We start from the raw sequence: 69,716 nt of genomic DNA, 5'->3' as shown, positions 1-69,716 counted from the left end.
CTCGGACTCATTCCGATGGTGGCAGACACTCATGGGGTCCCAGAGCTCGTCGCCGGCGAGACGTTGGCTGGGGAGGTCCCGGGAATTGGCTCAGCTCGGCCCGTCTGCGCTTGTGGTCTGCTTGCCAGTCGTCGTTTAAGTGTCAGAACTGGTGGCGAGCCCAGCCCTCCCTCACCGGGCGTCGGGCTGGCTAACTGGGACAGCGGGAAGAACACCAGGAAGAAGGTGGTGGTGCTGGAGGGGAGCAGGGCCAGTCTGTGCCTGTGTTTGTCCCACACGAGTCCTTCTAATGGCAAGCAGGGGTGCCACCTGCAGCCTTGTCTGTGTGGGCATAACGTGTGGGCACCCGCTTGTGTCTGTGTGTGCTGGTGCCCCCTTCTAATAGCAAGCAGGGGCGCCACCTGCGGCCTTGTCTGTGTGGGCATAACGTGTGGGCACCCGCTTGTGTCTGTGTGTGCTGGTGCCCCCTTCTAATAGCAAGCAGGGGCGCCACCTGCGGCCTTGTCTGTGTGGGCATAACGTGTGGGCACCCGCTTGTGTCTGTGTGTGCTGGTGCCCCCTTCTAATAGCAAGCAGGGGCGCCACCTGCGGCCTTGTCTGTGTGGGCATAACATGTGGGCACCCGCTTTGTGTCTGTGTGTGCTGGTGCCCCCTTCTAATAGCAAGCAGGGGCGCCACCTGCGGCCTTGTCTGTGTGGGCATAACGTGTGGGCACCTGCTTGTGTCTGTGTGTGCTGGTGCCCCCTTCTAATAGCAAGCAGGGGCGCCACCTGCGGCCTTGTCTGTGTGGGCATAACGTGTGGGCACCCGCTTGTGTCTGTGTGTGCTGGTGCCCCCTTCTAATAGCAAGCAGGGGCGCCACCTGCGGCCTTGTCTGTGTGGGCATAACGTGTGGGCACCCGCTTGTGTCTGTGTGCTGGTGCCCCCGTGATGATCACACATTTGGGGGGAGGGTTCTGTCGTCTGAGGCTGTTTCCATAAAATCCCACATTGGGAAAATGCTTCCAACGGAGCCCAGTGGAAAACTAGGGGAGGGGCATGATCCACAACAGTAGCGCCTAGAGCCAGGACAGAGCTGTATTTAAATGCCACCATCATCCTTTACTAGCTAGGTCTTCCCTGAGCTTCAGTGTTTGCATCCACAAAATGGGCACGGCCAGACTGTCCCCCCCTGGCGGGGACGTGGAGTACCGACGGAGCGCTCGGTTTGGTGCTGGGAGGACTGGCTGAGACGCGGCCCCCGGCCGGCTGCTTGTTCTGGGCAGGGGCCCTGGCAGTTCCCGGGCTGAGGTGAGAGGAACTAAATACTGCAACGAGCAGCTCCATCCCAGCCAATTGTTGGCAGCTCCCCATGGTGCGGGTCCCGTGCTTGCATCCCCCAGGTAGCCAGAGCTCGGCCAGGGCAGGGGCCGCCTCCCGGCCTGATCCCAGCTGTCGCCTCCTGCGTCTCTGGGGAGGAGCCAGGACTTGCCTCAGGTCCTTTGCTGCGGGACTGACTCTTCAGGGGGTAAAACATGTGGCCTGTGCCTGGGGTCAGGGCCTGTGGGGCACAGAAGCATCTGCCAGGCGGCTGGGGCTCCTTGGGTCTCGATCAGCTCTGAGGATCCCGACGGATGCTAATTTTGTTCCGTCTGAAGGTCACCAGGCTTGTCGCGGTCCCCTGGTCCCAACCGCGGCCTCCGTTTGACCGGCTGTTCTGAAATGTCAGAGGCACAACGGAGCGTGTGGGCTTAGTCCACAAGCCCTCCCCCAGAAAACCGTGGGCCCCGGCCTCTCGGCAAGAAGGAAGCCCCAGACCATGTGCGCTGCCCTCGCTGCCCTGATCCCCCGGATGCCGGGACTCTCATGATCAACTCTGACTAAGCTTGTACCCACTGAGGGCCCCAGATCTTCTTCACACAAGGGCATTGTGGGTCAAATTGTCCCACACCCATCATTGTGTCAGAAGAGATTCCCCCCCTCAAGGTCTGGCTCAGGGCCCCTCTTCCGAGCCTCCTTCCCGGGTCCCCCCAGCTGGGGTTGTCTTTGCTCTCCCTCCTCCAACTGTCCCCCACCTTTCGGACCCTCCTCCTCGTGTCTCCCAAGCCCATCTGCATCCTGGTGATCTGTGCATCCTCCCTGGGCGCGCGCGAGGAAGCGGCTGGGAATCGTTGCTTACGGTCTTTGCCCGGAGACCCGCCCGCCGCGAGCTGTGTGGGACTCGCCAGAGGAAGAGATTTGGGTCAGAGGGTCCGATCTCCCCCCAGAGGCCCCGGGGTTTCTCGGCCATCGCCGCTGCCCTTGGTCGGAGCCCATTGTTGGGTGACTTCAGCTGACCTTGAGAGGAAAGATGCTCGGGGTCACCGAGACTCCGCTGTCCCCCCGAGGGCACTGTCAGGCTGAGGAATGAAGGCTCCCCAAAGGGGCCAGGCCCTCCCCCGACTCTCTCTTCCTCAGCCTGCTCCCTTGGTCAGTCCTTGAAGCCACGGGGACACAGGTTCCCCGCTGTCTCCCTCCCCTGGCCCCAAAGCCCTTGCCAGGCGATGGCTCCAGAACCAAGCTCAGAGTCCTCCGCCACGGGTCTGCCCAGACCCCCGGAGGGCAGCAGGGCCCTCTGCCCAGGTCTCCAGGGCTGCTCTGGAGAGGGCTGAATTTAGAGCCTCAGAAAACAATCTTTAATGGCCTCTCAGGTGGGGGGAGCACAGGGGCAGCTGTTCCAGTTCTCTCATTTCACAGAGGAGGAAACTGAGGCCCTGAGTACAGTTAGTGTGGACTTCCCTTGCCCTGACCCGTGCCATGTTTGAGCGCCTACTGCATACTTGGTGTGCCCTCTATCCTGCCCTCAAGTAACGTTGCCTTGTCTCCCTACCCCTCCCAGAGGCAGCTGGGAAGCCAGTGGAGATAGAATCAAACCTGCTGTCCTGCGACCGGCGTCAGCGCCGTGTCTTACGGAAAAACCCACTGTACAAACAACCTCCACTGGCCCCCCCCGAGAGCAGTTCCTGGAATTGTTCCCCCAGCTCTACCTGGGATCGGGGGCAGAACTGGAACATGAGTCCCCGCGGAGGCCGCCCTGGCTTATTTACATCCTGATCAGTCTCCTCCCTCGATCCAGGGAACAGGCCAGGAAGCGCCCCTCTCTAGGTCCTGTGCCCTAGAGAACCCCGGCCGAGGACAGTGGGCCTGGGTCTGCCCCCGGGGGGGCCTCTCTGACCCCCCAGGAAGCCTGATAATCACAGTGAGGATCCCAGACCCGGGCTCTGAGGTTCGGTGACTTTCCAAAGTGGGATCCCATCTCAGGGCAGGGAGGGTGCCCGGAGACCCTGCTTGGCAGATCAGTGACCCCTGATCAGCAGTTTCCCCAAAGTAAAGGGCAGGGGCTGCCCCAAATTGTCATCATCATGGTTTGGGGGCTGAAAATGATGCTTGAGGGTGAAAGTCACCCCAGAACAGCAGCCCCCCCAAAAGGCCTCCAGCAGACCTAAGCTCTCGGGCCGGTGCCTCTGGGGGCAGGGGCTCCAGGAGGGCGGCTGAGCCCGGCCTGGAGCAGCTTCCAATAAGGACCCAGCCACTGCTCCCTGGAAGCGGGTCCTTTGGCGGACTTGCCCACTTTCTGCCCGGAAGGTTCCTCCTCCCGGAGTCGGTGCCGAGGCTTTGCCGATGGGTACCTCAGCCTTGACGGCCACTGCCGCCTCTCCTTCCCCAGGAGAGCAATGGCCGGTTTGGGGCAGGCTGCAGATTTCCCAGGGGGAGGCCCAGGGACTGATCATTGCCCGCGCTCCCCTCCCTCGCCTGGGGGAGCAGCAGCTGTGAATCTCAGAGCAGCGCCCGGCCGTCTGGCCCCGCATCTGCCCGACCCGGCTGCGTCGTCCACAAGCCGAGCGACTGATGCCCGCTTACAGTAAGTAGACGGGATTCCTTGATGAGACCCACTGGCTCTGCAAAGGGATGGGGCTGGGGAAGTAACTTGCCTCTCGGATCATCCATAAAATGGGTATAATGACCTGTCTGCCCTGTCTGACAAGGAAGCCCCCGACCGCAGGGAAGTCTTGTGGATGACCACCTGTCTCCAGATGAACGACTGCCTCACTTTGGCTTTGCATTTCTGGTGTCTAACACCCAGCAGATACTTTTACAAAACAGCTTTTTGTTTGCCAGACACATGCAAAGATCCTTTCAAGATCCACCTTTGCAAAAAGCCTTGTGTCCCAGATTTTCTTTCTCCTTCCCTCCCCTGCACAGCAAATGGCCCACTGTGGGTTAAACAGCACAGCAGATGCTTATAAAAAGGGAGGCGCTTGTGTAAGGATTTGTTATCTGAGAAGTTTCCTTTCGGAAAGGGACAGTAAATGACTTAGGTAAGGAAAATAGTGAGTAGCCTGTGAAGGACGGAAGATAATGTCTTTTAAACTTGTAATTTTCTTTCTTCATATCCAAAAATCCATGTGTGAAAAAGTACAGTGCTTCACTTGGTAGGAAGACTGTTTAAAGAACTGTCCTGATCCATACATTGGGAAGAAAGAAAGGAAGAAAAGTAGGAAGGAGGGAAGGAGGGAGGGAGAGAAGGAGTGAGAAAGGAAGGGAGGGAGTGAGGAAGGAAGGGAAGGAAGGAGAAAGAAGGAAGAAAGGAAGGAAAGCAAATTGAAATTTGTTGTAGTTTGAGCTATTTCCCTTAAGTGCCCTTTCTAACTCTGTGACGTCATTTGGGGTTTCCTTGGCAAAGATATTGGGTGGTTCATCATTCCCTTCTCCAGATCATTTTACTGAAGAAGAAACTGAGGCAAATGGGACTATGCCCGAGTCTCAGAGTCTGAGGCCAGATTTGGACTCAGAGTCGCTTTCCTGATGGCAGTCTGGCGTTCCGTGCCCTGGGCCACGGAGGGCATTTACCACACCCGGGCTTTGTAGCTGCTCTGGGCGGCACTCGATCCCGGTGAGCCGGGAGGTGGCTGGGAAGTCAAGCCGAGGAGTTTGCCGTGTGAAGGAGGAAGGGACGAAGCACAAAGCGGCCGAGGGAAGAGATGGCCGGGCCTTTGGAACCGCCCAGAGGGCATTTTAGGGAGTTTTCAGCCGTTTGGTTTAAGGAAACATCATTTATTGGTGACATTTATTTCTCATAAACCTGTGAAGGATGATTGTGAGGTAGAAAAGAGCATCAGTTTTGTCGTCTTGAGAGCAGCAAGGGGCTCGATCTGCCCGGCAGGCGAGCATTGAGGACCACACGAGAACCCCAAGCTGGCCCCGAATGTGGGGCTCCTTGCTTACCCTGGGACGCGGGGCTCCTCGCTCGCCCCGGGACGTGGGCCTCCTCGCTCACGGGGCCCCCAGGTAGTTTCCGCCACAGACACTGCAGGACGATGGCCCGGGTTTATGGGCAGACTGTGACACATGGGTTATTCTTGCATTTGCCTTATATTGAATAACTTGTCGCGTTCGGATTATTCTTCCTTTTGCCTTCTTATTTAGTACCTGGTGTCTAAGAACTGTGTCGAGACTGATGAATTGATTCCGGGTAACTAGGAGGCAGGCTGTGGGCCTCGGGGGTCCCAGGGGGCCTCGGCTCCAGCTCCTGGGAGGGATTGAGTATGGAAGCCTGGGGGGTGTCCTGGGAACCTCGGGACTCTGGGGTGAGAGTGGGCGCGGGGCCAGTGAAGTTCCATGACCGATGATTAGCTGGAGACGGTACAGAGACGGCCCCGTTTCACGGAGCTTCTCCAGGACAGTCTGGCTCCTGCTGTCCGATCTTGGGCCCGTCAGGAATGGCGGCAGGTCAAGGACTCCCTCCTTGGAGAACAAGCTCCGGGCTCTGTGTAAGGAAATGCTGGGGCTAAAGCCTGGGAGGACACTGAGGCTGGCCAGGGGTTGCTACATTTCTGAAACACCGGGAAACCTGTGGGAAACCCGGGGTCTCTAAGCCGGCCTTCATCCCCGACAGAGCTGAAGCAGGAAGCTTGGGAGGCTTGGGTCCGGATCTGAGCTTTCGGAACCAAGGAAGGCCGGGGGAGGGGGGGAGGGAGGGCCTGAGGTTCAGGGGCCAGGAGAGACCCTTCTGCATCAGGAGGGCCTCGAGCTGGGCGCCACTTTCCAGCCAGGGTCCTCGGGGCATTTTGCAGTCGGTCTCTCGGCTCCAGGTCACAGAGAATCGGGGTCTAGATGGGTGGAAGTGACCTGGGGAAGGCGCGCTGACACCGGGTACTTCTCCAAGCCTGTGAAGCACACCCTGGGCCCTTGGAACCGAGTCCTTCCTGCCAAGGAATACCTGAGCCCGTGAAGGGAGCAGGTGGTCACGGCTCACTTGTCAGCCTCCATCTGCAGAGGGGGTGTGCCGGGGAGCACACAGTGGGGTTCCCGGCCCACAGTGGGGTTCCCGGCCCACAGTGGGGTTCCCGGCCCACAGCGGGGGTCCCCGGCCCACAGCGGGGGTCCCCGGCACACAGCGGGGGTCCCCGGCACACAGTGGGGGTTCCCGGCACACAGTGGGGGTCCCGGCCCACAGTGGGGTTCCCGGCCCACAGCGGGGGTCCCCGGCACACAGTGGGGGTTCCCGGCACACAGTGGGGGTCCCGGCCCACAGTGGGGGTCCCGGCCCACAGCGGGGGTCCTCGGCACACAGCGGGGGTCCCCGGCACACAGTGGGGGTCCCCGGCACACAGTGGGTGTCCCCGGCCCACAGTGGGGGTCCCAGAGCGGCTCCTTCTGTTGTTGTTGTTTTTCAGTGTCCCTGTACTCTCCAAGGGCAAAGAGCCGCCCACCTGTGTCCTTGTTTGCTTCTGCTCGCGCTGTACTGGGGCCCAAATGATGGCAAATGGACGAGGCAGCCGTCAATAGGCAGACTCATTAGGAGCACTCTCTGCTCCTGGAACACTCGGCGCGGGCAGAGCGCTTGTTGTTCAGTTGTTCTCACAAATCAAATTGAAAAGGCCATCGATCTGGTTCCGGGAGGCATGTGTGGGGCCGGCTCCGCTTGCCAAACAATCCATCCGGAGTAATTGAGTGCCGGAGGCCTGAGAGCCCGCGGCCGGGGGAGGCCCCCCCTCCTCTTGCTAGCGCTGTGGGCTCCGGGCCTGCCCACTTTGCCCCCTCCCGGATGGAGGCAGAACACGGAGCCTGTTGGAAGCTCCTGATGGGGAGCGTGGCCGAGGCCGGGGCTGGCCCCTGGAGACCTTCTTGGGCTTTCCGGAGCAGGCTGACTCGTCGGGGAGTAGATGAGACGCCCATCCTGGGGCCCCCCTCGGAGCCCCTGAGCTGGTGGTCTGAGCAGTGGCCCTTTTGTGCCCCCACCTGTGGCTCCCCCTGCGCCTGCCATGAGGGAAGGGGGCTCGGGCAGTTCCAGCATCTGTCCGCCCAGGCCGGCCGAGAGGGAGAGCAGCAAGGCGGCCCGGGAAAGCTCCTGGGCTCGAATGCACGGGAGATGCGGAGGGGGAGTACGGGAAAGGGAGAGGAGGTGGTCGGCTTCCCGGGGGCCACTGGGGGTCCTTGATCAGGGAGGTGACATAACAGGCCGTGCTTAAGGGGAGTCGCTGCCACTGGGCAGCCACTCGGTGACCCCGAGATTTTCTGGGAGACATGGAGAGATTGGCCCTTTCCCCTCCCAGCTCATTCGACAGATGAGGAGCCAAGGCAAATGGGGTGTGCAGAATGTGGAGGATGGGATTGGAACTCAGGTGTTCCCAGCCTGGCGCTGTCCCCACCGCCATGGCACCTGCTGCCCTCGGGGCGGATTAAAGCCGTGAGAGCCCGGAGGCCCCTGGAGCCCTGAAGCCAGGTGGGGGAGGCCCGGCAGAGGAAGAAAAGTTTCCAGGGGAGACGGGATGAGATTTGCAAGTGACTGGACACAGCTCAACCAGGGGCTGGACCGCAGGGGCTTCCCCCGAGGAAGGGTCAGGGGGAGAGACCCCAGAGGCCAGGGAGAGAGGTGTCCTTGGGCGCCCCAGCGGGACACAGAAGGGATGCTGGTGAGGAGTCTGCGAGGAGCCAGAGCAGGGCCCATGGCCTGAGAAGAGATGGAGGATGGGGGCGGCTCTGGGGAGGACAAAGAGCCAGGGGCCCCGCTGGGGCTATGGCTGCAGCGATGGCGGCGTCCATCCCCCGCAGCCCTCCCGAGTCCCAGAGCTCCGCCCTTCCCCAGGAGAGGGGCTCGTCCGTCTCGGGAGCCACGGCTACGAGAGGCCTTTTCCTCCGCCCCCCCCCAACTCCCCTGAGCCCCAGTGTCTGATAAGAGACCTCTCTGAGGGTTCCCTCGCAGTCCCAATCAGCAGAGAGTTGCCTCTCCGCTCCCCTTTGTGGGGCCGTGGCCGGCGTCATCCTCGTCAGGCCCGGCTGCTCTCGCCTGATTCTGCCCATTTTTCCTTTCCTAATTTTTCCCACGAGGAAGAGCTCACGGGGAAGGGAGGCCGCAGGGATACATCTGGGAACGCAGGTGAGATATAGTCCCCCGCCTTCCGTCCACTGCGGAAAACCGCCAGCGGCAAGATTTGTGTTTGAGATTATTCACACGAGGCTCCAGCCGGGCCGGTGGGGGAGCCAAGCAGAGCACCCGAGGAGCCGCTGTTTGGTCCTGAGCGGCAGGGGTCCCCTCCAGCCCCTCCCTCCCCCTCGCCCCCTGCTCTGGGGCAGAGGGACCCCGGCCCAACCCAGCCACCTTCCACCCCTGGGGCAGCTCAGGAGGGTGACGGGGAAGGCGACTTCATAAGCCAAAAATGGGGCGTGCCCCCCCTTCCCGCTTCTGGCTGGCTCTGCTGGGGACAAACTGCTTGGTGATTTGGGTTCCTTCCCCCACCCCCCTCTCCCTCTTGTCTGGGAGCCCGCCCCTGCTGGGGCTCTCCATCGGTCTCCCCTGGCAGGGCCGACCCCTCCCTGTCACTTGGCTTGTGAGTCACGGCTCCTTCGGGGAGAGGAGGCCGCCTGGCGCCGGCCCTTCCTCCAACCGATGGCGGGGCCTCCCTCCGGGCTCGGCCGGGGACCCGCCCTCTGCTCCTGGAACTCGCGCTTGCTGATCTGTTCCCCGAAAGCGGCTGTGTCCCCCCCGGGGCCCCCAGGAAAGGCAGCCCCTTCCTCCAGCCTAGAGCCCACGAAGGCAGATGTGGGCCGGCCGAAGGGACAAACGGAGAGGGCGGAGCCTCCAGGGGAAGGACTCGGTCCGGCTGAGCCTTGTTCCTGCCTCGTGGGGGGCCGGAATCTTCCTGCTGTAGACCCGGCAGCACCCTCAGACTCCCATGAGTCCTGCCGGGGAGTGGCCCCGGGCAGCCCCCGACCTGCCACCGCCTGACTCCCCAGCTGAGCCGCCCCCCCCCCCACCTCCCTGTCCCGGGGCCGTGTTCTCAGTACTGAAAACGGCTTTGAACCCTGACTCTCGGCCACTGGGCCAGCTGTCCCCCGACACCGGTCCCTATAAATTCATGATGATGTGCCTTTAAGTAGGGCCTTGATAAATCCGTCAAACAAGGAAAACCAAGTACCGTTGTCCACTCTGGAGACCCCCTACCCTGCGGATCTCAAACCAACTACCCGAGCCCCTGCCCCAGGCAGCTCTGAAGCCCCTCCCCCCGGGCCGGCTCTGAAGCCCCTGCCCCCGAGCTGGCTCATTTGTATCCAGCCCTGACACAGGCAGCTATCGTATCCAGCCCTGGCTCTACGGAGTCTTCTGGAAGGGATTCCCCATCTGGTCACAGGAAAGACCAATACAGTGATGAAGGCTTATTGCTCAGATTTCAACATGCATTTGATTGGACTCTTGATAAAGTTCATCGCTTTCTGTCTGTCTGTCTCTGTCTCTGTCTCTGTCTCTCTCTGTCTGTCTGTCTCTGTCTGTCTCTCTGTCTGTCTCTCTCTGTCTCTGTCTGTCTGTCTCTGTTTGTCTCTCTGTCTGTCTCTCTCTCTGTCTATCTGTCTCTGTCTGTCTCTGTCTATCTGTCTCTGTCTGTCTCTGTCTATCTGTCTCTCTGTCTGTCTCTGTCTCTCTCTGTCTCTCTGTCTGTCTCTGTCTATCTGTCTCTGTCTGTCTCTATCTGTCTCTGTCTGTCTGTCTCTGTCTCTGTCTGTCTCTCTCTGTCTCTGTCTGTCTCTCTCTGTCTCTGTCTGTCTGTCTCTCTGTCTCTCTCTGTCTGTCTCTGTCTGTCTCTCTGTCTGTCTCTGTCTGTCTGTCTCTCTGCTCTAGCTACCTGTATGTGCACATGTGCGTCAGTATGAGTGTGTGTGTGTCTGGGGGAGACGGACACCAGGCCGGCCCAGAGTCCTTTATGCCTTTTGGAAGTAGGCAGGGACCCGGACTCCCTTTGTGAAACTGCTCCTTCACCAGCCCTGTCCTTCCCCGAAAGCTAAGCCTTGTCTCTGGGACAGACTCCCCTTCCCGGGGACGCCCGTGGGGAAACATGCTCCGGAGCCGCCTCCAGAACCCGGAGACTTGTAACCCGGAGAGCGGTGGGGGGCGCGGTGGGGGGGAGGGGCTGCACCACAACCAATGAGCGGCCTCCAAGAAGCAGCGGCGTTAAGGGTCCTCGGAGAAGCCGCTGCCCACGTGGCCAGAGGCACGGGGAGCACGGAGCGCTCCGCCGCTGTGTCCAGCGTCGGGGGAAGGCGAGGCCGGCGTCTTGCGCTTCGGGCAGCCGGACCACGGCAAGCCCCTGGGAGCCAACGGCTGGGGCTGGGGCGGGGGCTGCCCCGCTGGAGAGGGTTCTTTACTAGTATCAGCGATGCGCTCCTCCATCCCTCAGCCGGCCCCGTGCCTGCGGGACCCCTGCGCAGCTCTCCCCTAACCATCCTGAGCGTTCTCTGCGGCCGTCCTACCAAACCCAGCTCAGACTTCTCTTCCACTTCCCTCTGAGTGCCGAGGCGGCCCCATAATCCTTTTCTTTCTCTCTCCCCCGTCTTTTAGTCTCTGGGGGTTCATTCCTGCTGCTAGAAGCACTCCCAGGCCACTTCCCTCCTGAAAAACAAACCAAAAGCAACTTTCCTTGGTCTTGCCCAAAGAACGGCCCCTCCTGAGCCCACGGGCCCCTGCTAGGGGAGGCCGTCTCCTCTCAAGCGCCCCACACCTCCCGTTGTCCCTCAATCCCCTGCAGTCTAGAGATCCTCCCTCCCGAGTATCCTTTGTCCCTGTTTCTTTGTCCCTGTCGTGCAGCCGCTGGTTCCATCCTGCGCCAGGTCTCTCCTCCCGACAGCTGCCCGAGCGCTGCCTGAAGCCCAACCCCGGCGGCCTCGCTCCTTGCTCGGGAACAGTCTCCAGCGGCTCTTCTGGGGTTAGCCCCGATCTCCGCCCCCCTGGCTCCAAGCCCCTCACAGCCTGACACCCCCCCCCCCCCCCCCCGCCTTCCTTTCCAGCCTCTGCAGGCTTTGTCCTCCCTTCTCCCACTCCCGGGTCCTCACTATTTCCCCCCAGGCCGCTCCAAGCCCGCGGGGCCTTTGCTCAGGCTTCGGGCGCCTCCAGGGATCTTCCTTCTGGCTCCTATCAGACCTTGCCTCGGGTCCCCCTGTCTGCTGGGGCCGCGCCTCCCCCAGTCCCTTGTGCTTGCTCGGCTGCGCTCACACCTAGTTCTCCCCACCAGACGGGAGCTCCTTGAGGGCAGGGACCGTCTCACTTGTGTCTTTGTGCCCCCGGAGCCTGGCTCAGAGATGGGGAGCAGCTTCCCAAAGACCCGGGGACTGTTTTGCTGCCAGGGCACCGATGTCTCCTCGTCTGGTGGCTCTGGGGGGCTGCTCCCACTGCTCCCCATCAGTCCCTCCCGGCTGTGCTCTCCCTCTCCTGGGCTGTGCTCTCCCTCTTCCTGCTTGGGACTAAGATGCTCACGGTTGTGACAGCAGCTTCCCGGAACAGCCCACGTTCCCCCAAGGGGCATAAAGTGTCAGAAGCTCCTAAAAATGTAGATGATGAATCAGAGACTGTTCTGGAAATATTCCCTTGCAGAGATGAAAAGGTCAGTGACTGCACCAGAGCTGCCGAGCCAGAGAAAGGGAGACTGTTGCCTAATGTTCTGGTCACCGATTGGAATGGTCGCCAGTGACCCAAATGGACAAAAAGCCCGAATGCCCCCCAACTCCTTGTGCCGGAGATTCACCATCCCTTCCATTTCAAATGAGTCACATAGGACCCCCTCTTGCCCAGGTTACCATGCCATCAGTGGGGAGAGAACTCGTGGAGAGAGAGCCGAGAAACAGGAATGGAAAGGCTTGCCCGGGAGGGGCAGCTCCTCTGCAGGGCTCTCTGCTGAGCACGGCGTCCGTCCAGGGTCTCTCGTCTGAGCGACCGTGTCTTGGGCTCGGCTCTGCAGGAGCCCCGACCGGCTCCCAGCTCCCACCTGCCCCAGAGCTGTGCTCCAGAGCTTCTCCCTCACGAAGGAAGGCTGAGGTCTTGCAGTGCATGAGCACTGGGACTAGCAGCTGCCGTGTTCCCCCAAAAGCCGACCACAGATCCCCAGTGTCATCCTCTATTCTCCGGGAGGAAGGGAGGGCAGGAGGGAAGGAGGGAAGGAGGATGAATACTTTGGTCTGTGTTTAGACTCCGCCGATTCTTTCTCTGGGGATGGACAGCATTTTTCATCATGAGTCTTCAGAACTATCTTGACTCTTTTTATTACTGAGAATAGGTAAGTCATTCACAATTCACATACAATATTGCTGTGACTGTTTACAACGTTCTTTCCCCTCTTTGGAAAACAGATCAAAGCAGTGGATCAAAGAGTACACACAATTTGGGGGCCCTTTTGAGCCTGTTAGCCCAGTTCCAAATTGCTCTCCAGAATAGCTGGATCTATTCACAACTTCATCAATAGTGAATCAGTGCCCAGTTTTCCCATATCCTCTTTAAGTCATTTTCTTATTCTATCATTAGCCGATCGGATGGGTGTGAGGTGGTACCACAGAGTTGTTTTAATTTGCATTTCTCTAATCAAGAGTACTTTAAGCCATTTTTTCCATGTGATTATAGATAACTTTGATTTGTCTGAAAACTGCCCGTTCATATCCTTTGACCATTTATCAACTTGAGGAATGACTTGTAGTTTTATAAACTTGACTTCTCTCTCTCTATTTGAGAAAGGAGGCCTTTATCAGAGATACTGTAAAAAATTTTCTCCAGTTTTCTATTTTCCTCCTGATTTTGTTTGCATTGTGTGTGTACAAAACCTTTTTGATTTAATATAATCAAAACTATCAGTTTTAGATCTTGTAATGCTGTTTCTTGTTTGGCCATAAATTCTTTGCTTCTCAATAGCGCTGATGGGCAAACTATTCTATGATCTCCTGATCCTGACTGTCTGCGGGCCTCGTCCGGGGGCCACCGTGCAGCCCCAAATGCAGACCTTGTCCCACCGTCCCCTCCCCCCGCAGCCTCTCAGACCTTGTCCCACCGTCCCCTCCCCCCACAGCCCCCCGGTCTGGCTCCATGGCTGGGCCTGGATGTTCACCTGGGACCATGTGCATGCACATGTTCCCTACGAGCCGTGAGGATGCTGACGGGAGGCCGGGCTCTCCAGCGGGCACTGGGCTAGTCTCTCCGGGACGGGCTCGTTGCTCCGGATTGGCTCAGACCAAGTCCAGGGGAGCCGTCCTGGGAGCCTCGGACACGGAGGGGACTGTCCCGCTCACGCTGCCCCCGTTCCGGCCTGCCTTGTGGTGGGGCATCTCCAGGCTCACGCCAAGGCCCCTCCTTGGTGCTGGGAAGGCGTTCCGGGCACTGCTTTGGGTTTGCTTGGATCTCCACACACGGGCTCGGTGGCCCTGCACTATTTGTGGTGGTCTTTGGTGGGAAGGGGCCACGCTGATGTGTGTAAGCTTGGGGTCCCCCCCAAAGCCAAAGACTGGGCTCCATAAATGCAACTTTTGTTTTGAACCAGATCAGACCCAGCAGTATTGGGGGGGGCACAGCTTTCCAGCCCTTCCCTTGCTCCCCGGTCCTCGGAGAGGCCCAGTGGGGTTCTGGAGCCAGGGCTCAGCGTCCCTCCAGGGCTGCAGGTGGACGGTCCCAGCGGACGCCTGACCCCATAGCGGAGCAGTCGTCCACACAACGGACTTGTTTACGGCATCCAGGCAGGGGGCACGCTCTGTCACCCTATCTGTCCTGGCCCTGGAGCTCAGAGTTCCCCCAAAGCCCCGGGGGCAGAAGGAGGAAGCCGAAACTTTCCCTCCCGCCTCAGAACCAGCTCCATCTCGTGTGACAGCTGACAAAGGAAGCGGCTGATGGACCGCCCCCGCTGTGCTATCTTTGCCATTCAATCCGAGCTCGGCGGCTGCCGGGTCCTCTGCCAACCTGTCAGCCTTCTCTGCAGCGCCAGGCTGGCACAGCTGGGAGCCGCTCCATCAGGGAGCCGTCAAGGGGCAAGAACGGGCGGGAACGCAGAAGAGCACTCCAGGGCACCGGGCAATGCTGGCAGGCCAGAGCCAGCTAACATTGTGGGCAGCAGCCACTGGGTGCCCGCAGGTGCCCGTGCACTGGTGGTCCCAGCTGCGTGAGCCCAGACAGGCAAAGGGGCGCAGGGGGCAAAGCACGGAGCTAAGAACCAGCTTCCGATCCAGCCTCAGTCACTGCCCAGCCAGGCAAGCGCTGTCCACTGCCTCGGTTTCCTCATCTGTGAAACGTAGGTGAGAAGAGCACCCGATTCCCAGACTTGTCATGAGGATCAAATGAGTTATTCAGAAAGTGCTTTGCAAATTTTTAAGCTCTGTTGAAAGACACATTTCTTGACCTCAATGTTCCCATCTATAAAAAGGGATGGTGACTGAAATATTGCCCACCAGAGTCCTCACGAGAAGAGCCTTCTATGCCCCAGAACATCAGCTGTCTGTGAGATCTCTGAGGGCTTCCCGGGTGCCCGTTGGTGTTGCTGGCCCTGTTGCTCTGTGGGATTCTAGTCCAAGAGAGGCTCCCCCAGCCGGCCCACTTTGAGGCCCCCCCACCAGCCCACTTTGGGGCTCCCCCAGCTGGCCCACTTTGAGGCCCCCCCATCAGCCCACTTTGGGGCTCCCCCAGCCGGCCCACTTTGAGCCCCCCCAGCTGGCCCACTTTGAGGCTCTCCCCGCCGGCCCACTTTAAGGCTCCCCCAGCCGGCCCACTTTGGGGCTCCCCCAGCCGGCCCACTTTGAGGCCCCCCACCAGCCCACTTTGGGGCTCCCCCAGCCAGCCCACTTTGAGGCCTCAGGGCCGGATTGAGGAGCTGGGGCTCAGAGTTGTGCCAGTTGAGCAGAAGCTCCGGCAGGGTCCGCCACCTTGGAAAGGCTCTGTGTTCGGTGCCAGCAGAAATAACAATAAGGGAGGCAGAGTCGCCCTCCTCCTCCCCTCTCCCCCCACCCCCAATCTCTGAGGGGTGGGACAAAATGTCACCACCCAATGACCAGAGATGGCAGGGCCCGGGGCTCAGAAGCAAAGGCAGGGACAAAACGGCCCCCGCCCCATGCTGCCCGTCTGCTTCCAGGGGCAGAGCTGGAGAGTGCCAATGAGGGACAGAAGGACCACAGTTTTTATGTCATCCATCACTACGTTAACGACACGGTTCTCGTCCCACGGCTGACGGGCTGCAGGAACTGAATCCCAGCAGTCGAGGCTCTCTCCCTTCACATGAAGCCGTAGGGCAGAGCAAAGCCCCAGATAAGGGGACTCATGTGCTCCCTGGAGAGACAGAGCAAGGTTGGATGAGCTGATTTCGCCGTCCAAAGGCAACAAAAGCTCCAGTTCCTGGATGACTGGGTAATCTCGCACTGTGCTTATGATAAATATTTGCAGAAAAGCTCCACAAGAATATCTGCACCTTATTGCCAGGGAATGAGGAGGCAAAGAGACTTTGTGGAGACCTCAGCCCCCCAATCAATTCAGTCACTCCAACAGTCAGTGACTCCGATGCAAAGGGGGATAGAAGACGGTAGAAAAATGTGTTGGAAAATAAAGAGCTGCAGGAAGAATTGAGAAAAAGCAAAATCTCCAACAGTCACAGAGAAGCTTCCTACCAGCCTCAGGTACGTTCTTCAAGAAACAATTTGGGAGACGTTGGATTTGGAAAAAACAACAAGAACAACAACAAAAAAGTCACAAACTCCCCAAAGTGATTGGATCTGAATGGAAGGGAAAGGCTGGTTGTTGCTGTGGGAATTATTCAGGAACCTAAGTCATATCTACTGATTTCTTAGAGCAAAGGCTACCATCGGCCCCAAAGTAGAAGGAAGAAAGAATAAAACAAGAAAAGATAATGTGTCATTGCACCAGCTCCATTCTGGCTGACTTGAGTTCCTCATATTGCAAAACCAGGAGCAGCAGAAGGACAGAGACTGACCCAGGCTTTCCCTGTTTCCTAAGCAAGTTTGTCCTTCCAAAGTCCATCACCACAACCAGGAGACCAAAGGGGCCTAGAAACAGACGACCCTCGACCTCCTTGTCTGACAGGCCCGTGGTAGCCGGGATGCAGAGCGTCGCTTGTCTGTGAAAGCAGAGCAGGACCAGAGCCAGGACTAACCGGCAGCCGCTGGGTAACAGGAAGAACACCGACAGCTAACGTGTCCATGGTGCTTTAAGGTTTGCAAAGCATGCACCTGTAAACAGATGTGCACACACAGGTAATAGGATGTATTTAAACATGCGATCTTTCCGTTGCTCACGACAAGCCGGCCAGGCGGCTGCTGTTCTTATGCCCAGAAGTGAAGAAACGATGACATTCTGAATTCTGAAGAAGGGAATAATTCACCCACAATTCCCAGCAACACCGCTGCAGAGGAACAATAACTCCTGGGCCGCCAGAAGAGATGAAGCAAGAGATGAAAAATTAACACGTAAGTGAAAGGAGTTTGGGAGGAAAGAATCCAAGACAGAAAGGTTACAACTGAGGAGTGGGAGGACATGAGTATGGGGTCCCATTGAAGGGCTTGATTCTTAAACTCTCTGGAAGGGGGAGGATACTTAGAAAACTAATGAGCCTTGCTGTTAGCGGAGTGGGGGGGGGGAAGCAACCAAGAAAATGTCGGTGACGATCCATACCTTGACTCTCATCTAAATAAATTTTATGAGAATAAGCTACATACCCATCAATACAATTCAACCAGCATTTTTTTAAAGCTCCTACTGTGTGCAAGAACCTGAAATAAGCACATGGAATAAAGAAGAAAAAATAAAACAGTCAATTCCTGCCCTCAAGAGCTTTTCATTCCCCTGGGGGCCCAACAATCAGACCCAAGTCAGTAGAGAGCCCAGGCAGTTACACACGTGGGAGTGGTGGCCATGTGGGACCAGGAAAGGCTCTGGGTATGAAGGAACTCGGCTGTGCCTGGAGGGAAGCAAGGAGTTCTAGGAGGGGGAGGCAAAAAGGAAGCACCCCCAGACGGGGAGACCACCCCAGCAAAGGCCTGGAGGTGGAAGGGTAAACATCCCGTAACCAGTTTCTAAGATTATAAGTTGCCAAGAAGTTGACAGCAATTTCTTCATGGAAATCTCCTGCACCAATGAAACCCCAAGTCCAGACCCCAAAGGGAGGAAGGAGCAAAAACTTACTTTAACATCAGGAAGTTTGGGTTCAAGTTTTATTTTGACTGTGTCAGCCTAAAAGTCACTTTTTATATCTCCAAGTTACATATATTCCAATCTAATTTCCAATATATATCCCAAGTGAGAGAAAAATGGCAGATCTACTTTGGCGGAGGGAGAGTCCTCCAGGAGCCCCGGCTCTAATGGAAATGTCAGTATCTGCATAAAATTAAAAATGCAAGTGGCCTTGAAACACTGCACCCGCCCCCCAAGATGGTGGGAGTGTGGTGAGATGGAGGCTCATCTGAAAGAGATCTGGGGGTTTGAATGCACCACAAGCTCTGTCCGGTGCAACAGTGTGAGATGGCAACCAAGAAGTGTTTTGCTGGGCTGGATTATAAGGGGCCTGGGTGTGAATCCCGCTGTGCTCTGCTAACAGAGCAGCCAGCATTTGTCCCCACTGTCGGGTTAGCCAAGTACGCTACCACATCGCCTCCTGTCCCCCTCACGACAATGCCGGTGCTATTGTGATCTCCATTTTACAGATGAGGAGACTGAGGTGGGCAGCAATGAACTGACTTGGCCAGGGCCTCAGCGCGTGGGTCTCTGGGCTCTGTAGTTTCCAGCTGCTTAATTCGGCCTGTAACAACCCATGGCCCCTGCAGCGCGCCCAGTTTGTGCCTCACAGAAGGCCTGTGGTGAGCAGGAGGGTCCCGAGCTGGACAGCTCCGAAGCCTTCACACCAGACTGCTTCTGCCCGCCCAGGAGCCCCGACCAGGAGCACTGGTGGAAGCTACAGGGAGAGGGAGCACGGAGGCCCCAAAGCGGATCAGTCTGAGGGGGCCATTCTGGGCAGTACCGCAGTGCAGGAGGGTCCGAGGCCGCCCAGCTCCGCCTGGCTTTGGTGCAGAGACCTCTCCGGGGAGGGCAGCCTCTGAGGGCACTCCCTGAGCCTGGGGTCTGAGATCCGAGATGTGCTCGAGGCCATCCTTGGGCCAGGGGGAAGCTGGTCCTCAGAGCGACTCCACAGGTGCCCAGGTGCCAACAGGTGCCCAGGTGCCGACGGGTGCCCAGGTGCCGACAGGTGCCCATTTTCCTCTCCGCTCATGGTTATCTGTTTCAGATGGGATCCGAGGACTTGCTGACCACCCCCGCGCCGGAGCAGATGACAATGAACACGTAAGAACGCAGCCTCTGACAGGTACAAAGCCAGTGATGACGTGTTTCCCGGTGGGGTGCCCGGGGGAGTCCTGGTGACTCATCCCACCCCCACTTGGAAGGAGCTGGTGTGCAGAGATCTCCAGGCCCATCCTGCCAGCCCTTCATTTGGCAGTCAGGGAAACCAGGGCTGGCCAGATCCTCGAAGTCGGGGGGACATCTGGGCCCTGCTGCCCGTGAGGGGACCGAACCTTGGGGGCCTTCAGGCAAGTTCCGGTTCCTCTCGAGTCCTGGGCTTTCTCTGATGGCGCACACAGAGGAGCGGAGGCGTGTTTGGGAGGGACAGCAGGGTTCACGACTGCGCCAGCCACACACAGTGGGTGTGTTTGGGGGAACACACTGTGTTCCCGGGACTGCCTGGTCCCCAGAGCAGCCGAGCTGGGCAGTCCTTGCCTGGTTCAGCTCAAAAAGCCTTTCTGCGTCCCCCAAGGGTTAGTTTTCCAACCCAGAAACAAATCTCCTCCCACTTGTTCTGTGCTGGTTTGTGGGATAGTGCCACGGTAAGCAGGAGGGGGGCACAGGGGGTGAGAACATCATGTTACTATTTTCTATGCTAAAATTAACATTTATTTTTTTCCTGAGACAATGGGGGTTAAGGGACTTGGCCAGGGTCACACGCTAGGAAGTGTTAAGTGTCTGAGAGCAGATTTGCACTCAGGCCCATCAGCTCAGGCCCCAGAGATTCAGACCCGTACAAACCGGCTGGAGCCGAGGAAGAGCTCTGCACGGCCAGAGGGTCCTCCGTGGCAGGGGGAGGGGCAGAACCGGCTGGGTCTCAGTGGCGCCTCCAGCTCCAGAGCTAGGGATCCTAGCAGGCAGGGGATGGACAGGCCCCGGGGATGACTTCCCTCGGCTCATCTGGCCCGGCGGCACCTCCGGTCTGAGTCTCTTCCTGGAGCCTCCAAGCAGAGCCAGGATAGGAAAGCATTTTGTGGTTTTCTTCTGAGGGTTTTCTCGTGGGTTCCAGAACCTGTTCCAGCTTTGGGCGGGGTTTTACCCCCATCGACTCCCTGGATCTTCACACAGATGGGAGGTTCTGGAACCCACGAGAACCTTTTCCAGCGTCGGGTGACCCCCTCCTGACTCCCTGGGTCCTCCCGTTTGTGTGAGGTGGTGCTCACATAATTCCCACTGTACAGATGAGGCTCCCCCTAAGTGCTAGATCAGGAGCCCGTTACGCTAATTACCATCAGCGCTGCTATGAGCATTATTAGCCCGCACACAGCAGCACAGCCCCCCCCAGCCTCCGCCTGGGCCCCGCCTGCTCGGCTCCCTTGACATTTGGGTCCTGGCGCCTTGCATGCTGGGAAGCGGAGCCGGCCCAGCTCCCGGCTGACCAACAAGGCTGCCCCCGGCAGCGCTCTCGGCCCCTCTGTTTCTGAGGGCACGGGGCAGGGCCGCAGAGGGCCGGCGTTTGCCCCTCTTTGCCTTGCTGCCTCGGCACGCTCTCCCTCACTGACTCTTTCCCAGAATCCCACCCGGAGCTTCGTCCTGGGACGGAAGAGGGCTTGAATGTTAATGAGCGCAAGACATGGCAGCGTCCACTTTTCTTTCCTTTGGAGCTTCTTGGGGTGATTGCCGGGAGACCGCCCGAGCCCGCGGAGGACAGAACTAGAGCCGGGCCTGCAGATGCCGCCGAGCGCCGGAGCTGAGACAGGGTGGCCAGGGCTGTCCGGAGCCTCCACCACGGCCCCGACGCCTCTGCCACAGCCCCGACGCCTCCGCCACGGCCCCGACGCCTCCGCCACGGCCCCGACGCCTCCGCCACGGCCCCGACGCCTCCGCCACGGCCCCGACGCCTCCGCCACGGCCCCGACGCCTCCGCCACGGCCCCGACGCCTCCGCCACGGCCCGACGCCTGGGACCCGTTATCTGCCTCGGGCTGCAGAGGGCCAGGAGGAGCCGGGGCTTTTCACACCCAAACTGCCTGTGCCCTGGGAGGGAAAAGCGCCGCCCACGGGAGGGCCGCTGGGGCCGCTGGGAGGGCTGATCCTGGGAGGCTTCTGGGGGGGGGGCTTGTGAGGGGAGGCGGGGGTGGGCACAGGACACAGTGGCCTTAGCCATTAGAGGGTACACGGGGTGCGGGCACACACACACACACACACACACACATCCCTTTATACTCTTGTAAGAAGGGACCAAGTCGGGTGAAGGATTATGAGGAACCTCGAAGGCCAGTTGGGCCGCTTGGATCCCTCCCCAGTCTCCCCCGCAATGGCAAGGACCAGTGGTAAGGACCGGCCGCCGCAGTCTGGGCTCAAAGCCGCTCCGGCGCTCTGCATCGCGGACCATCGCCGGGAGCTGGCTTCACGCTCCATGTTCTCCAGGCCCAGGGAAGCCCTCCTGGCTGGGGGAAGATGGGGGGCGGGGGGGGGGAATGCATCCCCCTCTGCAGCCAGGCCGGGAGGCGCAGTGAGCTCAGATTTCCCCAGGCGTTGGTTAATCTAACGCTTGGGTCTTGGGCTCCTTGGGACATGGCCTTTGAGGACTTGTACCAGTCTCGGACAATCTAGGAATCTCAGCATCTGACGCTTCCACTCGCGGTATGAGGCTCCCCGACTCTCCTTATAAGCCCTTGGCTTCACAAGGCTCAAAGCATAGACAGAGCGAGGAAAACAAATAAAGCTCGATGGACCCCAAAAGGGTATTAGCTGCTGTAGAGCACCTCTCTGCGAGCTCAGGCACCTCTAATCGGGCGGGGCGGGGGGCGGCTGTTGCCTGTCTCGGGTCTTCCACTGAAGCTGCTGGGCCTGCAATCCACCACCAGATGGCGGAGGTCTTGTTTGGCGCTTCCACGGCCTCTGCCATCTCCCACAACTCAGAGCCAGTGATGGAGCTTTCAGCAGGGAACTGCTTTCCTGCTAGGCTGCAATGCTCTGGCCCACCCTGCTCCCATCGCCCATACACCAAAGCACCCGTTCTTCACGTCTCCCCCCCCCCTTAGCTCTCTAAGGCTCTGGCTTAGCCATCGGGAGCACCTTGCTTTAAGCTCTGGCTTCCTTTGCTCTCCAATCTCCCTGAAACCTCTTGCAATATCTCAGGAGCACTCGAGGTGCCAAGCGAGGGTCCTCCCGTGATTTTTAGCATTGGGGAAGGGGAGGGGTGTCTGGAGGCCATTTCCACTTCCCACATTTTCCAAAAAGAGAAATACTTTTCAGTTCCACTACATAGAAAAGGCACCTGAGCACCAGCGAGTAGCCAAGGATTCATACCTACTAGACGCTTGCTCCTTAATTTTTGTACCTGCTAGAAAAGCTATAGCCTAAAGCAGAGGCCCGGGACTACTTGGTGTCCTTGGAAGGACCAAAAAGAAGGTGTTTGGAGATTAGAGTCCTTTCGGGGTTTGGGGAATGGCTCCACCCAGGCTTCCTTCAGTCTCCACCCAGGCCTCCTTCGGCCTCTCCACCACTTCTTTGGCCCGTGGGATTCTTCTTTTGATACTAGTTTCTGCATAAGAAATTATGTACTTTTAGGGCTTGTAAGATAGTATTTTTAAAGCCAGAGCTTTGAAATGCAAGCAGATCCAGTTTTTCTTTCCTTTTAAAGAGTTTTAATCAGTTAAGCTTCAATACTCATTTTTAAAATAAAATGTCCACTACACCCCAATTCCTGCAGATGCAGATGTCTTTTTTGTTCTTATCCAGGCTACGGGTGGCTCGTGGTTTCCTGACTTGGAAGAAAAAGAAAATGGGAAGTAAAAACATGGGATGTTTGGCCAAGAAGTGAAGCTTGGGGATCACATAGCTCAAGTTTAGTCTTGGGAGCTTGTCCATCATCACACTCTCTGGTTCACGCCCTCACCCAGGGTTTCCCTGGAGAACATCAGAAGTTAATTCATGTCTAAACCTTCTCAGTTCCCAAAGCAAGAACTCAGGCTGAAATCGTATTAAATATAATGTAGGCTTTATTTAACATCCCCCTCCAAAAACCCCAACAAAGGACTAGCAAGACAGTCCTCTTCTCTCTGGGACTTTCAGTCTCCCAGGGACCTAAACAGTCTCCAGAGCTTCTAGACTGATTCTAGAGGAAGGAAGTCTTCCCCACCTTTCTTTGTACCCATGTACATCTCTCTCATTTTGAGACTCAGCATTGCTAGAGACTGGAATAGTCCACTTCCCATGTCCCCTGGGGCCTGTGCAATCTCTGAGGCTTGTGGGAGCCACCTTAGGTGGAAAACCTATCCTCCCCCAAGCAAAAAATGAAGGAGCCATGCTCCCCGGGAACCCCTCCTTCCAGGGGCTTTCCTACAGAAGTCACTCTTTGTGCAGAGCCACAGACTTGTACAGGGAGAAGTCCAGTAGGGGGCGCCACGGTGCGCCTCTGTCCATGGTGCTGCTCCAGCCATTAACTAGGTCCAGGGAAAAGTCCAGACGCCACGTCGTGCCTCTGTCCATGGTGCTGCTCCAGCTCTCAGGGTTCCAGAGGTTGACTCCAGGTCCCTTTGCTGCATCAGCTCCCAGCTCCCAGCTCCCCACCACTCCCTTGTTGCCATCCCTCTAAGGAACCAATACTATGTGTGTGCACCTCTTGGCCCTTATCTTCCTCTCCAGCTTCTGTTTCTCTGCTTGAATGTAAAGGCCAAATCCAAGTGTACGGACTGGCCATTAGTCATTAAATTATCTTCCATGGGTTTCCTCATTGATAAATCATTGTGAGAAGTTTGAGGGGTGAAAGGGGCTCTGAGATCCAAGGCCTTGGGTCCAAATCCTAACTTTGAAACTTATTACCTATGCGACCTTGGGCTAGAGGTGCCTGAAGTCCTTTCTGTCCTAGGCCTGGGGACCAGGAGTTCATACCCTTTAAAAATTACATGCATTTTCAAACAAAACTGCGTTCCCCCTACTCCTGTTGAGCGCTGCAATTGAACACTCTAAAAGCTCACAATAAATGTCATCGGCCATCAAACAAAGTCCCACCCTGCCCGTATCCCCAACGCAGGTCTCGTTCTGGACTTTTAAGTTCGTCACCTTCCTAGCATGAGGTGGGTGGCGTGAGTCATTTTCAGAGATGTTTTGCTCTTTAATTTATCCCTGCATAAATTGTTCCCGGCTGTGCTCACGTCACTCTCCTTCGGACCACAGAGGTCTTCTCTCAAACTATTCATTTCACAATTTCTTGTGCCACAATAACATCCCATTATATCTGCCTGTTACAAATCACTTAGTCATCCCCTACAGGCCGGCGCTGCCTTAGCTGCTAGTCTGGAGTGCCCACGGGGTAGCTGACACAAACCCTTCATCCATGTGGAGCCTTTTCCTCTCTTTTATCTGACTGAGTCGTGGGCCAGTAGCTAGCTGCGCTGGATCAAAGGGGATGCCCAGTTTCGGTTTTTTAGGACGTGGTTCCAAATTATTCCTTAGAATGGCTGGGCTGGCCGTGCATTCTGTTCTCCAGCAGTCACTCCAACATTTGGGATTTTTTTTCTCTTTTTATCATCTTTGCCAGGCTAATGGGTATGAGATGGAATCTACTGCTCCAGCTTGCAGGATTGCACAGGCTGGGTCCAAGGACAAGTCCAGCAGGAGGCGCCACGTTGTGCCTCTGTCCATGGTGCTACTCCAGCGTGCAAGATTTTAGAGTCTGGGTCCAGGGAGGAGTCCAGCAGGGGGCGCTACGTTGTGCCCCTGTCCGTGCCTTAATTGGCATATCTCTAATTATCTAATTATTTTCATATAGATATTGATAGCTTGGATCTTTTCCTCTTTGACAACTACCTATTCCTATCCTTTGGTCAGTTGGAAAATAGCTCTTAGTCTTATAAATTGGAATCAGGAATTCAACCTTCTCAAGATGAATAAAGTCCTCAGGACTTCATACGGTCTTCACAGGGTGAGAGGGGGTGGGCACCGTGTACTGTCATCCTAATTACATAAATTGGGAAAGGCGGAGTCCCTGTGGCTAATCAGGGCTTCCATGGGTTTTTGGGAAACTTGCTAAGTGTGTCCCTTTTCAGGACCTCCCAAATACTGAGGGAGACAGAGGTGAATCGGCTCACGAACGGTCACAGCCAGTAACTGTCTGAGGCTACACTTGACTCAGTCAAACCAATTGAGGCAGAGCTGAGCTTTGTGGGGAGGTGGAATGGAGGGAGTGGGCAGGGACGGCAAGCCCAGGGTCCCAGGCCATGGCAGCAGGCCCAAAGACTGTGGTTGTGCCAGTGGAGAGAAGGACCCCGTCCAGATACTGGGGAGAGAGACCAAGATAGGAGAAGGCGAGTGATGACCCCCGGGGACTCCCACTCTGTCACCGGAGTGATAAGCAGCCAAAGCGGAAGGGGGGCATGTTTGGGGCCAGGAGGGATTTTAGACTTCCCTTTTACACAAAGAAGTCCAGTTGGCTTTGGGGGGGGTGCGCTGCGGGGTATCAACAGCACCTGCCTCCTAGGGAGGTTTGAGGATGAAAAGAGAGGACAGTTGTAAGATGTTCAGCATGTGGCTGGCGCACAGTAGGCTTTGTAAAGCTATGTCAATGCTGGTTAATTACTATTTTCTGCATCTGGGCCATCCAACACCGTGAGAGCCCCCCAGCAGGGGAGCGTGGGGCGGGGGCTCTTGGCTGCCGGCAGCAGAACCCCACTCTTCCAGCGTTGGGGGGGCACTCTCAGGACCCTCAGCCTCAGCCACCCCCGGGATTTCTCCCGTCAGCCCCATTCCTGCTGCCAACCCACAGCTTGGGAGGGGGGGGTTGGAATTTGCTTTCTTCAGATTTCTCCCCCGGGGGCGGGAGATCCCCCTCTGCATCCCCCACTTCTTCCCCCTTTCTTCCCTCCTCCCCTCCCCGCCCTGCTGACTTTCTGAGGAAGGCAATCCCTCTCGGGCCGCCCTCCCCGCGGAATCATCTTTGCTGGGGCGGAGGCGGGTGTGTTGTACGTGTGGAGTGAGGAACGGGAGGGGGGAAGAGAGATGAAGAAGGGGGGCGGGGAGAGGGGGAGGTGAGAAAGTGAGGGTTGGGCGGGAAGGGCCCCCGGGCTCTTCCCTCTGGGGCTGAGGAGGAGCAGGGTTCCCCGAGCTCCAAGCCTGCAAAGGCAGAGTTTTCGAATCAATGTTGGGGAGCGCAGGGCTTCCCTCAGGAGAAGGAGCCTCCGGCCTGGAGGCCCCAAGGTCTCCACCGAGCCGTCGCCTCCGGGGGCTGCTTGTTCGGGGCGACGGGATGGACTCAGAGGTGGGAGGGTGGAGCCGCCCCCGCCGCCGCCCCCGCCGCTCCCTCCCTACCGCAAATGCGCCCTAACCCCCGGCCTCCAAAGAAATGCCTGCCGGGTTTGGCTGCAGTTCTTCCCAGAGGAGCCAATTTCCAACTTTTTCCCTGAGACCTGAGAAGCCTCCGGGGGCGTCTGCTCCCAGCCCCTCAGAAATCAAACAAACAGCGGCCCCCCGGGGCCACTTAGGCACCGCAGCGGAGAGGGAAGGCTTTGAGAAGTCAAACCGGGGCCCCAGTGTGCACCCCGCCCCTCTGGCCTGGCCCCAGGCTCCCGCTCCTCTCAGTGACTCCAGAGAGGATCTCCAAGCACTTTCTAGTGACTTTGTACAGAGAGCAACCTGGAGCCAACCACAGCTCCATCATGCTCTGGGAGGCTCGGACATCTGGGAGAGGGGAGGTCCAGGGGCAGCTGTGTTGGCCTTCGGGCCTGACCCCGGGGCTCAAGCTCCAAGCAAAAGGTCTAGAACTGTCGCTGGGTCCTTCGGAAAATTCGGCCTGACCTCTAACAGAGAGGGCTCACCTCCCCTGTGGGTGCCTTTGCCTGGGTCACTAAGCGTGTGTGTACTTTGGAACTGACCTTGGGGTGGAAGGAGGAAGAAAGGAGGAAAGGAAGGGGAAGGGAAAGAGACAGAGGAAAAAGCGAGACAGAGAGAGACAGAAAGAGAGCGGGGAGAGCCAAAGCCAGAGACAGAGGAGAGGCAAGAGACAGAAAGAGAGAGGAGAGAGACAGAGCAGAGAGAGTCAGACAGGGACAGAAACAGAGAGAGACAGAGGAGAAGCAAGACACAGAAAGAGAGAGAAGAGAGACAGAGACAGACAGACAGAGAGAGACAGAAGAGAAGCAAGACCCAGAAAGAGAGAGAAGAGAACCAAAGCCAGAGACAGAGGAGAGGCAAGAGACAGAAAGAGAGAGGAGAGAGACAGAGACAGAGAGAGAGTCAGACAGAGACAGAGACAGAGGAGAGGCAAGAGACAGAAAGAGAGAGAAGAGAGACAGAGACAGAGAGACAGAGGAGAAGCAATACACAGAAAGAGATAGAAGAGAGACAGAGAGACAGAGGAGAAGCAATACACAGAAAGAGATAGAAGAGAGACAGAGAGAGACAGAGGAGAAGCAATACACAGAAAGAGAGAGAAGAGAGACAGAGAGAGACAGAAAGAGAGCGGGGAGAGCCAAAGCCAGAGACAGAGGGGAGGCAAGAGACAGAAAGAGAGCGGGGAGAGCCAAAGCCAGAGACAGAGGGGAGGCAAGAGACAGAAAGAGAGAGGAGAGAGACAGAGAGACAGACAGCGGAGAGGAAAGAGAGAGAGAGGGGAGACAAGAGACAGAGACAGAGAGACAGAGAGAAACAGAGGAGAAGCAAGACACAGAAAGAGAGAGGAGAGACAGAGACAGAGACAGGGGAGAGGAAAGAGACAGAGAGGGGAGAGACAAGAGACAGAGACAGAGAGATAGATTCCCCCTTTGGAGAGTTCAGGATGGTCTGTACGATCCCTGCCCTCAAGGAGTTTACAATCTGACTGAGCAGGACAGTACACAGCTCTTAAAGGGACTGTAGGAGAGGGGCCTGTTGGAACCAGGGCACATGGAGCAGAGGGAGAATGGGGAGTAAGGCCTGGGGCTCTCCCTGAAATCTGTAATACTTGTGCAGTGCAATGTCTCCCGTTGTCCCCACGGCTCCTCTCCAGTGGATTCACACTGGGGCAGTCGGGGCGCTGGCCCTTTGCTGCCAAGCCCCGATTTGCTCCATCCAGCCTGGTCTCTCCCTCCCCGTACCTCGCCATCCATCAGTGGGCGCCTGGCGCTGTGCCATTTCCCAGCGGCGCCATTTCCCTGGTAATGACTTCTCCTGGAAGCCTTGCCCTACCCCAAGAAGGCTGGAGCCGAAGCAGCCTCTCGGTCCTGGGTTGGCTAAGGCTGCTGGCCTCGGCTGGGGCGTCAGCTGGGAGGGCTTCACTGGGTGACTGATGGAGCTGCCATAGGAAATTGCCCCCGGCGGCTTCGCTCTCCCCCCGCCCCCGTGGGCCTGTGCAGGGCCGGGCCTGGGCGACAGCCAGGAGGGGGCGGCCGGTGGGAGCAGCGGCTTCCGCCTGGCCCCGGCTCCCTCAGCCTGCCAATTCCGCCGAATGGGGCCCTGGGGTCCCCTGAGCTGAGCAGGGCCGGGCTGTGGCGCCCCCTCGCTGGAAGTTAGCGCTGAATAATTTAGAGCCCGGGCGGCGTTTCCTGAGAACTCGGCCTCTGGGCTGCTCATTAGCAGTTTTTGAGGCGCTCTGTCTGTTATTGCCACAAAGTCCAGATCATCAGACACGGGCCCTCAGGGCCCAGCGTTCTAGGCACATTTACCAGGCTCTTGCAAGGAAACGTCGGCTCCATTTGTCATTCGAAGGGCTGAAGAAGCCCTCCCTTGACCCAGCCTGTCTCCCCAGCTCATTTTCCCAGGACTGGGTGTCTCCTGAGAGTCGCTCTGTCAGAGTGAGGCGCAGCTGTCCCTGACATGTCTCCCTGGCATCTAACCCTCGGTGCCGGCTGAGCAGGGGCTGTCAAAGTGTCAAAGCTCCGCCTAAGGGAGGACTAAAGAGGTCCCTGAGTGACAGGCTAAGTGAGGAAGACAGCCGACCTCGCGGTAAAGGCTTAGTCAGCTCTCCTCCTGTCCCCGGTTTTATGGGTCCTGCCTGAGTTGGGATGGGGGCTGGGGCAGGAAGTGGAACGAGGAAGAAGTGATGGTCAATCTACAAACCTCAGCAACCTGGGGCTGGAGGAGCTAACCTAGGAGGTGGAGGTCCGAGCATGAGACAGGAGAAAGAAGGAATGAAAGCACTAGTCAGCCTCAAAACTGGTGGCCAATCCCGGGTCCCAAGTTGCTCTACTTCTTCCTTCTTTGCCGTGGATGCTGCTCCGTGCCCTGCCGTCATCCCGAGCTGTCACTGGAGATGGCCATTGGGCCACCCTCTGGAATGAATCTCTGCTGGCAACACACTCTCGGCTTTGATCACAAAGGCTCAGGAGCTTTGGAAGGACAGAACTCTGAATCCCGGGAGATGCGAGTCAGCACAAATACACAAGGAGAACCGGGGCAAGTTGAGGCAAAGCCAAGTCCCCAAAGGGCAGTTTCCCTGATATAAAGACTGGATTTAAGAGCTCAAGAAAGAGAGATGGACAAATAAAAAACACCTATTATTTCAATTGATAAATGACGGACAAAAGCAGCTACACCCAAAGAAAGAACACTGGGAAACAAATGTGAACTATCTGCATTTTTGTTTTTCTTCCTGGGTTATTTCTACCTTCTGAATCCAATTCTCCCTATGCAACAAGAGAACGGTTCGGTTCTGCAAACATATATTGTATCTAGGATATACTGCAACATATCCAACATATAAAGGACTGCTTGCCATCTAAGGGAGGGGTGGAGGGAGGGAGGGGAAAAAATTGGAACAGAAACGAGTGCAAAGGATAATGTTGTAAAAAAAAAATTACCCTGGCATGGATTCTGTCAATATAAAGTAATTATTAAATAAAAATTTAAAAAAAACACCTATTAACAAAAATCAATGCAAATCTCAGTCTTCTAAAAGAAGTAAAAAGAGGGACTCAAAGAAAAATCAGGCTTTCCCCAAGGACTACCGGATACCTTGAAGAAATAAAGCAAAAAGGTTCTTAAAATGGAAGAAGAAACTTTCTGGGGAAAAGAATTTGAGGGATAAATATAGTCCTGTGATATTTAAAAAGTTTGAGAGACATAGTTTCTGGATAATTAATAATTTTATGAGTAATATTAATAAAAGAGGTCAGTGGCACTCTTGAATGCTAAACATGATTCACGCTTCATATGCTCTTGGAAAAGATGCACCTGAGTGTGACTATCAATATCGATTGTTCAACAAGTAATGGGAGAATGAATATTATAATGAGAGGTGGGCTTATTTTTGAAGTACATGACACTGAGCAACCAAATCTTGGCCAAAGAGATTAAATTTCCATATCACCCAAGTGACAAAATGGAGAATCCACATTTTCTTCTAAACCCAATTAGCAGAAATCTATCCATTAGCCTAAATTTAGAATTTCTTTACTGTCTCCGATTAGATTTAGCTTGGGTAAGTCATTGTTCAAGCTTCCTCACACAGGTTGATTTATGGAGGAGGAATTAGGGGGGAAATCTTTAGTTCAATTCAATAGTTATTAAGTACAAGAGGGAAATAATCATTTTTTCAGTTCAGAAGAGAAAGTGGTAAACCTCCCCCAAGAAATGGGCTCCCTGAAAATGAGATCAAATCAAAATCAGTGGCTAGACAAGATAGAGAGAAATACTGGCATAAAACTAATAAGCTGAGAAAAATGAAGATGTAAGATATCAGACTTCAAACAACAATCAAGGAGAGACTTTTAAAAACACTATCCTTCCCCAAAAACCATCAAAAAAATCACAAACCAAAACTGCCCAGAGGGCAAAGTAAAGAGAAGATGATCTAGCTCCCCCAAATCAAGTCCAGGGATATCTGACTTCTTGTGCCAAAGAAAACATACCATAATCACCCAGAAGGAAGGTGCTCAAGTACCAAGGAATTTCCATCAGGATCCCACAAGATTTGGCAGCTCCTCCCATAAGGGAATGCGAATCTTGGAACAAATGCTCCAAAAGGTAAAGAAGGACTTAAAGCCACAGATAATTTCCTTTGCAAAACTGAGTATAATCTTAGAGGGAATCCAGGATCTTTAATGAAATGAAATACTTTAGACTTCCTACTGAGAGAAACAGAACAAGAAACTGGAGTGAGTACAAGGATCTGCCAGAAGGTACTGAGCTTACATAATGAGTGAGAAGCAAATGTCCCTTTGACAGCCTAAGGTCTTCACTGAGTTCAGTGAGATAGGTTCTGTTTGGAGCATTTTTAAAGGAGAGAGATAGGCTACTCTACTAAAGCTAGGATTCCCAGGATCCTTGCCAAGTTTGGGGCATCAGGTGCATCTTAGAAAGTGAGTGTCTTTGGAGAAGTGGAAGGGTGGGTTTGGGTCCATCCTTGAGGGCAGCTAAGTAGTTTAAACCTGGAGTCAGAAAGTCCTGAGCTAAAATCCAGCCTCAGATACTTGCTAGCTGTGTGACCCTAGGCAAGCCATTGACATTGCCTGCCTCAGTTTTCTCAATTATAAAAAGGGGAGAATAATAGTTCTTACTTCCCAGGACTGTTGTGAGGATCAAATGAGATAATATTTGGGTTTTTTTGCTTGCTTAAATTTTTTAAGTTTATTTATTTTTAGTACACATTGCTTCATGAATCATGTTGGGAGAGAAAAATGAGAGCCAAAGGGAAAACCCTGGGGAAGATAAAAAAAAAAAAAAAGAAATGAACTTAGCATGTGTTGATTTACATTCAGTTTCCTTACATCTTTTTCTGTATGCAGATGGTATTTTCTGTCCAAAATCTATCAGGAATGCTTTATATCACTGAACCACTTAGAAGAACTGAGCCTTTCATAATTGATCATCACATAGTCTTGCTGTTATTGTGTATAATGGATTCCTGCTTCTGCTTCTTTTGTTCAGCATCAGTTCATGTAAATCTTTCCAGGCCTTTCTATAATCGGCTTATTCATCATTTTTTATTGAACGATAATATTCCATTTCAAATGACATAATATTTGTAAAGTGCTTTGTAAGTCTGAGAGTGAAATGTCCCCAGATACAGTTCTTCTTGTTACTTTCCGGTGTAAAGACAGAAAGGCTTGATCTTACTTTAGCTTTCTGGGTACGGCCCCGATGCCTCAGGGAAGAATGTCGTGGTGGGGAAGCAAACAGGGAAGCTTCTGAAAGCCTGATGCATGATGACTTGTGGTCATTTCCTGCACCACTAATGAGCCTGTACATGGGAGCTCTCATTTAAACTTAATTAAAAGGCAATAAACTTGCACTTGTTTTCTCCAAATTTGTCTTCTTTGTTCTATCTGAATAATAATAATCGTGCTTTGTACAGTGAAGAAAAGCATTAGACCCCTTCCCGTCTCATGGTTGAAGGGAACTCGCTTCATTGCATTTTCATTAATGTGATGAACGCTCATCAGTGGTAATCACGGCATAACCGGCTCCCCGAAGAAAATCCATTTGGGACGAGATGAGCCGTCTCTCTTGCCGGTGATGGCGGCCGGCCTTTCTCCTGGTGCGAAGGAGGCTGTGGTCTCGGAGAATGAAATGCCGCAAGACCACAGCCAATCCCATCATTTTGTAACAGGGGCTGCTCTTCCCAGTCCCACCAATATCCCATAATTCATAGTTTGCTTATTTTGACCCCTCTTTCATGGGTCAGTTTCCAACACATTGATCCCAAAGCGAGAAACACCCCTTGGATCCCCTTAGATCTGCCGTGATTGTGGCTGTTTGTGGTCAGTGCATCCTTGGGCATCCAGCAATTGCTATTCTGCCCCATTAGCAGACAGAGACACAAATCCTTTTCCATCTTCCCCCGGGCCTTTGCTCACACTCTGCCTGGCATCTGGAATGCCCCCTTGCCCATCCACCCCCCAAGTCTCGGCCATTCCTCAAGCCGTTTTAAAGGTGACCACCTTTTTCTTATGTAGAAGATGCCATGTCTGCCCCTTGTCAGGTACTTGACTCTGGGCTCTGCTGTTGTGTTCTTACCCAGCCTGACTAGAAAGGGTTTGAGTTCTCAGCCTTTGGATCTGGAGCATCAACCCACAGACACCCAACCCCCACACTCAACATGGGAAATCTTGTCGGGGGATCTGGTCCAAGTCACTGCCCAGGTGATCCTGCCTCCTCTCTGTGGCTTTTTCCTATCTGTATGATGATAATAATAATAAAAATGAGGAGGAGGAGGAAGAAGGAGGACGATGGCCCCAGCTGCCCATCAGCAGGAAGAGGCTACTGTGAGGAGGGGTGGCCAGAGACAGATTGACTTGTGCTGTGATTGAGCCCATGGAACCCTGGAAGCGATCTTGGGGAGCACGTTCTGTGGGTACAGGCGATGCTGAGCTCCCATCCACAAACAAGCACCCAAGGGAGCAGCCCCTGCCCTCAGAGAACTTCTCGGGGAAGCAGAGCCAGCCCCTCGTTGGGGAGCTTCTGCGGGGAAGACAACATACAAGTAGCACGGACTAAACGAAAGGTAACTCAGGAGGAAGGGGAGCTGGGGACCTGGGGGAAAGTGGCCTTGAGCTGAGTCAGGAAGGGAGGAAGAGATTCCCCAACGGAAAATGGGAGCGTGGCCCTGGCAGAGGCGCAGAGATACACCCCGCTATTGGACAGAAGCTTTCTTTCTAGAAGGGCCGGGTGGGCACAGGTCCTCGGCTTCCTCTGCGGGTGGATTCAGTCCCAGGACAGAGGGAAGGCCACCTCGGACCCCTGTCTGAACGCAGCTGCGCCATCCATTTATCATCCAAATCTCAGGCAAAGTGGGATCAAAGAGTGTTAGTGCGGGAATAACCCGGAGCAGCTCAGGGCTGAGCTCTGCCCAGCGTCTGTTTCTGAGACAGGGTAAGAATGACGGTAGCTAGTGTTTGGAAAAAAGCTTGACCAACATCACTTTGCTGGATGTCTACAGCCTGATCCCAAGTGTCTGAGGCCCTGAAGGGGATAGGACCAAAGGCATGGCACTGAGGGATGGCACTGATGGGGTGGCACTGAGGGATAGCACTGAAAGGAAGACACTGAGGGGATGGCACTCATGGGATGGCACCAAGGAGATGGCACTGAGGGATGGCACCAAAGAAATGATACTGAATGGATGGCATCAAGGGGATGGCACTAAGGGATGGCACTGAGGGATAGCACTGTAGGGAAGGCACTGAGGGGATGGCACCAAAGAAATGACACAGAAGGGAAGGCACCAAAGGGAATGGTATCAAGGGTGGGCACTGAGGGGATGGTGCTGAGGGGATGACTGGCACTCAGTGAACAAGGGCCGTGCAGTTCAGAAACGGGAGGACAGCGACAAGTCCACTATTTCCTGGGGAGGGGGGTTGTGCAAGCCAAGGGAACCCCTCTGGGAAAGGACTGGCGTGCCCTGGCTGAATCACGAGCCCCCACCAGGATGCTCGCCTGTAAGAGTCAGTCAGCAGACACAAGGAGCTCGAGGCGCAGGCAAGGTCCCAGGGCTCTGGGAAGGGGTCTGGACTTCCGCTCTCCCTGCTGTCCCCTGCATCTCTGTGAAGCTTTTCTGTTGGTTACCATAGTGACGGTGCGTTTTCTTCCCTGGTCTGTGGGGATTGAGGCCGGGTCTCTCTCGCCTCTGTTATCATTTAAGGCCTGACTTTTCCTGTGGCCTTAAGAGCGCTGCAGGGCGGCCGGTCCGACTGAGCCGACTTCCTGAGCTAAGCAGGTCTGGGCTGGCCGAGCTCTGCAGGTCGTCGCTCTCACAGCCGGACGGGCCCCCCGTGGGGTCCTCTCTATGCTGAGAGTCACCCTGAGGACACCGGGGGTTCTCGGCCTTTGGGGCAGCCTCAGAAACACTTCTCACAGAAATACGGGGGGTGGGGGGGGCTCTTGTAACAGACAGGCTCCGGAGCTACAAGTGGCGCGCTTTACTTCGGGGAAGGAGGAGCTCTCCGGGGGGCACCCTTCTCCTGCCAAGGCAAGATGGCGGCCACCGCCCCCTCGCCTTGCTGGGGGAGAACTTGGGGAGAGCCCAGATGCACCCGCAGGAGAGGTGCGGCCTCCCCCCGGCGAGAGCTCGGGCCTTAACAAGTCACGGAGCGTGGAAACAGTCAGTGCCCGTCACCCATGTACTAGTCAGTATCCATCACCCATGTACTAGTCCGTACCCATCACCGTGTACTAGTCAGTATCCATCACCCGTGTACTAGTCCGTACCCGTCACCCGTGTGCTAGTCAGTACCCGTCACCCGTGTGCTAGCCCGTACCCATCTACCCGTGTACTAGCCCGTACCCGTCACCCGTGTACTAGCCCGTACCCGTCACCGTGTACTAGCCCGTACCCGTCACCGTGTACTAGCCCGTACCCGTCACCCGTGTACTAGCCCGTACCCGTCACCCGTGTACTAGCCCGTACCCGTCACCCGTGTACTAGCCCGTACCCGTCACCCGTGTACTAGCCCGTACCCGTCACCCGTGTACTAGTCCGTACCCGTCACCCGTGTACTAGTCCGTACCCGTCACCCGTGTACTAGCCCGTACCCGTCACCCGTGTACTAGTCAGTACCCATCTACCCGTGTACTAGCCCGTACCCGTCACCCGTGTACTAGTCTGTACCCATCACCCGTGTACTAGCCAGTACCCGTCTGGTTAAGTTGCCTGAATGTTGCCATCTGGCTCAGATTATTCAGGACCTGTTCTCTTTAAGTTACAAGATCGATGAAAGATGTTCCCTTCCAAACCACGTCTGGCAGCTTTTCTCCAAGTAATTACTATTTTAATTAACCACTAAATGGCTGTAATTAATACCCCCCCACACACCACTGTCGAGGGGATTCTTCATTGATCCGAGTTCAGTCTTGCTTCCCAGAGCCTTGAAATTCCCCCCTCAGCCCTCAGAACAATCCCACCTTGTCCCTGCCTGGGAGGAGCGGCCCCGGCCCCTGCACGGGGTCAGCTTTTGCCAAGGCCTTACTGCAGGGCACGAGGGAGTCCCTCCCATTAGGGGGCTGAGGCTCCTCCTCAGGCAGATGGTCTCGGCCGGCTCAGGATGCAGGGGTGGCCCCTTTCTGGAGTCACTGCTCGGGGTGGTCAGCAGGGCCGACCCATCCTCCCTCCTCGTGGGAGGGTCCTTGCTCCACGAGGGCCCCCTGGGTTACCTGCCGCAGGCTGCCGCCGGACCTCGAGGGCCAGGGCACGGCCGGAGGAGGGCTAGACCGGCCCACATGGCCTCTCGTGATGCCTTTTCTTTCTCAAATTGTACTTTATTGTGAGGCGTGAGCTCTGCTCTGGGAGGCAGGGGGTCCTCCCAGTTTGATGATGACTGACGAAGGATTTACAGTTTTAGAGGGGACATTTTCAATGGAGTAATGGGGCCATAAACCAGCTTACAGAGGGCTGAGGAGTGAATGGAGAGGGAGAGCCAGGGAGTACACAAAGCTTTTTCAATTTGTTGGGAGAAAGGGAAAAGATACAGGATGATTTGATTTAATGATGAGGGAAGTCTGGCCATGTTGGAAAGCAACAGGAAAGGAACCGATGGGAAAAACTGAAATTTAGTACGATGGGGGATTATTGAGGATGCAACTTGGTACTTTAAATACCCTTATCTATATCACCAATTTCTCTCTCCCCTATATAGATAGGTACCACCATCTATCTCTATCATCTGGATGGATATTCATCCATCCATCCACCCATCCATCCTTTATCATCTCATCTATCCATCCATCATTCTAAATATGTCTCAATCTCTTTCACCTACGTACCTGCACATCCATCCATCTAGATATCTATGTATGTACCTATTTCTGTCCATCCATCATCCATCATCTATCTGCCTATCTCCTTTAACCGTTTTATTTCAAACATACCTTAAGACTTTTCTCCTTGCATTATTTTACGAGTTACGTCCTCTTGCTTTTCAGTTATTTTTTCCCTATTCAATTAGACACTGGGGCATTGGGAGCATGAGTTCCATTCTGACATTTCCTTTCAGCATCAATCACCTCCTTTGACCTTAGCTGCCAACCAAGTCATCTCCTCCTTTCGTGCCTCGGGAGGCAGAGTTTTGTACCTGGAAGGAGTGGTTTGAATAGCTGATTGGCTCTAGATGAAAGCGACCTACTTGGATAGCACTGAATCTTGTTTGTTCTTCCTTTGGAGCAGGGAGGGGAGGATGGAACAGTTTGGGCTTTCGTATGCAATTTTCTGAGACTGCGGGGGACGGGGCCCTCAGGGCACGGGGCTTCCCCTTTCCCCCAGCCGACGTCCACACACAGAAAGTCCCCATACAGGTGGCACGGAGAGCAGCAGCGGGATGTGGATGGCTCCCGCCGGCAATGCCCACCTCCCAAAGGAATGGGAGAACTTTGGGCTTCGTCCTAACCCTCCCAGCCAGCCAGGTACCATCCCACCACCTGCTCCCTCGGGCCCCAAACTTCTCTGAGGCTTTAGAAAGTTCTTGTGACCCCTGGGGATACTGGTCTGTGATCCACCTTCTGTGCTGGGATAAGAAACCGCTTGGAAGATTTGTGACCTAGCCTTAATCACTGAACGGCATTCCCTCAGTCAGACGGAGACCTGTTTGCTGAAGACCTGAGCTTAAAAAGGCCGGGCTCCCGCTGCCTCCAGGGCCATCTCCAGGGATCCTGATCTCTCTGTGGCCCCTGGACCCAGATGGCTCTGGAGGAGAGCCCTCTCTCACTTCCTTAGACACCCACCTGTGAGCCGGGACAGGCCATTGAGCTTATAAGGGGGGAGGGGGCTTCTAGGAGGGGCACGGGCTGGCGCCTTTATACAGATGCGAAAACCGAGTCTGAGTGTCCGGCTAAGAGCGAGGGGCCGCGGCTTTGCCCGGCGGAGAATCAATAACGGGGCGGCTGTGGCCTTTAAATCTCTGCTCCCCTCGCCCGACCGCAGCAAGACTCGGAGAGAGGGGGACAGAAAAAACAAGAGCGTCGCAGTGGCGCCGTATCTGACCTTTCGGCCGCTCGGACAAAGGCAGTTCCGGATCTAGAGATCGATATTCGAAGGGTACCATTTCCGCAGCCAGCCCCCTTCCCCCTCCCCCCCCCAAGCAGGGCTCGTGTCAAGGGAGGAGGCCTCCGGCCGGTCCTCATCCACCCGGTGCGGAGGAGCTGCAGCAAAAGGGGACCTCCTGTTACTCAGGGCAACAACTGGGTTCCGGCCCCTCACCCCCACCCCCCACAGACCAGTGGCTCCTCCCAGCAGTGGACCGTGGTCTAGTTGGTCAAAACGGGCCAGTCAGGACGGGTGAGCTAGTGGGGGGGAGGGGGGCATCTGGAAGGAGCCAGCCGGTTGGGCGGGACAGGCAAGGGGCCAGCCATCTGGGCGGTGACCAGGTGAGGTGGACCAGGGGCGGAGCCAGCCAGTTGGGTGGGACCTAGTTGGCAGGTCCAGCAATTGGGTGAGGCCTAGTTGGGCGGGACAGGCTAGCTGGGAGGAGCCAGCCAGTTGGGAGGAGCCAGCCAGTTGGGAGGAGCTAGCCAGTTGGGAGGAGCCAGCCAGTTGGGAGGAGCCAGCCAGTTGGGAGGAGCTAGCCAGTTGGGAGGAGCCAGCCAGTTGGGTGGGACCAGCCAGGTGAGAAGGGCCAGGTGCGGAGCCAGCCAGTTGGGTGGGGTCTAGCTGGGAGGGGTCAGCCAGTTGGGCGGGGCCAAGCGGGCAGGTCCAGCCGATTGGGTGGGGCTGGCTAGCTGGGCGGGGCCGGGTCTTTGAGGCTGAACTGGCGGTTGGGTTTGGTGGCTTCCTGCATCAGCTCCTGCAGCTGGCCGATCTGCTCCGGGCTGAAGTCGTCCAGCTGCTCCTCGCTGAGGCGGGCGCCCAGCTGCGCCCCCTCGGCCCTGGTCTGCTGCCAGAGCACGGCCGCGTACCTCTGGGAGAGAGAACGGAGGGTTAGTTCCTCGTGCTGAGAGCGTCCGCGTCGGCCCCGGAGGGCCCCCGGACACAGCTGCTCCTCCGGCAGCGATCTGCCCATTTCACAGATGCAGCCCTAAACCGGCAGGGAGCTTAAAAGCATCAATTTACAGATAAGAAAACTTGGGCCTCAACTCGTCTGACAATCAGCACTGATTACGCGCCTACTACATGCCTGGAACTGGCACCGTCTAAGTGGCTAATCCTCCCTTAGAGCTCTAAGGGACGCGGGGGTCGCAGGTCTGATCCGCCCCCGTCATTGTAGAGATTGGGAGACCGAGAGGGGACGGAGGGGCACAAGGGGAAAAGCATTTGCTAAGCGCCTCACCGGGGCTATTTTTTTCGTGGAAGACATGCTATTATTACCCCCATTTTACAGAGGAGGAAACAGGCAGACAGAGGTTTTTAGGGGCGGGGTTCAGGTTTCTTACTTCCTCTGGGTAGTTTATAACATTAAAAGTGAAGGAGATTCTGAGTGCTGAGACCCTGCCGCCATCCCCACTCCCCGCCCCCTTGTCTCGGGTGCCCCCTGCACTCCGCCAAGCCCAGGGAACAGAAACCGCCAGGACACCTCAAATAATTAAACCCAAGCCACAGAAATGACTCAGAAAAAGGACCCCTTGGGATCTCCCACAGGAGGCAGGCCCTTCGCTGTGACCCCTTCAGGGCCTGCTCGTGGCCCCAGGCTGGTCCATCCAAAGTCCAGGGGCCAGTCACTCTCCCGCAGCAGCCAGGCCCCTGCAGCCATCTTCCCTGTCTCTCCAGCCTCCTTCCACTTCTTCCCCACCAAATCCCACGCTCGGCCTTGGCTCACCCCGCTGCCAGGGACAGCTGGTGTGGCAGCTGCCTACCCAGAGTCCTTTGTGGACACCCCCACGCTACACCCTACCCGGGGCTCCCAGAAGCTGCAGCCTGCCCACACCCCCATAACACCGGGGGTACCAACAGCCTGTGGGTGTCAGCCCCAAGCATAGGAAGACTGCCTGTTTGTGCCAAGGGCATGAAAATGGTGGAGGGCCAGGAGCTTGGCCTGACACGGAAGTGGCCAAGGGGGTCCTCCACTTCCCAGGCCATCCCCGGAGGTCTTGACCTTTGTCCTGCCTCTGGACACCGATGAATGTGGCAGAGAGAGCAAGACCCGTGACCTCACACAACTAGGTTCACTTCAGTCAAATTAATATATGATGAGGGATGATTCCGGGAAGATGGTAGAAGAGTAAAGTAAAAAAAAAAAAAAGCTGCTTCAACCCTAAAAAGTAATGTGAAATGGTTCCCTGCCCAGAGAGAATTTACAGAAGAGCTCAAAAAAGAATTTAAAAATCATGAGACACTGAGGAAAAACTTTTAAAAAATTAAAAAGAACCATCCAAGAAGAGCAAGATTATGAAAAGAAAGTCAACCAACTGGAAGAGGAGATCCTGAATGTTAGGAAAGAAAATGACTCTTTGAAAATTAAAATCGGGGAAGGGGAAGCCAGGGAAGCTATGAGAGACAAACCAGATTATAAAGAATGAGAAAATACCCAAAGAGATACTAAAGAAGGGAAAGGGACCTGTGTGTGCCAAAATGTTTGTGGCAGCCCTGTTTGTAGTGGCCAGAAACTGGAAAATGAATGGATGCCCATCAGTGGGAGAATGGTTGGATAAATTGTGGTATATGAATGTTATGGAATATTATTGTTCTGTAAGAAATGACCAGCAGGATGAATACAGAGAGGACTGGCGACACTTACAGGAACTGATGCTGAGTGAAATGAGCAGAACCAGGAGATCATTATACACTTCGACAACGATATTGTATGAGGATGTATTCTGATGGAAGTGGATTTCTTTGACAAAGAGAAGATCTAACTCTGTTTCAATTGATCAAGGATGGACAGAAGCAGCTACACCCAGAGAAAGAACACTGGGAAATGAATGTAAACTGTTTGCATTTTTGTTTTTCTTCCCGGGGTTAATTCTACCTTTTGAATCCAATTCTCCCTGTGCAACAAGAGAACTGCTCGGTTCTGCACACATATATTGTATCTAGAATATACTGTAACCTATTCAACATGTAAAGGCCTGCTTGCTATCTGGGGGAGGGGGTGGAGGGAGGGAGGGGAAAAGTCAGAACAGAAGAGAGTGCAAGGGATAATGTTGTAAAAAATTACCCTGGCATGGGTTCTGCCAATAAAAAGTTATTTAAAAAAAAAAGAATGAGAAAATAGAACACAATGTGAAACATAAGAAAAACAACAAAACTGGAGAACCAATCAAGAGAAAATCTAAGAACAATCAGACTATGTGAAAGTTGTGACCAAAAAGAATCTTGATACAATTATACAAGAAATATTCCAAGAAAATTATCATGAAATGATAAAACAAGAGGGGAAAGTAGAAACAGAGAAAATCACTTCAACAAGATCCTACAAAGAAAACTTTCAGGAACATTAGTGCTAAATTTCAAAAACCCCAGATCAAAGAGAAAATTTTACAAGCATCACAACATCACATCACAACAAAAGAAGCGACAACTCAAATATGCTGGAGCTACAATTGCATTTGCATTAGACTTATAAGTGGCTACAATAAAAGACTTCAGGTCCTAGAATACTATATATCGACAATCAAAAGAACTTGGGTTGTGGCTGAAAATATCATATCCAGCAAAATTAAGTATACAGTTGAATTAAAAAAAAAAAGGTCATTTAATGAACTGTCAGATTTTCAGATTAAACAAACCTGAACTCAATAGAAAACTTGACACATAAAAGTCAACATCAAAGATTACTTTTAAAAGACTCATTAAGAACAAAGTGTTTGTTTTATATGTGAAGATATAAACCATATGTCTAAGATTGTCCTTAGGGGTGTGTGTGTGTGTGTGTGTGTGTGTGTGTGTAAGTGTGTAGGGAAGTGTGATAAATAGGGAGAGAAAGATAATGGAGGGATTCAGGGGACGGGGAGGAGAGGAGGGAAGTTAAGTTCGCAAGGTCACGCTAGTGAGTTAGCAGGGATAGGAAACAGAGATATCCCCAAGCACAGTAACAAGGATCTAGAGTAGAATTTATTAGAGAAAAAAGGGCTAGGAACAATCCCAGTCAAAGTTTAAAAACAGTCAAGAGAGAGAGAGAGACCTACATTTTACAATAGCCAGATTATTTTAGACACCTATATCTCTGTGTGTGTGTGTGTGTGTGTGTGTGTGTGTGTGTATAGGAGTATATCTGTGTGTTCATGTGTGTCTATGTGAACATATCCGTGCTTAAGTGTAATCTGCTTGGGGAAGGGGGGACGGAGGAAAGGGGAAAAAAGAATAAAGTAAAAAAGTGCACAGTAGAGAACAAAAGAAAACCCATAAGGAAGCAAAGGAAAGCTGGGCAGAGGGAGCCATGGCAGGGCCAGTACCATCCACCCATCTGGCAGAGGGAGACTGGCGGTGGCAGTACCAGCCACCCAGCTGGCAGAGGGAGCCTGGCGGTGGCAGTACCAACCCAAGCAGCTGGCAGAGGGAGCCATGGCAGGAGCAGTACCAACCAAGCAGCTGCCAGAGGGAGCCATGGCAGGAGCAGTACCAACCAAGCAGCTGGCAGAGGGAGCCATGGCAGGGGCAGTACCAGCCACCCAGCTGGCAGAGGGAGCCTGGCGGTGGCAGTACCAGCCACCCAGCTGGCAGAGGGAACCTGATGGTGGCAGTACCAACCAAGCAGCTGGCAGAGGGAGCCTGGCAGTGGCAGTACCAACCAAGCAGCTGGCAGAGGGAGCCATGGCAGGAGCAGTACCAGCCCAAACAGCTGGCAGAGGGAGCCATGGCAGGGGCAGTACCAGCCACCCAGCTGGCAGAGAGCCTGTAAAGGGCTGAAACCATTGAGTCGATGCGCTGAGGTCAGGAATGCCGAGCACTTGGGGCTGATTACCGATTGGACGATACTCTATGGGCATATGCTGGGAAAATGGTCCTTCCCACTATCCTGGGCTAGCTCAATGATTGGTGTACACAGAGGATTGTAGGAGGGACGAGGGGGCGGAGTAAGAGGAGCCAGGGTCTCTTTGGCGGTAGACGAGGGAGAAAGTGGTTGTGGAGATTCTGCCTCCATCCTGTTCAATCCCGCATCTAAGACTAAGAATAAAGACTAAGGACTTTTGCTTATCCTAACTCTGGCTGATTCTGGGGTGTCCTGGGTGCTAGCGGTTGTCCAGGAGCCATGGCAGGGGCAGTACCAGTCACGCAGCTGGCAGAGGGAGCTTGGTGGTGGTTGTACCAGCCACTCATCTGGCAGAGGGAGCCATGGCAGGGGCAGTACCAACCACCCAGATGGCAGAGGGAGCCTGGCAGTGGCAGTACCAACCAAGCAGCTGGCAGAGGGTGCCATGGCGGGGGCAGTACCAGCCACCCAGATGGCACAGGGAGCCTGGCGGTGTGTACTATTGCAGAGCCGGGTGTCAGGGAGAGTGGGCACCATGGCACTGGTCAGCTGGCACTGCTATTTCTCCATCACTCGAGGGGGAGCTGCAGCTGCCCATTACAAACCTGCTAGAATACCTGCTTGCCCTAAATTCGCAGGGTTGGCTCCTAGAGCCCAGGAGGTGGGTGGTCCAACACTATCTTAGACCCTCGCTGGCTTAACCTCAGTTCCCTCGGCTGTGAAATGGCAGTGGCCAAAGGTCCTGCCCCCCAGGCAGCCATTACATCCACAAGAAGGAGAAGGGCCAGGAAGGCTGGGCTCTGGGGTCCTCCCTGATCTGGGAAGAATGCCGGGCTCTGGGGGCAATGTGGGGGAATTGGTGAAGGAAGGAGGGAAAGCGAATGGCAGCTTCCTGGGGAAGGGTCTGGGGAAGGGTCCGGGGCTGTTCGCTGGTTCAGTTGTCCTGCTCGTGATCCCACTTGATAGTGAGGGAAAGGGCAGCACAAGGAAGTGGGAGGGGCCTTCGGGCTCTCCCAAGTGTGGGGGCTGCAGCCAGCCAGGGAAGGTGGGCAGTGAAAGGCTGAGGTCCGAGAGAACTGGGCCGGAGTGGGGAGGCCTGGAGGGCAGCACCTAGGAAACCTGGCCCCAAACGCCTTTTATTATAAAAAAGGGCCCCACAGGATTACAGGTCCAGGGGTCACTGAGCCACAGGCACCTAGAAGGGATGGACCGTGCATCCCTCAGACCAAGGGAAGCAGAAGCTACCTGCTGACCTTCCCGCCTGCTGACCTTCCCGCCTGCTGACCTTCCTGCCTGCTGACCTTCCCACCTGCTGACCTTCCCGCCTGCTGACCTTCCCGCCTGCTGACCTTCCCACCCGCCCACTGCTCCCCCTGCTCCCAGGGCAGCTGTCTCTCTGAGGCTCCCGGGGAGGCCACACTAGCCGGGCAGCCCTCACCCCCACGCTCTCACTGACTGGACCGGCCCCAAGAAGGACTGACATTTTCTATGGATCGAAGGGGGATGGAAGGAATCATTGCGCTGTCCGTCCTCGGGTCCAATCAGCGTTAATCGGGCGGACAGAGTCGCTCAGAGTTCCATAGAGAAGGCCTCCGAGCCGGAGCTCCCTGGCTTCCCTCGAAGCCGGGGCCTCCCCCCTTGCTCTGCCTTGGGCTAGTGCCCAGGGTCAGCTTGGCAGAGGTGACCGGAGGGTCCCCAATTTATCTCTGAGCCTCGGGACCAAGCACTTGTCCAAGGGAAGCAGCAGACCGCGCCCACTCACTGACCGACAGCCGGACCACTTCCTCCCTCCCGGTCCATGGGCGTGAGACGGCCCTCACGGCCCCAGACTTGCGACCCCACGTGACTGATTCAGCCTGTGATTGGCCGTTCTGGAATGGCCGAGGCGCCCAGCCCCACAGACAGGCCTGGAGGGAGGAGCCCCGAAGTCCACTTCGCTGCCCGGGCCAAGGACCCTTTCTTAAAGTGCCTCAGTCTCCCTTGTTGTCGGTGGGATCATTTTAATCTGCCCAGAAGGAGGGAAGCAGGGAGGAGAGAGGGAGGGAGCACGAACCTCCCTCACGGAAGCTAATCCCAAACACACCGTAGCCCAGTAACACGGACGGAGACTGAGGAGAGGAGACCCACAGGAAGACCACACACCCAGGGCCTTCCCACGCCTTCGGGGCAGGGGGAGGCAAGACCCCCAGCACAGAGCAGGCTCCGAACCTCAGTCCGAGGCAGCGAGGCCCTATCATCCAGCGCCTCTCGCTCCACTTGTCCGTGAGCGCGCATCCCCAGAGCCGTGGGGAGGCTGGAGAAGTCGGGCTCGCCTCGTCTGCTCTGAGAATCCTTGAGTCTGGGCGCCGGGCCCTTCCCCCCGTTTCTCCTCTTCCTCACTTCTCCCACTGTCCTAGAATTGGAGGGACGCGTTGGGGACTTCGGGGAAGGGGGGCTCCCCTTGGAAGAGGTCTTGGATCCGTTCTGACCGGCCTGCGGGCGAGCAAGGATCAACAAGCCGGCTGACATTGGCCCGCGGGACGCTTCCCCGGGACCTGAGCTTTTCATGGAAGAAGGAGTCTTGTGAGGGCCAGGGCTCGGTCAGGAGGCCCTTGGGCTCCTTCCAAGCCAAGGAGCCCGCCGGCCCTCCTCAGGCCAGGCTGCCCCAGAGCTCCAGCCGAGCCCTCCCTGACTGGTCCCAGTGAAGGCGAGCGCTCTCTGCCTCCCCCTCCAGTCCCCGGGAGGCCCTGGGAAGGCTGGGCTCTTGGGGAGCCCCACTCCCAGTCAGAGAGCAGAAAAAAGGGTTCCCTCGGCTGCCGGCCCAGAGAAAAGACTTTCCCTTTGCCCTCCCCGCCCTCGGCTGCTTCTTCCGCCCCTGGGCTTGTGTTTGCTGCTCTTTGGCCACCCGGGAACATCAGGAGGGGGTCCGGGATGGTAACAGGCAGGGAGGCTTTGGGGTTCTAATTAACAAAGCGAGTGATTAGCCCCAGAACAAAGCGGCTGAAAGTCTGGCTGAGGCTGAAAGTGAGGAACAAAGGCCCGAGACAATGAGAAATCGGAGCTCTCTCGTGCTCCTTGGTTCCACAATAGAGCCATTAAGGCCCCAGCCCCAGCAGCCTCCTCCCCCCCCCCCCCCCCCTCCTGCGCCTCCCAGGCTTTTCTCCATTTAAAACTAAAGTTTTTCCAAAGTCACGTTAGAGACAATTGCTATTTTTAAACCTTGCCATTAGAAAGGTTTCATTGTGTTCCTTTCACACTCACACTCACACACACACTCTCACACACACACATACACACACACACACTCATACACCTCAATGCAAAATGAGAGATTTCTGCCATTTGGGGGCAGAGCAAGATGAAAAAAAGCATCCTCCCAAGGGCCCAGAGAAGCAAACACAAAACATTGGGGGGATGGGGAGAGGAGAGGGCGAGCACTAGCAAGGAAGTCAAAGGTTTCCCAGAGGAGACGCCAGAACTGAGGGGGAGGAAAGTCCAAGGTTCTCGGGCTGAGGGACGGGAGGAGGAGTGGGGGGGGGGGGGTCATCCCTCAGAAGGCCCAGTCTTTCCTCCCAAAGGAACTTCTCTGCGTCAGTCACTGTGCGTTCACTTTCCCTCCCCCACCACCTCTTCAGTGGAGCGGCCATGATAACTCCACAGAGCCCAGTAAGTCTCTGAGTCCGTCTCTGGCAGAAGGTGGGCAGGCTCCCAGAACACAGCCCCAAGTGGCCCGACAGCTGCCAACCTTCCCTTCCCGCCCCCCAGACTTGCCAGTCACTGCCAAGGGCACCACCGTGCTCAGGCTCCCAACCCGGCCGCCGTCCTTGGGGCCCCCCTCTCAGCCCCCAGCCCCATCGCTCCTGTATCCCCTTCTCTCCGCTCCCCCGCTGCCACCTGGTGCAGCCATACAGTAGGCACTTAATAACTGCTGCTTATTTAGTGTCATTTTAACATAGTCTTCTAATAAGTGAGTGCCCCCATCCATGGGGAGTAGCTGAACATGGGGATGTGACAGAACACGCCAGTGTAAGAAATAACGAAGGGACAAGTTTAGAGAAACTTGGGGAAAGCTGCACAAACAGAGAGAAGCAAGCATATCCTGGGCCAGACGCTCGGCCCAGTTCCGACTCTCCGCCCAGTTCTGACCCTCAGCCCGGCCCGGATGCTCAGCTCAGTTCTGACTCTGGGCCCAGTTCCAACTCTTGGCCCAGTTCTGACCCTCAGTCTGGCCCGGATGCTTGGCCCAGTCCAGACGCTCAGTCTGGCTCAGGATTAGCAGGCCAGAGTCTTGGCTAAGGCACAGAATACATGAGTCTGCAAGAAGGGATGTGGGAAATGGCCAAAACGACAATCACACATTAAATATAAGATTTACAGGATGAATCTGCAAGCATTTTAAAAATTCAGAATTTTTAACTTAGAAAAAGTCCGAACCAAAACAGAACATGCTCGAAATCCAAACGGGAACCACAAAGAGAAGCTTCAGTTTAAAAAGTTGATTTGAGCAACGAACAGATTAAGTGGTGAAAACACATTGGTGGATTTATTCTTTCAATGAACCGGTGGTTTCTGGCACGTTAGCTCTCTTTTCCAATTAAAAAATTGTTATTACTTTGGCAAAATACACTTGGGGAGCAATTAAAACTTTCATCTCTTCTATTCTTCCTTTTCCAGTCTAATTATGGCTTTTTTTTAAAGAAACATTTACTGGTCACTAGAGAAAAAATTATTTTCAGTCCTACTATTTTGAGAATCCCAAGAGAAGACGACACAGTTCAGTTTCTAAAATACTGCTCCAAATTTTCATGGAGTTTATGGGACATTTCCAATTTTGTCGAACATTTCCAGATGACGACGACAATGGGCAGATTCCTCTAGAGATGATGATGAACTTCTTCCATTTCCTAGAACAGAGAAGCCGTAACACATTATCGGGTGAGCTGGATTAGAAATGGGGGGTGGCCCCACGGATGGCCCAAATGGAAGAGCTGAAGAAGGACAGGTAGGAATTCAGACCGCCTGGGCCTGGTGAAAAGCTGAAGCTGGCGCCAGGGAAGTCCTGGCAGCCGTCGCAATGCGAGGAGCAGAGCGGGGGACCCCGGCTGTCGACTGGCCCCGTGGCCAACACCAGAGACCATCGGCTCCTCTCCTACCACTGGTCAGTCAAGCCAGTGACAGAGAAAGGATGGAGTCAGGATGTGACCCAGCTAAAACCCAGGTGTGACTCCAGAGGAACAAGAAAAAGAGCCTGGCTAAGCACGGGGGCCAGCATTTTAAAGGCCACCTGTTTCTTCATCAAAGGCAAAAACAAAAGTCCTTTAGCTTCAAGTTCTCTCTCTCCCCCTTCTCTTCTGTTCTCATTCTCTCTGTCTCTGTCTGTCTCTTTGTCTCTCTCTGTCTCTGTCTCTCTCTCACTCTGTGTCTCTGTCTCTGTCTCTCCCTCTGTCTGTCTGTCTGTCTGTCTCTCTCTCTCTCTCTCTCTGTGTCTGTCTCCATCTCTCTCTCTCTCCCCCTCCTCTCTTCCTATCTTCCTCCCTCCCTCCTCTCCCACTTTTCTCTCTTTTATGTATTTGTCTAGCTTTCTTTCCCTGTTTTCTGTCTTTCCAACTCAAGCTGGTTTTTGGCTCCTTAAATTCGTCTAAGCTCATCTCCCCAGCTCTCTCCTAAGCCCTCTGCTTTTTAATAGTTTTTATTTTACTCTAATCCTAATAAACATGAATAAAACATTCAGAGAGATAATCCGTAAAACCAGGCTACAAATTAATTACAATTTGTTTACAAAGGAAATGACAAAAAGCCTGGCAGCATCTCAGGCTCCCTGCAGGCAGCTGGGGATAAGGTAGGTAGGGGAGCTCTGTACTCCAAACCCACTCTCAGGCACCCAGCTCATCTGTCTCAACCTCAGTTTTCTCAGCTGTCAAATGGGACAATGCAATCTCAGCCTCACCCGGTTGCTGTCAGAATCGGTTGGAACAGTAGCCGCCACACAGTGCTCTGCAAACCTCGAAGGGCTATGAAAAGGCCGGCTGGTCCTATTACACTCCCTTTCATTTCTAAGTATTTCTGTTAAATTCTGTCCCTGTCCTCTGAGCATCACCATGGCAGTGTGGACATACAGGAGTCTCTTCCTGGGTCTGCACCTTCCTGCATATTTCCCTTTTCTTTCTTTCCAAATTCTGTCCCTCCCTAAGCCAGTAAGCAGTTAGATCCAGCTCATCCATGTGCCGTTACATAGCACGCTTCCACCCACATCACACCATATTTCTCTTTTCTCACAGCACAATCAATAGAGCGGTTCACCCCATTAACCCGCACACCTGGTTCTTCCATTTCAGGGTCAGCCATGACAGCGGAGCAGGAGAAAGCCAGTCCAGTCCCCAGACACCCATTCCAACAAAAACCAGAGAATGCCAGGCTGAGGGATGATGGGTAAACTGAGAGAAAGCACAGGAAGTCGTTTTTCCAGCCCAGGCCCACAGATCAGTGAGTCCCTGGCCTCACACCAGGGTTATGACCCCGGTCCCCAGGATCAGGGACCAGAGCGAGGGCTTAGTACTTCTGCAGTTCTGAACCTGCGGGAAGATGCCAGAGGATGGAACCAGCAACCGTCCACTGGCACTCAACCCAAGGCAGGTCTGCACTTGAGCTGTCGGATTCCAAACTGGAGTCTGAAATCTGGAAATCTGGAAAGGACTCATCAGTCCACGGCCTAGATTAGAAAGTTTATAGCTCCCTGGTTCAAGCTGCCTCTGAAACCCTTGAAAAATGCACAAACAAAAAGAAAACAAACAAAAATGAATCCCATGAAAAAGAGTTGATGTGGTACAAAGGATGCCTGAGAATAAACCCAGAAGACTTCCAAAGATCATCAAGATCAAATAAAATTCCTAGAAGAAACAAACAAATGGTATTATGCTTTTTTCTTTAAGACTTTAAAAAATAATATTATGAATTAGGTGAGAGCACTACATCAAGTAGAAAAGAAATGTGAGTTTGGGAGGAAACAAGAATTTTTTAAAAAGAGAATTAAAGTCTTATCCAAGAAGGAAGATTCTGAAAATTAGAAAGGGTTAAACAGAAATAAATGACTTTAGGAGAAAACAAGGAATATCAAAACAAAGATTAAAAAAAGAAAATGTGAAGCATTTTTTATCAAAAACAATTGAGCAGGGGCAGTTAAATGGTGCAGTGAATAGAGTATCAGCCTTGAAGTTAGGAGGACTTGAGTTCAAATCTGATCTCTTAATACTTCCTAGCTGTGTAACCCTGGGCAAGTCATTTAACCCCAATTGCCTCAAAAAAAAAAAAAAAAAAAAAAAAAAAAAAAAACCAAGCAGGAAAACTGATCAAGAAGAGAAAATTTAAGACTCTGTGGAATACCTGAAAGCTATGACCCAAAGAAAAAGCCTAGTCATGACATTTCAAGAAATCATGACAAATCAAGAAATATTCAAGAAAGAATATTGCTCAGATCTATTAGAATAAAAGGGTGAAGTCTTAAAAATAATAAGAATCTGACAGTATCCTCCTGTAAGAAACTCTGAAATGAATATCTGTCATCACCAAAACCCAGAATTTTCAGGTCAAAGAAAATTAAAAAAAAAAAAAAAAAGAAAGAAAGAAAGCATATAGGGTTCTAGTATTGAGGCACCGGATGGCCTGGTGTAAAACTAAGCAGCTCTCACTAGAAAAGAGCAGAGAGCATGGAACACAAAGATACAAAGCCCTCCAAGAGCTTCCATTCTACAGAGGATTATATTATGTACGACAAAGAATACCATCTGGGTTTAAATATGTGTCTGTTACACGATGCTACTTGTGTGATCCAGGGCAAGTTTCCCCTTCCTCATTTGTCAAATAACAGCACTGAAAGAAATGGCTACTGACCTAGAGCTGGCTTTCTCCCTAGATCTGGGGCCCACTAGGAAAATAAACATACACTAAAAACATGGAGTTTGTGGAAGGATGGGGGAGGCTTAAGTTAAATTCAGAGTGTTTTATGTGACAGCTGGAGAATCTGGTTTTTGTCCTCCAGGCACTAAGAGGACATTAGAGCCTTCTCACTAGGGGAGACACTGATTGGTGCTTTAGGAAGATTCTTTTGGCAGCTGAGTGGGGTTGAGCTGGAGAGAGGAAAGACTGGAAGCAATGATCCCTTCTATGTCTTCAGGTAACTGTTTCTCCTTTCATTGGTTTGCCCTTCCTTTTCCATTCCTTTGCCCAGCACCCTAGAACTGGCCCTAATCCTCTCAAACTTGGATCAATATTAATCACAACATCTCACGGGGCCAGAGCACGCCCAGTATAGATAGAAAGACAAGTAAGACAGCAGGACCAGTGTTGTTATTCCATTTTCCCCGCCTGCCAGAATGAGTGCTCCCATGGATTTCCATTGGGCCCCTTCCCTGGCCACAGAGTTGCAATGGAAGGATCCCCATGACACCCGTCCCTGAAGGCACAATAAAAGGCCATCACTGGGAGAAGAAACAGGACACAGAGGACACAGCACCCGGGGGCTCTGAGCCATCAAGAGGAGGAGGGAGCGTGTTCCAGACATGCAACAAGGAGCAGGGGATGAAGGCCAGCGGTTCCTAAGCTAAAAATAGGAAATAAGCTAAAAGGTAGAGAGGGCTTTAACTCCTAGTTACACTCTTTTTAGTTTATTCTAAAAGCAACAAGGAGCCACTGGAGTCTTCTGAATATGAGAGCCATGGCAAGACCCCATTATCTCAAATTTCTATGGAAGCCGGGCCGCTTAAAGTGGGACTCTTACCTTGCCCCTAAATTCTTGGGTACTGCGCCCGGTCAGGAAGTTCTTGCGTTCTGGTTTTCTCTCTGTCTCAAGTTCTATCTGCTTCCTTGTAACCGGCCCTTGTTACCTCGAGTCCTGCCCTGTGGGGCCAAGCAGAACCATCTGAGACCCTCCTGCCCGCGGCAGTGTTTCAGATCCTTAAAGCCAGCTGTCAGGGGCTCCTATGTCCGTATCATTAGTGGTCATCATGGAGCCCAGTCTCCATACAGGCTGCCTTTTTGTGGAACTCTCCCTCCTCCCCGTGGCAGTCTTTCAGGTCCTTAAAAGGACATACGATTAGCAGTTAATGAGGGTGAAGATTTGCTGGTGGGAGAAGGGATAAATGGGCCAGTCTGTGGAATGTGGGGCACCCAAGACTCTGGCAGGACTGACCCGAATTTGGGCTGATGAGGAAAGCTTGACGCGAGTGGCTTGTTTGCTTCCCATTCTTTCCCTGCTCTGAATGGCAGAAAGGGAGGCATCCGGGTACGTGAGCCACAAGTAATGTCGACATCGTGTCTATGAGCTCACTAGAGCCCCAACAAGGGCGCTGGAGGCACTTAGGGTGAGCCTGAAATTTTAGGAAGGGCAAAGGGAATTCCTGAGGCAGGTACCAATGACCCAGACACCTTCCAAGTCAGCTGTCTAGAGGGAAACTCGAGGACAGCCCTGGCTTGTGCAGAAAGAGAAGCTACCAGTTTGGCCACATCGGCACCAGGACACAACCACGAGTAAAAATCACAAAGGCGAGTGAGACTAACCCTGAACTGTTATAAAACAAGGATTCCACAAACGAGTCTAAAGACATGATACAAATGATGACATCCACGGGAGAATGCTCTTGGATTACTGGAGCCATCGGATCCTGAGGCACAGACGTTTCCTCCTCTGAGGCTCACAGGCCCTTTTCAAGTTGCTGTGGGAAGTAACAGGCAAGGTCTGGGAGGGTAACGAGGGGTGACTTGGTCCAGTCACCACAGCCCAGTCATTATTTTTTAAAGGCACATGCTAGCTGATCTCAATGACAAATCAGGAATAAATTCTCTACACATTGCCATTAAGGCAGAAAACATTATACAAATCCAGAGAAAGAACATGGAATCTGAATGCACATCAAACAAATGTTCACTTTCTCTATTTTTGGGGGTTTTGTTTTCTTTTGTTGTTCTTTCATAACATGACTAATATAGAAATCTGTTTTACATGATTGCACATAGTTGACAAGTAATTGCTTACCGTCTTAGGGAGGACGGAAAAAATTGGAACTTAAAATTTTACTTAAAGAAATGTTAATCCAAGGCAATCCCAACAAACTCCAGACAGAAAATTCCATTTACACCCAGCAAAAGAACTGTGGAGATTAAATGTAAATCAACACATGCTTTGTTCACTTCTTTTTTTGTTTTTTGTTATCCTTTCCCATGGTTTTTCCCTTTTGTTCTGATTTTTTCTTTCACAACATGATTCATAAAGCAATGTGCATTAGAATAAATAAATAAAAATTTTAAAATGTTTAAAATTGTCTCAATATGTAATTGGAAAAAAGAAAAGAAAAGAAGATTAAATGATATACTTTCAAAGCAAAGGTCTAACAGACTCTGCATATTTAACAGCTCTTAGAAGTTCTGGTTAGAAAACCACCTCCAAGATGGGGACACATCCTACTAGATTTTGCTGCTCACCACAAAAGTATTCATTTTATTGCATTCAAAGACAGGCCGAGGATACAAAGGGACAAACACCCATGAGTCGCCTGAGAGTGTGTACAATGCAGCTAAGGGAGGCCTGTCAGAATGCATCTGGAGCAGTGATCCCAGAAGTCCAGAGGACCCTAGGAAATTGGGCCCCGTCCCCATAGGGCAGAGGCCACTGTCCAATATCCCCGAAGGAAGCCGCCTGGCCTGCAGCCCCTTCACAAGGTCCTCAGCTCTGCTCTCAGGTGCCATGGAAGAGACCTCAAGTCCGCTGTCTCTGCAGACTCCTCAACGCCATCAAGCTACATCAAAGTCTGTTCAGAGAGAAACAGAGCTCTCCTCCTCCAAGAGCTCAAGCTTCACTTAGCCTCCAAGGTTTCCTCCAAAGGCAGCCCTCATGGTGGAAAGAACTCTCAGACCATCCCGAGCCCCGGGGAAACAGCGTCACACCTTGGAGTGGCTGACCCGGAAGGCCGATTTGTGAGGGTGCAAAAGAGCACGCCATGAGTACCTACTGTGCGCTGGGCACTGTGCTTTCCAGGAGTCCCCAGCTCTGTGCAGACAAGGTCTAGACAGGATAAAGTGCAAAGGGTCTGCAGAGCTGGGGGCCATGGCAGCCATGAAGGAGAAGATGGGATCTGCGGTGGGACAGGAGGAAGCCTCTGGGAGGCAGAGATGGGAACAGGAATTGCAGCGGGAGGATCAAAGGGAGAAAACGGGAGGGTCCCGTGTGAGACCCAGAGAGGTGGCTGGCGCCCCCCCACAGCGGCAGGTTGGGGCAAAAGTCAGGAAATAGGAAAAAGGCTGAGGGCGGGCTGGGAGAGGTTTAGAAGCGTTTGAGTGACAAGCAGAAGATTTTCCATCACAATAATTCCAAATTTCACTCTGCAATCATGAAGCCACCCAGACAAAATGAAACCCTAAGCCTATTATTATCCACAGCTGAGTCACATAATCTCGGAGCTGGAAGGGGCCCTGAAGATCATTTAATACAAATGAGGAAACTGAGGGTCTCAAGGGGTGAGCTCGGCTCTGGTTCTCCTGACCCCCGTCCCCGCCTCGTCTCTGAAGCGGGAACAAACATTAAATAGGTGAAGCAGGTGACCCGAAGCCGCTTTCAGAGAGTCAATCGTGTCGGACTTCAAATCTTATCAGCGTCACGATTCCTTTGTGCTCAAACTCCTCTCGGACTGTCTGTCTTCCACAAGATAGGATTAGCAACAATTATTATTCGGCGACTTCAGCCTTAGGCCTGGATGAGCTCGCCGCCCCACGGCCTAAGCCGCCCCGAGCCGCCCGGAGAATTGCCGGCTGACATTTTGCCCCAGATACCTGGGCTCAAGGACTTAGCGGAAGCTGGGGGACATTCGGCGTCCACAAGCCTCGTTTCGGTGATTAAATGCTTCCAGGCTAAGCGCATCTGGGGCTCGGCTCTATTATTCACAAGGAGGAGCATTTCCTGGTTAGTTTAAGAACTCCATGGAAATCTCCCAGCATTTGCTCATCAGGCCCTTATTGTCTCACAGGTGGGTCTCCCCCTTCCGCTAATGAATCCCTAAGCCTTGATCTTCCCCACTGGCAAACTCCAACCGCGTCCATCCCGCCTGTCCCAGAGGAGGCTTCTCCGCCCACGCCGGGGCACAAAAGCCGCTTATTGAAGCGTCCGCGCTGCTAAGTACGACGGGCGGCAGTCCTGATCGCGGAGGCTGCACATGCTCGTAACCGAGTCCGAAGGTGACGGGATCCCAGAGACGCGCCGACAAAGAGCCCACACCAGCCCATTCTCCGGGTAGGAAAGACGTGGTCCCGAGCATTTCAGTAAAACAGAAAAGTTGGGGGCGGGGCTTGCAGGCTTACCGAGGTCCTGTCAGCCACAAACCCGGTCCAACACGGGAGGCGCCTACTATGTGCACATAGTCCCTGTCGGGGGCCCTGCCAGACAGAAGTCAGGTCCTCATCTTCTCAAACACTTTTTTCATTTTAAGCCTTTGCCAAGATCCTTCCTTCCATTTCACCCAAATAAACTGATTAATGACCGAATTGCAGAAACAAATGTTAACTACCCACAGTGTGCAAAGTACACTTGGCAGAGAAAACAGGGTTTTAAGGCAGAACAGATGACAGTCCCCAGGAAGGACGGGGGTGGAGGAGGGAAGGGAGGAGGAAGAGAATACTAGAGCACAAAACAATGGCGGCCCGGGGCGGGGGATGGGAAAACAAAGGCCTGGGATGAGTCTTGGGGGTGGGAGGAGGGAAAGTTCCATTGTTATCATGGGGTAAAGCTGAAGCCCAATAATGTGATCCCTTCTATGTCTTCAGGTAACTTTCTCCTCTTCCTCCGCCCTTCCCCAGGTCCTGCGGACTCATTCGCAGGGGTCCGGTTCGTGGAGGTCTTCGCGGGCTTTTCTGCTGCCGTCCCCTACGCCCAGCAGCGCCCCCGACTCCGCGGGCAGCCCCCCCAGTCCCAGTGCTCTGCCACCCCTAAAGGCGCCGCTAGAGAGATTCTGGGGAAACGGATCCTTTGCCCTCTCATTGCGCTCATACAGACCTGGGAGAAGCGCCATTACCTTTAACTCCACACTTCCAAAGCGGAACTTCCCCCCCAGACCCTCCCCTCTGCCAGCCTTCCCCACTGCTGCCTCGGCGCTGACCTCGTGCCCGAAGCCCGTCCCGTTCAGCACCCGCTTCTCTCCTCTCCCCGAACCCCACACCTGGACCACCGTCCTCTCTACCTCCGTCTTTCCCCCTCCAGCCCGTCCTCCACTCGGTCCCAACGGGACTCTCCTGAAGCCAGCTCTGACTCCTCACCCCCCCCCCCCAGCTCCAGTGGCCCCTGGGGTCTCCGGGCCGCTCGGCCCTCAGCAGCCTCCTTCTGCCGGACCTCCACACACCACCTGATGCCCCGCTGGCTCCCGAGGTTCCTCCAGGGCTCGCCTCCTTCTCCCACTTCCAGGCCCGCAGGCTTCAGTCTGAGAGTCTCCCTGCAGGACTTCTGCCTCCCTGGGCCTGGGCATCAGAGTCTGCAGGCTCATTGGGGGCAGGGTCCTTCCCTGCACATATAAGGAGCTGGGTTTCCTTTTCCCCTTTGGTGACCTCCGAGGGCGCGGATGGAATCCCCCCCTTCATGCGCTTTGGCTCGGTCTACACTTGGTGTTCAGTCACACAGCAGAGCCGGGCTCCTGCCCGGGGCAGGCGCATCTGCAGCGCCCCCTGTGCGCTCCCTCCTGTCCGCGGGCCCTTCCCCCTCCGGCCACAGCTCCACCATCCCTCAGGCACTTTCATCCGGCCCAGCAGCCTCCTTCAGGCTCACACCTTGGAGCGCTGGCACAAGGCAGGCCGGCCCAGTCCGTGCTCGCTGCGTGCCCCGGATTAGGGCGGCAGCCAGGTGGGCAAGAGTGACTTCGGATTGGTTTCACGCTGGGGACAGAGACCCCCACTCTCTCTGGGTCAGACTCACAAGTGAACAAAGCCATTGCCATGTAATGGAAAACAGACCCAGGCAGCCCTGTGGGATGCGCCCCACCGGACCTGCCTCCGCTCCACAAAGCCGCCACATCCACCTCGCAGCTCCCCCGACTGACCCAGGCCCTTCATGGGGAGACGTCTGGGAGAAGGCGATTGGTCTCCAGGGGAGCCCCCAGAGAGGCTGGGCTGTGAAGGACTGTTTGGACCTAGAAACCCCAGGAAGCCAATGAAGGCTCTCCAGGGGGCTTTCCTCAGCTGGGCACACTGGCTACAAGCCTGAGCCGCCTCCCTGGGCGATTTCCCCCCCCTTGCTGGGGCCTCCGTTCTCTGTAAAATCTGTAAAACCCAATCCAGGGGTTGGAGTGGATGCTCCCTAGGATCCCCATCAGCTCTGCATCTCCGGCCCTCTGATTTGGGGAGCAGCTACCTCACAAATGGACGGGGAAGGCCCCAGCCCCCGGGACCGTCTAGGAAACACCTGGGGGTAGCCGGCCCTCCTCAGGATCCCTCACCTTCCTTCCTTCAGACGCTGGGGCAGCGCTCATGGCCCACACCCACCTCCTCCCAGGTCCTTCTCCTTCTCGTCCCACCCTGACTGAGGCGGAGGCTGGAGGCTGGAACGCCGGCCCTTTCTTAAAAGCCAACTCGGGGCGCCACGACTGCATACTGAACTGGAGATCCCTGAAAGCCCCATGGGAGCTGGCCCCTCTGGTGGAGGCGGCGGGGGCCGGTCTGAGCCAGGGTAGCCCCTTCGGCTACTGAGGGGACAGGGCTGGAGCCCCCATCACCTGCCCCAGGTCAGAGTCAAGCCTCCATGAGCCTGCCCCCCAAATGCTAAGGCTGCCAGCCCTGGCCCAAGGAGGGGCAGGAGGCTTTTTGTTTGCACTTTCTCTCCTCTTCCTCCTGCCCCTCTCTCTTTCTCCTCTCTCTGTATCTCTGTCTGTCCCTCTCTGCCTTTGTCTCTCTGTCTGTCCCATTCTTTGCCTCTGTGTTTCTGCCTCTTTTTTCTTTCTCCTCTCTCTGCTTGCCTGTCTCCTCTCTTTTTTTCTTCTGTCTCTTTGTCTCTCCTTGTCTCTGTCTCACACTTCTTGTATCTTTGTGTGTGTCTCTCTCTGCCTTTGTTTGTCTCGCCCTGTCTCTCTCCTCTCTTTCTCTGTGTCTCTCTCTTCTCTCTGCCTGTGTGGCTCTTTGTCTCTCTCTCTCTGTCCCTTTCTGTCTCTCTGTTTCACTCTCCCTGTATCTCTTTGTGTCTGTCTCTCTCTGCCTTTGTTTGTCTCTGTATCTTTCTCTCTACTCTCTTTCTCTGTGTCTGTCTGTCTCTGTCTCTATTTCTCTGTGTTTCTCTCTCTGTGTCTCTATCTCTGTCTCTGTCCCTCTCTGTCTGTCTGTCTCTGTGTCTGTCTCTCTCTCTCTCTCTTTCTCTGTCTCTGTGGCTCTCTGTCTCTGTCTGTCTCTCTGTCTCTCTGTTTCTCTCTGTCTCTGTCTTCTCTCTCTCTGTCTCTGTCTCTCTCTCTCTATCTCTGTTGCTCTCTGTCTCTCTCTTTCTCTGTGTGTGTGTGTCTCTGTGTTTCTGGATTTGTGGCTCTCTGTCTCTGTCTCTGTCTGTCTCTCTGTTTCTCTGTCTCTCTGTTTCTCTCTGTCTCTGTCTCTCTCTCTGTTTCTATTTGTCTCTGTCCCTCTCTGTGTCTGTCTCTCTCAGTCTCTGTGGCTCTCTGTCTCTGTCTGTCTCTCTGTCTCTCTGTTTCTCTCTGTCTCTGTCTTCTCTCTCTCTCTCTGTTTCTATTTGTCTCTGTCTCTCTGTGTCTGTCTCTCTCTGTCTCTGTCTGTCTCTCTGTCTCTCTGTTTCTCTCTGTCTCTGTCTCTCTCTCTCTCTGTCTCTGTCTCTCTCTATCTCTGTTGCTCTCTGTCTCTCTCTTCTCTGTGTGTGTGTGTCTCTGTGTTTCTGGATCTGTGGCTCTCTGTCTCTGTCTCTGTCTCTGTCTCTATGTCTGTCTCTCTGTTTCTCTGTCTCTCTGTTTCTCTCTGTCTCTGTCTCTCTCTCTCTCTCTGTTTCTATTTGTCTCTGTCCCTCTCTGTGTCTGTCTCTCTCTGTGTCTGTCTGTCTCTCTGTCTCTCTGTTTCTCTCTGTCTCTGTCTCTCTCTCTCTCTGTCTCTGTCTCTCTCTATCTCTGTTGCTCTCTGTCTCTCTCTTCTCTGTGTGTGTGTGTCTCTGTGTTTCTGGATCTGTGGCTCTCTGTCTCTGTCTCTGTCTCTGTCTCTATGTCTGTCTCTCTGTTTCTCTGTCTCTCTGTTTCTCTCTGTCTCTGTCTCTCTCTCTCTCTCTGTTTCTATTTGTCTCTGTCCCTCTCTGTGTCTGTCTCTCTCTGTCTCTGTCTCTGTGTCTCTCTGTCTTCTCTCTCTCTCTATCTCTATCTCTGTCTCTGTGGCTCTCTATCTCTGTCTCTGTGTGTGTGTCTCTCTCTCTGTTTCTCTGTCTCTCTGTTTCTCTCTGTCTCTGTCTCTCTGTTTCTATTTGTCTCTGTCCCTCTCTGTGTCTCTCTCTCTCTGTCTCTGTGTCTCTCTGTCTTCTCTCTCTCTCTCTCTCTCTCTCTCTCTCTCTCTCTCTCTGTCTCTGTCTCTCTCTTTTCTTCGATCACAAATGAGAAGCCATTTAAAAGTCTGAGCCGACCACCCTCCAGCCCCTTATGGAAAACGAGCCCGGGCAGCCGCGGGGCCGCCTTGTTTGGCACAAATAGACGGACTTGAGGAAAACCAGCCCCAGGCTGCTGCCAATGGTCTTCCCAGACATGGGGCTCTTGCGCCCTCATGTGGCAGCCTTGGGCACTGCCGCTATGGAAGCCCTCTGGAAGGGCACCTGGCGCCTCATAGAGGCAGGCTTGGTGCTATCTGTTGCAGTGGAAATGGGTGCCGAGTGTGGGGCGCTCTGCGGGGGTCCCCGGGGCCCTGGTCTCTGGGAGGCCCTGCCCGGCTCCAGGGAGAAGCCCAGGAGGCCGGCCCAACTCTGCGACCCAAGAGGCTAGGACCCATGGGCAGGGATGTGCAAGGGAGGGGATGAAGACTTCACCCCAAGAGGGGAGCACCGGGCCGTGTCCAGCCTTTACCGAAGAGCCGAGGAAGGGGTCCTTCCTCTGGAAAAGCCTCCTCCCAGGAGGGTCCGGCTCTCCGGACCACTGACAGACCCCCACCTTGGGGGGCCCAGCTACAATCACTCCAACTTTCCATCACCGCCGGTCTCCACCCCTCGTTCAGCTACCCAGTGCCTAGGATGTACTGCGCACCTAAGGAGTTCCCTGTCTGTCTGTCTGTCCATCCATTCTTCGGTGCAGCCGGAAACAAAGGTAAACAGGATGGCTTTTAAATGAACGTGCAGGATCTGTTGAATGTTTAGAAAAAGCCGTGATCGTAGAGAGGAATTTCTCACTCGGTCACTTTTTCTGTTGTTGGGAATGTTCCTGTTGGTTATGTTTAAAATTTAAAAAATAATAATTGGGGGGGGGGGGCAGAGTGAGCCTGAGTCATGAGATGCCAGATAACCCAAAAAGCCATTCTATTTGATCGGACGGAACAACCGGCCGCCCGTGTGAGGGCGACTCCTAAATTAGCCAGGGGTGCACTGGAGACTCCAGGGGCTGAGCCTCAAACGGCTCAGCCCGATTAAATGGGAAACGGACAAAAGAGCAGACCCCTGATCACCAACACGTCCCGGGAAGTTCAAAGAAAATGCCACAAGGAGGAAAGACCCCCCAGAGCCTAGAAACGCCTCATCCAGCAAGCCTTCGATGTCTCTGCAGAGAGAAACGGTGGCCGAGGGCAAGCCCAGTTCAGATTATAAGCGGATTTAGATCCTAAAGTTCCCACAGATTTGAGGACTGTGAGCAGCATGACTTCATCCCAGGGCTAGAAACAGTCAAAAAGAATCACGGCGGCAGGAAGTTTGCGGAGAAACCCACTAAGCCGGATCTCCCCAAAGCCCCAGACGGGCTGGGGAAGGAGGAGCTGATGTGGTGCCCCCCCTATTCCTAGGGCAGTCCAAGAAGCAGGCGCGTGGGGGAGAGAACACAAGATGGGCCCATGGGACCCGTGACTGACCGGCTCCGCAAAGGATGTGAAGGTGGAGGCAAGGACAGCTTCTCCCCGGAGGCGACTGGGAAGGAGCCATTGGGAACCAAATGTGAAGGAGGAAAAGCAAGTTTGGGGAGCAGAAAAGAAGAAGCTGGTTCTCTTTGTGTCTGACTTCAGGTGACCGTCAGTCTGAAACTCAGTGGGTCAAAGCCTCCGCTTCCCACACACCGGGCCTAGAGCATTCCCTGTGCACGGAGAAGGCGCCTCCCTGTGCTGCCCGGGCCCGATGCCCGAGAACCTCTGACCCTGTCCCCAGGCCGGCAAGGCCCGCTCCTCCCAGTGTGAGTGGCTGCAGCAAGCGCAGGGGTGAGGGAGTGGGGGGAGTCAGGGCGGCTGAGAGCTCAGTCAGAAGCGGAAGGCACCAAGGACATCCCCTGCCTCCTGGCAGTCTCCGACCATCCTGACTTTTGAACTGCCCTGGGCTTGGGAGGCAGCGCTGGCCCACTGAGAGCTAATTCACCCCGGGCTGTCACTGGTCCAACAATGTCTAGAGGTCTCCTAAGGTGCCAGACTTAGTGTGGACACCTGACTCTTGAACTCTTGTGACCTCCAGGTCTCCCCTCCCAGCATCAGGCCTTCAAGAGGAGATACCAGGCCTAAGGCTCAATGGGCAGAGGGGCAGTGTGGAAGGAGAGGGGCATAACCATCCCAGTGTCCCTTGCCCTGGACAGACAGCCAAACAACCTGGGAAGCCGATGCTCGGGCAGTGCTGGGAACCATGTTAAAAAAGATGTGAAACAATCAGCAGGACATTATATGGAAAGGACGAAAGGGCCTGGGTGGCCCTTTGAAAGATCACATCCTTCCCATCGCTCCCCAGATGACAGAATTAGGAGAAAAGATACAAAAATATTTCTAAATTTGGACTTGAGGGGCCTGGCTTCCGGTCTCCTATCCACCACCTGCCGGTGACAAGTCATCTGATCTCTGAGCCCCAGTTACTCATCTATAAGATGTAGAGTTTGGATCCAAAGTTCTCCAAGGTTCAGTCAGGCACAAGAATCAGCATAATTCTGAAGCTATGAAGGGAGCAATTCTCAGGACATTTAAAAGGAAAAAAGCACACCAAACACTCCACTTAAAAAAAAAAATCAACAAACTAACTAATACCCATAAATTTGACCCAAAAATACTCAGTCTTACTTTTACAATTCTATGAAAACTCCATGAAAATAATCTCCGTGAAAATAAACAGGCATCCTTGATAACAGTTATGAAAAAAAAGGTAGAGAATTCAAGATCCCACTTTGCTCAGCATCTGAGAGAAAAGAACACTGATTTCAACGAGTGACATAGTTCCTTAAAAAGCTCTCCTCCCTGCAGATGTCCAAATCTTATGACAATCCTGGGGGTACATAACAAAGATCAGTTTATTGGCTGACCCTCGAGTGAAGCATTGACGAGGGATGGTCCAGTTAACAAGTATCATTGATACTCTGAGAGATAAACCTCATAGACCATCACAGAAAGTTTTTGAAAAAATTAATACTTCCACGATAAAAACAATGGTCTTAAAGTTTCCCTTAAAGAGATCAAATATACCGGATGTTATTTTTTTTTTAAACCCCATAACAAAAACCTACTTGTTTTACATTCCCCTTAGGTCTCTTTTTTTCCATTAACTAAGGATCATGCCATTATTGGAATGGAAAAAAGCTGTAGCTTTATTTATACGATGTTAAACAGGAACAGTTAATTAAACCTTGTACCACATCAACAGACAACAAGAATAAACACAGAAATGCTGACCTTGGAGTAGGCTTTCCCACCCGGAGGTACCAGAAGCTGCCCGTTCTACTGAGCAGATGCATCCCACACATACAAATATATCTCTTGAACAAAGAGGCCAAGCAATCCTCCTTATTCTCCCCAGTCTCCTAATTCATTGATCAGCTCCTAATCCACTAAGATGTGGGACTTGAGTCCCATGGTGAGTCCTGGTGTGGACATTCCCTAGCTAAAAGAGAGAACATTGTGCTGCTTATGGGGAACAGTAGCTTGGGTGGCCAAGCTAACATCAAAAGGCTCCCTATCTCCAAAACCAAACTGCCATGCTAGTTTCGTAATGAACTAAAAAAAAATGTGCTTTTTACTGTTTCCATAAATAGCAATACTGAGAATATACATGAGCTGAGGATTCAATTAAGCTGATGCTTATTTCACTATTAACTGCAGTTAAAAATCAGGAATCATAACCCCAAGATGCTCCCATGTCAAGTCCTGCAAAAACAGGGGATTTTCTTCTTCCAAAAGACAAGAGGCAAAAAGTGAAATAAAACCAGATTGCTCTGATCCCAGAGATTTTAATTTGTGTCTCTGTTGCCAGAACCAAAAAGGTTGCACTAGCAGAAAGGCCCAGGACAACCTTGTGACAGAAGAGGGAAAAATTCATGTTAGATTTCTTCCGGACCAGGAGTAAGGAAAGCCAGAGGTTTGAATCCCATCTTTGGCTCAGCTTAACTGTGTGACCCTGGGCAAGTCACGTAGCCATCTATAAAGCTTGCTCTTGTTTCTCCCTCCCAAACTGACTATTTTTATACTGGCAGGGCATCCTGAGGGAAAGTTTAGTAAAACCCTACCTGCAGTGGCCTCATCTCAAAGTGCACAAAATTAGAAAAGCTTCTCACAAGCAAATCATAAACCTAAGATTAAAAGAGAAATCATAAGCTGAGAAAAAGGTAGCAAAGTCACATCCAGCTGCTTCCTTAGAGGCCACCTCAGGCACACCTGCGTTCTCACAGCCTGCCTTTGTAAAGAGATCTAGCTCCTGTGGAGGTAAGGAAGTGCCCTAAAGGGTGGGACAGCAGTGAGTGCATACACAAGAAGTAAGCATCAAGATGGAATTCCAACCCAGGTATCATTATCCTAGCATCTGTGTTCCTAGAACTCACAATGCCGGGAACACTTATAAGTCTCCAGGCACTCTATCCATATGGATCCTCATTAGTGCCCCCACACCAACTACTTTCCTGCTAAGCTCCTCTATAACATGATATCCTATTCACCCACTCTGGAAGTCTTCAGTGATCTCCCCAAATAGAGATTATGCCAGACTCCACAAGTTTTTCATACTGATTTGCGGATTAAGTTTTATACACTCATCATTCCTGACTAGGATCATGCCAGTCTCTGTGCACAGTATCCCTAAGTTCCTAGAAGGGAAAGGGAAGGAGGTGGGGACAGAGATGGCAGAGAAGGAATAAATATTTCTATAAACTCTGCTATGTGTCAGGCACTATGTAATTACTTTAAATTATCCTCTCATTTGATTCTCACAATCCTGGGAGGTACCTGTTATTATGCTTCCCATTTTACAGTTGAGAAAACTGAGGCAGGGAGAGGTATATAGGGTTATAATATACTTCCCACCTGCCCTATTTTACTGTGTAGCCTCCACGTTCTCTCTAACCCTCCGATCCAATATGATGCCAAAACCTGTCGATTTTACCTCCCCAGTATCTCTGGTCCATTTCACCACTGCAGCATCTCTGGTCCATTTCACTACTGCAGCATCTCTAGTCTATTTCACCTCCATAGCATCTCTGGTCCATTTTACCTCCACAATATCTCTGGTCTATTTCACATCCACAAAATCTCTGGTCCATGTCAGTTCTGCTCCATCTCTGGTCTTTTTCACCTCTACAGTATTTCTGGTCCATTTCACTTCCCCAGCATCTCTGGTCCATTTTATCTCCACAATATCTCTGGTCTATTTCACTTCCCCAGTATCTCTTCTCCACTGCAGCATCTCTGGTCTATTTCACCTCCACAAAATCTCTGGTCCATGTCAGCTCTGCTCCATCTCTGGTCTTTTTCACCTCTACAGTATTTCTGATCCATTTGACTTCCCCAGCATCTCTGGTCCATTTCACCACTGCAGCATCTCTGGTCTATTTCACCTCTGCAACATCTCTGGTCCATGTCAGCTCTGCTCCATCTCTGGTCTTTTTCACCTCTACAGTATTTCTGGGCCATTTGACTTCCCCAGCATTTCTGGTCGATTTCACCACTCCAACATCTCTGGTCTATTTCACCTCCACAGCAAATTTGCTCCATTTCATCTCTGCCTCTGCCCCCCATGTGTACCCTCATCTCCCACACTTAGACTACTGTAAAAACTACTGGGGGGGGGTTACCTGCCTCAAGTGTCCCCATGCTCTATCTTTCATTTATTCATCAAAGTGATTCTCTTAAAGCTCAGCTCAGATCTGACCTTAAAACTCTCTACTCAAAAAACTCTAGTGGCTTCCTATTACATCCAATATCAAATAAAAATCCTATTTATAACTTGCTCCCTCCTTTTCCGTCTTATATCTTAATTCACTCTATGTACTCCTAAATCCAATGCCCCCCCCCCCTTAGCTGGTTTATTAAGACCTTCCATCTCTTAGCTTCAAGTCTCTCTGGCTGATCCCCATACCTGGAATATCTTTCTCCTCATCTCTAACTACTGATCTCCCTGGGTTCCTTTTGAATTCTAGCTAAAATCTCACCATCTAAAGAAAGCCTTTCCCAGCCTAAAATGCATGCCTTTCCTTTCTTCTCTCCTATTTATCCTGTATATATTCTGTATAAATATATATTTTTTTCTTTTTGATAACTGCTTTGTCTGCATGTTGTCTCCTCCATTAGACTGTGAGCTTCTTGAGTAGACACTGTCTTTTCCTCTTTGTATCCACAGGTATTAGCACAGTGCCTGGCACATACCCAATGCTAAACTGGTGAACCTGATACACAGTTGGTGATTAATAATTGCAGATCAGTATTGCAGTGAAAAGAGCATTGGGTCTAAAGTCAAAAAGACCTCAATTGAAATACAGTCTGAAACATATACTAGCTGTAGGTTTCTGGTAAGTTGTTGAATCTCTTGCACCTCAGTATCTTTAGCTGTAAAATGGGGACAACAGGTCCTACTGCCCAGGGTCATGAGATGCTTGTAAAGCAGTAAGCACAGTCTCTGGCACACAGCAGCTATCATTATTTTACCATGATTGTTATAATTATTGCTAATAGTAATAGTGCTTTGTTGGAATCTTTACAAACTGCTAACTCATTAGACAATAATTATCTAATTTAGCATGGTTCAGTATCATTGATCTGATCTTACAAGGAGATGTTTGGGGCCAGAACCTGAAACAAGATACTAAGTAGAACTAATAGAAACAATTTTTGTGTTCACACTTTTAGAGAGCTCATATAAGCAAGAAGTATTTAAGTACTCATTGGAGTTCATAAGTATGGGAACTTCACAAAGTAAACTTTGTAACTTTGTGAATTCACACCTCCCCTAAGAGCTTCAGAGAGTACTCTGGGAGAAATCCCACAATCCCTTTCAAAGAAGAAAGAGCATAAATAGAGCTTCAGTGAGCCCAGTCAGGGAGTTCAGCTGAAGATTGAGAAGGGAGCATCAGTTCTGTTGAGGAGAAGCCCTCTCTCGGAGGCACAACCAGATTCATCTTCATGTCACACTACTGTGGTGGCTGGGCTCCTGCACTTCCCTCACTGAGACCAAGCTGGTCTGAAAGACTCTCCAGAAGGCTAGTTGAACCCCAAGTGAAGGAGACAAGAGATCCATTCCATCTTTGTGCTGGCTGGAGGCTGAAGAAAGCAGAGGCAGAAGCAAAGGGCAAAGCTGCAAGGACTCTTAGAACCAAGCAGAGAGATAGGCCTCAACTAACCGGCTATTTTGGAAGGAGAAAATAAACGTTTGAACTTTTATCACCTGGCTGCATTTGGGTGATTATTACTTTTGACTGAAACTAAGGCTGCCTCCAGGAAACCTGCCTGAGAAACCTGCTTTCTCCCAGAAAGAACCATTATATTATTTTAAAGAAGAAAAAGAACTCCAATATTTTGGTACTCAATGTGGGGTCTAAGTTCTCTATACCATTAATTTTTTAATCTTTGATAAAGATGCACTGGCTCCAGCAGACAGGTTTTATAACCCATCAGAAGAGCAGTGTCCAGTGAGTGAGAGCAGCTCTACTATCTTTAGATAATCGCCAGGTGATGTGGAGAGATCCAGAAAGTGGTGAATGGAAGGGACCAGATAGGCTAACTGCTTGGGGAAGTGTCTCTACAGGAGGAGAAGGAATCAGATGGCTGCCAATGAGCCTAATTCACCTTGGAGAGACAGAAAAAGAGAAAAACCTCAAAACAAAGGAGAAGATTTAAGAAGCATCTGACACTGAAAGAGCATGGCTGACAATGAGACTGTTAAAAGAACTTTTAAAATCTGAAGGAATCATTGGATTTCCTAATGCAAGATGAGACTGTTTCAGTTCTTGAAAAGCCAGCAAGAATCATTGGATTCCTTGAGATAAAAAATTGTTGATGAGGCTATTGCAGTACTTCAGAGCTTACAGGAATTATTGGATTCCTGGCACATGAACTAATGGACAATGGAATCCTTTTGGACTATTTCTAGGACTTATGGACATGTATAAATTCTCAGGTTGATTCATGTTATTTGTTACATTATATTATATATATACATGTTATATTGCTATGTGTGCTTATGTAATTTATGTAATTATATGTAATACCTCCCATATTGATGGATTTATGTGTACCTGTTTCAAATGGCCCCTTCAGAAACTCACTAATCTGATTTGATTTCCTATTTCCTTTAATGTTTTCATCTCCCTTCCTGACATGTCAGGGAGGGCGTGACCACCTTCTTTTTATGGTGTTTTCACTCCTTTTTTGAGCAGTCAGGGAAGGCGTGATCACTTTTTTTTTTGGGGGGGGGAGGGGGTTCTCACCTCCTTGATTAGTCAGGGAGGTCATGACCACCTATGCTCTAAAACAAAAGAAAGCGGGAGATGTTGGAATCCTTACAAACTGCTAACTCATTAGAGTTGATAGAGACACACAGTAGGTGCTACATAAATGTTATCGTTATGTCTGTTGATTATGAGATAATCACTGTAAAGCAACTGGCACAGAGTCTGGCACATTGTAGCTGATTGTCGGGGCCACACACACCAATCTTCCCCGGACAGACAGGAAGAAGGGCCACGTTAAGGGGCCAAACAGCCCTTTTTATTGGTAATCTCAGCAGGGGTTAGCAGGAAGCAGGAGCAGGGGGATGTATGTCTCTGCCTCTCTCTTCTTCTCTCCTTTGCCTACGGACTCAAAACTGGTTGTTTACATTTACTCTCCTCTGGGATTAGCCCTGCCTAAGCCACTCCGCGCTGCGCAGTCGGATCCACGGAAGGGAGACCCCTGGCGCCAGTGCTGTGCCCGAGGACACACCCCTGGCCTTTTGCAGGAGACGCCGGGAAGAGACGCCCTCCTGCCTGAGGCCACGCCCCTTCCATCTCCCGGGCCCGCCCACCAGCGGGCAGGGCCCGAAGTCCCTAACGGCACATAGTAGGCACTTTGTAAAGCTCAGAAGAAAGCAATTTCTTAGGGCTTAGCACACAGTGGCTACTACATCTATTATGACTATGGTCATTACATAGCATCACTGTAGAGCACCTGGCCCAGAGCCTGGCACCCAGGAAGCACTTGGTAAAGCTATGAAAATGAGGACTGAAACTGTAAGCGCTTGGCCCAATGCTCAGCACACAGTAGGCGCTACATAGGTGCAGTAGTAGTTCGCTGACTGAAGACGCGAGCACCCAGCAGTCGCTTAATCAATGCTCGCTTCCCAGTTTCCCGCAGGGATGCCCGCCTTCTAGCTTGGGGGGAAGGGAAAAGGGGGTCACAGAGCACGGGCGCGCGCGCACGCGCACTGACTTGCCTCCCACTCGCTCAGGAAGCGCAGCGCCTCCTCGCGGCCAACGCCTTTATGCCGCCGGAACTCGTCCTTCACATACTGATCGCCGAGGGCGCGCAGGTCAGGCGGCAGCGTGCGGTGCAGCGTCAGGAGCCGCCGGTACAGGGCCCGTACACGGGACACGTGTGGCACCGGCATGATCATGCCACCGGCGTCTGCGCCTGCGTGGCTCACCCGGCGCCTTGGGGAGGGGAGTCCCGATGCGCCTGCGCGCGCGAATCTGCTTTGCTACGTCGCCTCGGGAACCTTGTCTTTCGAGATCCGCTTCCGCCTTCGTGCATTTGGGAAGTTCCCAATGCGCCTGCGCATGGCTCCGCCTCTCCACCCCGTGCCTCTGGACTGCCTTACTTCCGGGATGGTACCCCAGTGCGCCGGCGCACTCTCCAACTTCTTTCTCGGGCTCTTCTGGGTCCGGTTTATCGAAAGGCGGCTCGCAGCGCGCCTGCGCACTGTCCCGTCTCCCCTACATGACCAATCGCGTCTGCGCCTTGGCTTTCTCCTCAGTTTGTCCGTCCCGTGAACTCTGCAGTGCGCCTGCGCCGGCCCGGAGCCGGAGCTGTTTTGGCAGGTCGCGGGGGAAGGACTCGCGCTGGGAACCCGGGCCCTGCTCCTGGACGCCTCAGGGCGTAGCGTCCTTACGGCGCCGGGAAACTGAGGCAGCCCATGTGGCCGCCTGTCCCAAGAGTCCCTCCTTCGTGTCTCGGAGCGAGGAGGGGGAAGGGCTCAGTGGAGTGGGGGGCGCCCCCATCATCAGAGGGAGACTGAGGCCAGGCAGGGAGTGGAATGGTGCCGTCTCGAATGGTCTGGTGGGAGAAGGGGGCTCCGGAGGCCCCACCTCTCTTAGGGGTGATGGGAGGGAGAACAGTGCCTGAGGACCACGCGGACCGGCTCCCCGCCTGCTCAGAGGCTGCTGGCGGAAGCTGGTGTTGCCTAGCTGCAAGCGCGCCCCCTAGGGCTGCGGCACCCATCGCCCCCTTCCCTGAGAAGGCCTCTTTCTCCTCCCATCTGCTCACTGGTCCCACTCTGCCCAGGCTGACCCCGCTGCCGTCCCCACTCTCCTGGCCGCTGCCCCACTCTCCCCAGCCTCGGGTCCGTCCCGCCTAGCGGGGTCCTCCAATCCCCCGCCCCCAGCGGCCGTCGGCCTTGAGGTTCCCGCGCCAGCCTCTCCAGGTGTCTGGCCTCCGGCTCCTCATTCTCAGCAAAGCCACCAGCGTGGCGGAACGAGACTCCTGCCCAGTGGCCGCCTCCTCTCGGCCCACCGGGCACTGCTCCTGCACCGACAAGCCGCTTTGCCCCAGGCGGCTCCGGTCTGGTGCTCAGGCTGGAAAAATTATTTAAAAAAAGAGAAAAATTATTTTAAAAAGAAAGAGAAAAAATAAAGAGAGAGAACAAAAGAAAGAGAAGGAAAGAAAGAAAGAAAAATCTATGCCCTGCAAATGAAGCAGTTGTTGTGTAAGAACAGCCCTCCCAGCGCACTGCTAAGGGATTTTGCCTTCCATTTGCCTTCTTTTATCCCTCTCTCCTGAGAGGCCCCATCCCTTTTGATAGAATGGTCAAGGGTCTCTTAGTCATCCAAGCCAAGGGCCTTTTCTCAGTCCTCC

At 53.5% G+C, this 69,716-nt stretch overlaps 1 protein-coding gene across 1 annotated transcript; it reads right to left on the bottom strand.

The window, feature by feature from the left end:
* Positions 1 to 31,049: 31,049 nt before the first annotated feature.
* SDHAF3 (succinate dehydrogenase complex assembly factor 3) lies at positions 31,050 to 68,342 on the bottom strand. The gene is made up of 2 exons (XM_051963432.1): positions 68,080 to 68,342; positions 31,050 to 38,333 (listed from the first exon to the last, which is right to left on the bottom strand). Exons 1-2 carry the CDS (start codon positions 68,257 to 68,259, stop codon positions 38,151 to 38,153), a joined length of 363 nt encoding a protein of 120 aa, XP_051819392.1. The 5' UTR covers positions 68,260 to 68,342; the 3' UTR covers positions 31,050 to 38,150.
* Positions 68,343 to 69,716: the final 1,374 nt, after the last annotated feature.

Source organism: Antechinus flavipes, chromosome 5 (genome assembly GCF_016432865.1).
Source record: "Antechinus flavipes isolate AdamAnt ecotype Samford, QLD, Australia chromosome 5, AdamAnt_v2, whole genome shotgun sequence".
Lineage (NCBI taxonomy): Eukaryota > Metazoa > Chordata > Mammalia > Dasyuromorphia > Dasyuridae > Antechinus > Antechinus flavipes.
The sequence above is the reverse complement of the archived record's forward strand: the minus strand, read 5'-3'. Positions and strand labels throughout refer to the sequence as shown.

Bases quoted from the DNA above. Each gene is read 5' to 3' on its own strand.
- SDHAF3 (XM_051963432.1), bottom strand. From the start codon at position 68,259: ATGATCATGCCGGTGCCACACGTGTCCCGTGTACGGGCCCTGTACCGG. The intron at 38,334-68,079 runs GCAAGTCAGTGC...TCTCTCTCCCAG, and splicing joins GCTTCCTGAGCGAGTGGGAG to AGGTACGCGGCCGTGCTCTG.